Raw genomic sequence first — 72,089 nt, 5'->3', positions numbered from 1 at the left:
TAGTTGAAGGAGGAAAAAATCCCTTTCATATTTACCAACCTATGAAAACTCTTATTGTTATCTAATTTACAATAAGCCCTAAAGATAAGAGTGTTCAGAAGAACTGCTGGAGGAGGAAACTTGACATCCTGGAGTTAGCTTTCTCTATGATTTCAGTTTCATGATTGTAATCAAATACCACATTGTTAATAGTAAACAACAACTTCAAGAACACCACCTTTGCTTAGGGCAGAAGTAATTTGGGCACCAAAAGGATTTGAGAAACTCGATGCCTTCCTCATATGTTTGATTCCTGCGTGTTATGAGGCTTCTCTTTTAAATGTGGTTGCCTGTTAACCCACAGCTAAGGTAGACAGATAAAAAGAAACATCCCAGGAACTGGGACAGATGTGGGAATTGAAGGAAGTCAGCCTGGGTACAAAAAGTTCTTTCAGCTCGTTTTCCAAAACTTGTCCTTTTGTGAGTCTTTAGTATCTTGCTCACTCCTGCATTTCTTACTGCCACAGCCAGAATGGTAGCCTCGAAAACACTGAGTTCTCTATACACTCATGAAATCAAAGGCATTTAAATTGACTGTATCAGCTCAGAAGTGGAAGTCAAGGTCTTATGTTTGGGGATATATTATTTTTATTCTTCTTTTGACAACTCGAGAAAGTCATTTCACTCATATAATCATTCGATTATAATAAAGAAACAAGTGTGGATGTTGAGGTTTTCATAAGGAAATGAACTGGAATTTATTCAGCAGAACTTAGTAGCCAGCTGTGGGGAAGTTGTGCACAGACATGGAAACACTAACTGGCTTGGTTATGTTTATTCACCATGCGTAAAAATGCCAAAAAAAGAAGAGATAAGAGAAGTACACAGAATGAATAGGTGAGGAGCTGGGTTCTCTTTGCTTTTGTAGCAAAGTGAGGTTTACTCACTGAAAGAAGGAGCTTCTGCACAAAACAGTGTTAAAAGCCACTATGGAGTTTTCAGATAGTGTGTGGTTACATTTTATCATGGCTTGTTGACATTTAGGGCTTACTAGCATTAAATGTGTAGTAGGAGTACTGTGATAGGACTAGGCTGCAATAGTCAGTGCTAAAATATATGTATGTATATTAGTAATTAACTTTAAAAGGTTTGTAGTAACATAATATTTAAATATAGTATACTTGACTAAATGAAGCAGATATGTTTGTGTATCTCAAAATCCTTTTTAATTTGATTTTAAACAATGGCATATTAGTTAAAATTTTGCAAGTAACAGGAAGTACATGAGATCACGTCTCGGGAATATATTTTAAAGGAGGCGGGGAGCAAAGCATTTTTCTGACAGCCATTGCAATTTGCATAACATGTAAATTCTGAAGGGTTTTGAACTCATTGCAGACATTTTCTACACTGGAGGATGTATACTTTCTTATGTAAGCTTAGAGATAACTTTGCACTGAAGTAAGAGCTGGAGGAGGTAAGGGGGTGGGATGACAGGGCAGCAGAGAGCCTGAAATGGAACATTATGAATTCTCACAATGGTAGCTCACTAAAAAAAATGCTGCCGAATAAACCTGACCCTGAGTTTTTACTTGAAAGCTTTTTGGAAACAGGATACTGCTCCCATGCTCTTTCAGTCCTTTTGAGACCTGGAATGAGATTCACCTCAGTCAACTTCTGACATTTCATAGAATCAGAGAGTGGCCTGGGTTGGAAAGGATCACAGAGATCATCTAGTTTCAACCCCCCCTGCCACGGATGGGGTCGCCAACCACCAGACCAGACTGCCCAGAGCCACATCCAGCCTGCAATTGCATTGTAGCTCTTTGTATATGACCCCCACGTCCCTTTGTCACTGGAAAGAAGTACACATTTTTAATGTACAAGTCATCTCATTTGTCGTGGACATGTACTGTAGGGTAAGGTGAATAGCATGTATGAAGTGTCCATTTTCTCTTTGCTGAAAAGACTTATAAAGACTATTTCAGATACAGATTGCAAAGTCCATGAGAGGAACTCTGTCTCCAGTGTCAGAAGAAATTTTACTTTTGATTTTTGAAAGACTATGAAAATGTTGCTACAGTTATGTATATTTAGACTCAAAAAATTTAGAAGTGGAACAGTCTGATACACTCTTGGCAGAGAACATGACACTGGAATAATTTACGACAGCAGTGTTTGTCTTCATAGGGCAACTTACATAAAAGTCAACTGTTGAACCATAAAGCAGTCTGTAGAGCAGTCAGAGGCCAGGGATGGATTCATCTGATCAAAGGTGAAAACCTCCTCCACATCCAATAACCTAGAGACAGCTTTCTACTCCCTTTATAGTGAACAGAGAGAAACATGAGCACAGTTAGTCTCATCCTTATGTCAGTGGCAAAAGCCACAAGTATTGCACCTTCCAAATGTCTGCTTTTCTCCGTTATCTTGTAAAGGTGCCAGGGTTGACTATTTAAAGACACTTTAAGAGTTGCATTAGGCAGAAGTAGCACTCTCATCTGCAACAGGGAACTGCTTTTGTGGATGCAGTTGCAAGAGGAGAGTTGAATAAAAAAAGTAACCAGGAGGGTCAATCTGATGCTGAAAGCGGCTGTAAAAAATGCTGATAGGGGAAGAAGATCAGTGGTTTTGTATCGCTGGTTAGGAGTCTAGCAATCCATGGTAGGTTTCTGGCTGTGCAAGTAGAACTCGCTGCATGAGTTAAAATGGGATAGCTATGAATTTTATGTCTTCCAGTTGCTTCCTCTGAGAAACAGTGGTAATGATATCTTCTCGTGCCTCTTTGTCACTCACTATTTGACCTCTGTAAACATAGGAGAATTCTGAAATCTCATAGCTTGACTTCGCAGGTATGGGAAACTTGGGGATATTTGGCTGAGTTAACTTTTGAATGGCAGCCCTTTCTTTCAGCTTTAGTTCTGAATCAAACCAGCATAACTTGTTTGGGAGAAAATCTAAGCAATGAACTTAACAGTGAAACCTTGGGGATAGGAATTTTATTTTGTTTTTCAGTATGAACAATTTATTTAAGAAAGTAAACCGTAGGATCATACAAACATGTTTTACCTTTTCTATTCTCCTTTCTTCTTTTGGATATTTTTGCTGTGCATTCTGGCTCAAATTTGGGGATTGGAGACAAAAGCAACCTTCAGACATCACTGTTGATGTAAGCCTTCCTCTTTGGACTTGCTCAGCACAGCAAACCCATGTAACTCCACCTGTAGCCATCCATCTTCCTGGGAATCATAACACATGTGTATGCTAAGAACATGTAAAGAAGTCTTTTGTTGACTGCTGCTATGAAACGGACCAATAGGAAGAAAGTTTTCAATACCCTGAACTGCTGTTGCAACAACATTGTATGGTTACTGTATAAAGGAAGTTAAATACCTAACATAACTATTTAATGTCTCCCTTTCATGGAGGCAGTGAAAGTCTTTTTGAAGGAAAAATTCCTAGTAAAGTACTTTCCTCACGGGGAGAATAAGTGTTCTAATCAGACAAAAGAGTATTGACAGAATAGTAGGTGCCACAGTCCCATTGTTGGTCTTGGAAGCAAAACTGTAGCAATACTGACATCACAAGTTTGGGTTGGAACCCTGCCTCTGAAGTTCCTTTATTTTCCCCTCTACTTTTTCTAATTTCAGGTTTGTGTACTGCATGCACTTCTGAGTGATTATGCTCCCTACACTATGCTCCTGCAATCTGTCTGCAAAATATATTAAAGGCTGAAACTGCCATGGTGGAAGTTATTAACGACAACAATGAGTGCAAAGCCTTATCTTCTCACTCCAAGCTAAAAATCTCAAAGTGGCTTATATCAAGCTGGTGGCACTACGTTAAAAACAAACAAACAAACAAAAATAACAACAACCTAAGCCTTCCAGATTGAGTCTATAAGAAAACCGCTTGTTTGTAAGCGGTTATTGATCTCACCATTATCGTGATTCTCGATTCATTTCATATTTTGATATTCCTGCATATTTATATTCACTCACTGCACAGGGGCTTGAAAGACTATTTGCTGGTCTGTTACAATGTTTTCTCATAGCAAGAGATGATGCTATGATCCAACTATTAGCTGGAAAGTGCACTAATTGTTTTCTGAGTGGATAGGAGGTCACAGCCAATGGACAATGGAAACACAAGCAAACTACATACAACTGTGCTCTGGAATTAAGCAGAGGGAGGAAAAATAATATTTTAAAATATAGTCCATAAAGATAATTTCAAAGCTTTTTTAAAGGCTTTGCCATGCTCTAAAATGGGAAACTTAAGAATTATTCAGTGTTAAGACCAGAAAGGCCAGCTCACAGTAGCAGAGATTCACTAGTAGTAAATAATAGAAGTACTTTATTTTCAAAGTCACAAGGCAAACTTTGATCATCATACAGGAAGTTCAGCAGACCTGAAAAATCTTGCTATTGACCTCTAAGATAGGATAAAACTGAGAGAGAAGGGGAGCTAATTCACCAACTTTTTAATTACTGCTATGCCAAGACTTTTAGAGAGTTTGAATCCCAAACATGTACTCTAGGAAAGGAAAACATTTCCCTTCACTGTACAGACTTTAGAAGGTGTCTCGCTTTTTTTGCCCTCTCCTACCCCTCCCTCATTTTTTTTTCTCATATGTACATGTAAAAACACAAAGTCATATGTAAGAAGTTCACTTAATTCTTCACTCTCTGCTCACATTTGTTACAGATTTTGTTTGGCTTCCAGTTTGCCAGAAGGGAAAGGAAAAGTGTGCTCCAGCCAGGGAATGCTGCTGTCCACTGAAAAATGTGTTTGGATGGAGGAGCTCTTTTTCATGGCTGGATTGTGGCTTTTGGCAGCCGGGGTGGCAGGAAGCAGTTGCCATAACAACTATACCATTAAAAAAACCCCTTTAAGTAGAGAAACATCTTTGAAATCATGCTATTATTAATGATCCTGGTAGAATCTATCAGTTCCATATTGTGGGTGACAGGATATTGAGTGCGGTCTCCTGAGTGCACACTAACAATATGTTTTAGGGATATATTCAGTCATTGGTTTGTAAGGTACATAGAGGAGAAAAATATGTCAACAGGCAGAGCACTGAACATAATCTGCCTTGCGTGGGATTTCAAGGCTTGGCTAGAATCACAATGTGATGTTAAATAGCATACGGAAATGTATATACATGTGCATATATATGTTCTGAAAAAATGTTAAGGATGGGATTTACAAATTCATTGAAGTGATTTAAAGACGTGACTTACGCTTTAAGTCAAAGCTAAGAAGTCTGCCTTAAGCGTAGACATAATTTAATATTTATTGGGATTCATGTGGCAGGTACTACTTAGATAAAAAGCACAGATTAATACTGAATATTACTGCAGTAGACTCAGGGATTTTCTACAGAGGTGGTTTATACTGGGTCAAACCCAGCAGAAGGTTTTTCATCCGCAACATTACACCACACATTATTGTCACTGGCACATTGCTTTGGCACTTCTTTTTTTCGCTCTTGAAATCAGAAAATATTTAACACTGCTAAAATAACTTCAGTCTGTTGCCATATGAGTACCAACATAGCTTTTGTGGTCCTCTAACTACTTTCCTGCAGTGCTTTGTGATGTATCCCTGATGACCAGGCTATTTATTTGCTCACGGCACTTTTCTGAACTAGTCAGGTGAACTGGAATCATCTCCCTGCATTGGTTCCAGGAAGGATTTATCCCTTCATTCTCACGCATGTTATGGATCAGCACCCACGAGACTGTCCATCAGTGAGCCTTTTCTAGCTGTGGTGGTATTGCAGAGAGGATGAATGCTCCCACATGCCCTTTCTGCTCCAACAGCCTTGTCTTGAGGCATGAAGAGCCTTGGGAGCCTTAGTTAATTAAGTTTCAGTCTAAACCCCTTGCCTGTGAGGTATGTTACCTACAGTACATCCTACTGGTACATGTATCAAAGAAATTTTCTAGCCTGTCTACTAGCTTGCTTTAAAATAAAGTGCTATATTAGCAAGTGCATCAAGAATGAGCAATTCACTCTCAGCCATTTGTGAATTGCAATGCGTATTATGGTTACAATTACTCCAATCCAAGAGTACGAACTTCTTGACAATCTAATTAAAGTAGTTAACCAGGATTTTATTAAAATCTTTAAGGAAATGCTTAAACTTATAAATCCATGATGGCTGTAATCTCCTTTTTCTTTAATAATAATATCAAGAGTCTCACAAATTCTTTGTCTACTATTTCTAACTGAAATCTGTATGTATTCTTATAGAATATAAATTTTTTGTTGCTTACCTTTATCTGGTACGTTTAATCTTGTATGAAATTATTCTACTCTGAACTATTTTCTTACATGTAGGCTCAAGATAGAAGAGATTTTGTTCATAGATACCATTCCTTCTTGGGTCTTTTTTTTTCTTTTATTCTTTTGTAGCTTTGTAGTTGGAAATAAAAAATAACTGTCTCTTTTACATATTCTTACATATTTCTAGAAATCTGGCTAGCTCTGAAGACAAACCAGTTGATGATTTATATAAACATTATGAACGCAGCCAAAGGAAATGGCTCTTGTGGTAGAACATGCAGGCTCTGGAGCCTCAGACCGGAGTCCCTCTGGGAAGGCCTTCTGCAGGGTAAGCTGGGTAGAAACCTTTTGGAGGAAAAGTTGTTCCATAATAACCTCACAGTTTGCCTTGGGTTCTGGCTGTCTCTGCCTTGCCATAAGAAACTATTTTAGAGGAAAATATAGCCAAAAATACATAATGGACTCATCCTAAAGTAATAATTATTTTGATGGATAAAGAAGTAAAACATCCTTTGGTTCTTCCTCCTCTTCTCTAAAGATGAAGTTCTTAATATAATAATTCAGTTCACTGCCTCTTTTTAACCTGATTAAGGGCTAGTGTTTCACTGATGATTTCCTGTGTACATTAGGAGTCCGAGCTTTACACAGAGAAGTCCTGCCATTTCCCTTCTCCCTTTGAAGAGCTTGTATGGCCAAGAGTCTGACTGTGTATTTTGGCATTTGAATGCCAGACTAGTTGGTAATTTCCCCTTAAACCTTTTCATAGCTCAAATTCCTATCAAAAAAGCCTATCTCTTCACAGCCGGTGGTTTACCATACAGAGGCTGTCTCCACTATCGGCATCCTCTCCGTGGCTTGGCTTGCACCCGCAGAGCCTGCCATTTCATATGCTTTTAGCTGGGAGTTCTCTGCAGCATATATTTAAATGAAATATTGCCTGAAAGCCCTCTGGATGGCTGTTAGATCTTTGCATGCCACATAAATATTAGTGTGAAAACATTCCTCCCAGCCCACACAGAATGCATGTAACGCTGTTTTTTCTGGACAAACCATCCATAAGTACAGTGAGGCCTTCAGAAAGGACCACTTTCAGTGGGCAGGGTCCTGTTTTAAATCGACCACTTTAAAGTGCTCAGAAAGTTTCCAGTATAATTTTCGTTACCCTGTAGTTACAGACCACCTTTACTAGGTAGTGCAGCTTGTTTGCCAACACGCTGGGCAGCTGCCATGTCAGCAATTGCCGCAGTGGCCGGTCGCCAGGATTCAACTGTTTCAAGATGTGAGTTACCTGATGCTGCTGGGGACGGTGCTGGGGCAATGTTCACCTCTCAGACGCCTCCTCAGTCTACAAGCAGATGCGGTGCCTTCACTGCTTTGTGACTGCGTGGGGCACATTTCCAGCAGGCCTCTGCTGGATTGCCTGTTGAGGGCAATTTTCACATTCTTTGCACAAACTTTCATGGGTCTAACTCATGTATGCCCTTCAGCAGTCATCTGCGCAGCTAGAGCGAGATTTACATCTGCAAATCTCATCAGGGCATAATGGCCTTCGATTATTAAATAAGCAAAATTATCAGTCATCATGAGAACACATGGCTCCATCAGCAGAGGGCCCAGGCAAAGCACCTGCTGCCAGGGTACTCGCTTCATGCTGTGCTACATTTCTGTGAAAAACGGAAGTTTCAGCCCTGAGTGTTCCATAAGCAAGCATGAGTGCCTGATCTGTTTCAGTCACAACTCTGCAAGTGAGAAGCTCTGGGCAAGCAAGCTTCAAAGGAGCAAGAAACTCAGTACTTCCAGAGCAAGAAGTGTAAAATCCATCTTGACTGTACTTTCAGAAAATAACAAAGTGTGTAAGGGGGAGGGAAAAGGTGGCTAGCAGAGCTGTAGCTATAAAATGTATATTTATGATGCACACCTGCATGAAGCACTTGGCTATGCTGGAAATAGGCATGTCCGTGCACATATGCAAGATCTTGTGAGCTCAGTTTCACCTGCTGGGACATGGGCCCTCTGGCACCCACCTGCTGCATTCAAGGCTTACTTGGATGCGTTGCTGCTAATATGGGTCTGGGTAGCAGAACTTGGGCTGCTATCAAAGGGTATGTTTTCAGTTCTGTAGGTGCAGGTCCTTTAGGTAAAGTCTTATTGGGAAAGAGGAGTAGAAAGGACAAATACAGTAAAGAAACATCAATGAACCAAACCGCAACACTTGGAGTAGTGAGAGATTGCTGCATCAATGGATGCAATGGCCATTTTAATGAACTAATTATTTGGTTGCATTGCTAAAACAGACCTTTATCAAGCAACTGCTTAAGGAAATACATGTGCCTTTTCCTTGAAGTATATATTTTTTTAGAACAATCAAGAAAAAGCAAAGAGATTTCTGCACTGCTCCTGGAAGCATGGGAAATAATCATTTTCCTTGGATTTTATTAAAATATTTTCCCCTATGTTTTCTCTTCAATCCTCTTGTTGAATCAATGTAGAATGCTGAGTGGTGTGAGTACGATTAATGTATTACTTCCAAATTAGCAGAGTGTAGCATAAGAAGAGCAAGGTAACAGTATAAGCAATGTGGAAAAACTCAAACATTGCCTTATTCTTGTTTAATTATTCCATATATTTTGCTGTTTCCATTTTTTTTTTTTTTTTTTAAGGTTCAGTTTGGCTGGAAGTCTAAAATTGGCCACATGGATCCTGTATCCTAACCTAAAAATGAGATTTGGGTCTACAAGTTCAGAGTCTTGGGAATAAAAATCTCCCCCATTGTACATAACTCTGTAAAGTTTCTGAAGAGGTGAAATGTCACATTATGAAGAGATGGAAAATGCATTAAGAGAGAATGAGTTCATCTTCCTGATACAGAACAGTCTCTGCACAGTAATGGAATTATGACAAGCTTGGATGTTTGAGGAAGTCTATGCTGCTGTCTGTGCTGCATTTGATTTGTATAGGAATGGATTTCCATTTTCATTAATGGCTTTCTTTGAGCTACTGCAAACTCTAAAATGAGAAATAAAGCCATAATTTTGGGAAGATCTGCCACTACCACTTGGGGACATTGCAGCTTGCTTTGTAGAAAATAAATACAGAGGAGGAACTGAAGTATTTGTGAGATATGGAGTTCTGCCATAGACAAAAAACGCTTAAAAGTAGAGGACAAAGTCATGGTATAGTTTGTATGACTGCTACCTCTACCTGTCTAAGAGCAGGGGGAGATGAGGAGTGGGTGCATTTTTTGTTTTGCCCCAGGACCCTGGATGAGCTGAAATGCAGTGAAGGAAGAAAACATGTTAATCTGTTATTGCTGAGAAGTGTGTGGAGTAGTTGAATCATTTCCCAAAGCCTTTTAGGCAGGAAAAATGGTAGAACTGCATGATTGTACAGTGTTTTCACTTCACTGATGTTGAACACTGTATTCTTTCTGATGACCAATGAACAGTTTTATAAACATGTAATGTAAATGCATAAATGAGATTTTTTTGAGACATTTTAATATACATGCATAATAGATACAAATATCTAATATTTTGTGCGTGTATATACATATACACATATGTACACATATATACTCTATATCTTGTACCAAGCACTAGCAGGACAGCTGTCTTGTAAGGTGGTTCAAGGATTGCTATGTAGTGTAACAGATTATTAAAAACATATTTGCAAAGGCCTTGGACCTATTTCTACAGGTACTGGCCACTATGCAAAACTTCATTGCCATTGTAAGAACAGCCCAGGAAGAAAAGCGATTCCTAGGCATGAGAAAATTTGTATCTATAAATAAGAATCAACATCACTTAGAATTTGTAAAGCAAAATAAAAAAAATAAAAAGGCAGAGTCCCAAATTCATAAATATATTAACAATCAATAGATCAGATATACACTTGTGATAAGACTTAGTTTTTGAGTTGAATTTGTGTTCTCTTTTGGAGAGAGCACATCATGTTAGGGAACAAGAAAAACTCCAACTTTGTATTATGGAATTAGAAAGGATATGCAAGACATCAGTGTGAAAATTATAGTTCATAATTATCCAGTTCCATTAGAAAGTCATGGTATAATCATAGAATCATTAAGCTTGGAGAAGACCTTCAAGATCATCTAGTCTGTTAACTACTTCATCTTAAGAGCCATAATTCAGTAGTAGTGTGTATGCAATTCTGTGTCACCAGGTATATCCCCTTAGTTATTACCTTAATCTTCCCTTGGATACATGTACTACAATACCATATTTGCACGCATCATACACTTCTGCCATCTGCTCTGGCAGATTTTTACTACTCTTAGATGAGTCTATATTGCTAATTATTAATCTAATTCGGGCTATCTTAATCCACTGTCTAATTCTGCTGAATGAAGTTTTTGGACAGGTCTCCTGGATTTCATGGGGGCTTTGCACAGGCTCAAGAGATCACCAGTGTATGCTACCTCTGTTGGATGGCAGCAAGCTAATTTTTTCTAAGTCTTTGGAAAGGCCTTGAATGCTGTTTTCTGCACTTATCTGATATATTTAATGACTCAAAGGAACACATCCACAGAACTTCACCCCACCATATATTGCACAAAGTGCAATATTTACACATAGAAATAATATTTATGCCTTAATTTAGGGGTCGGATTAGTCTCTTTTAGCTTCTCTTTTTAGTGGGAGACAAAAGGCAAGCAGCAGCCCACAAATATACCATATGAAACAAGTGTTTGGACCTATGATACAGTTTATTACTTCTTTTAACTGAAATCACAGAATCAAATGTTTTAAGATTACAACTGGTAAATTATACATATGTAATAGTTTACAAAACAAAATATTGGCCTTCAATGTGTCATAGTACAGTGTAGACCTTGTACAATTCAGTTCAAATGAATTAATGTTTCGCATAACATTATTTATGGTGTAAACTGGCTGACATAGTAGTGCTCTAAAACTGTTAATTCTCTTTGATTAGACATATAGAAAAACGAAAAAAAAAAGTCTTGTGACACATCTTGGTTTTCATAAGGTTCTGGTATTTCAGTCAAGTTGTCTGTAATGCACGAAGTGACACCAATGGAGTGTACAAAGAGGCACGTGAAATAAATTAAGAAATGAAAGCTGCGCTATCCTGTTCATCTTCCCTAGAACACCTCTCTTGTTTTATCTCATCTGATGTTACACAATGACCTGACAATAGAAGTGAAATTTGATTATTGCTACACAGGGGAACACATTGTCACCAACTTATTTGGAGTATATTATTTTGCAAATCTCATGAGATTTTATCAATGCATATATGCTTGACTGTCAAGGAGTACATTTTATACGATAGAACCATCTGAAAATTTCACAGTTCATACAGTAAATTGTGTAAACCAGTTCCTATATATTAAAAAGAGAAATTATGCTGTTACTTAAAGTGGTTTGAGTTTTAAGCAGCTCCTGCAAAGGCAAGCGATGTAATGAAGTTACTCTGAATTTATGTAGGCATAGCTGAAACCAGTGTAACTATTCTGCCCCATGAATGGGATTAACGCAAACCCAAATACTCATTTGTGTGCATACAAATACGGATACAGTCATACGTACACATGTATACACAAACACACACGCACACAAAAAAAACACATTTCCATGTAGGCACGGTTAAGTTCTACGTGTACATTTATATGTTTCAACAAAGACTATGTAGGATTCCAGTTGATATGCATGGAAATACTTGAAATATCCTAACGGCTACTATGAGACTCTACAGACAAATCTCAGGGCAAACAACACTGAGAGCTTTGGTTTCAATCTGTAACTCTACAGCGTGCACTTGCATTAGCAATGTGTTTGGGGCTTTTCAAATGTTCTATGCCTTATCACTGAATACTGCCACTTGTAATACAATCTTGTAAACCTCAGAGCTGCATCATGTGACGCCAGTTGAGGACCTGAAAATTTGTCTCAGCTTAAATCATTAACAGAATATGCAATAAACCAGAAATATTTGCATTGGCAACGCCATTTCAAACAAAAATGTTGAATTAGCTTTACTATACAAATTAGCATTCCATGTACCCACAGTAAAAAAAGACCACTGAAAATGTTACCAATGATAAGTATGGGTGCAACTCTATAAAAATGAATCAGTTAACTAAAAGGAACACAGGCCTCAAAATCAGTAACTGCGTGGTCCTATTTATTTATTTATTTATTTATTTATTTATTTATTTATTTATTTATTTAATTGCAACCTGAATTGAAGAATCTAATTTTGCTTCATACCATGGGCTCTGTCTTCCTCAGTGAGAAAGAACCGCACAGCTTTCGTGAACACAAAGAGAAACAGTGATATACCTAAACATTCTGCTGAAAATCCACAATTATCAATGTTTCAACTGTATAAGGCTTCTTTAAAGCTCAGCCCAAAGATCATCAAAGTGAGAAGGCTTATTGCTATTTCCAGGTGTTTTGGAGTGGGCTTTAATTGAGGAAGCGTCACCCACCTGCCTTTGTAACTTCATCTGAAGCCTCATGGTTGGCTCTGGGTGTTCCATAGGGCCTGGACAGTAGCAAACATTGGGTACAGAGGATGAGATGGAATGTAACTTGTGTGAATATGGGCACTGATGAGGAAGATATCCTTTTATAGCTTGAAATAAATTTTTTGTCATCTGTTGTGCTACCCTTACAGAGAAGTGGTTAGAAAAACAATTTGTATTGTTAAGTCAATTGATAGTATGGGTTTGTCTATACTACATGGTTGTGTTTTTTTTTTTTTTTTTGTTTTTTGTTTTTTTTTTTTTTTAACCTCACAGCCCAGTACAGTTTCCCTGGAGCTTAGCAGAATTTGGACTAGACAAAAACTAGGAGTAATCAGATACTGTTATTTTCATGGAAATACTGGGAATGCATGCTTGGCTGGCTTTTTATTTGTGTCTCACTGCCTGACATGGTGCAAAGAGCTAGAGTAAAAGGAAGAAAAACATTGCAAAGCCTTACAAATTGTGCTTTTGACATTTTATAGCTATAATAAATAGATATATAAGTATATAAAAGGTGAAAAAATTGAAAAGGTAGCTTTTGTAATGGTTCACTTTTCATAAACCAAATCGTACATCATTTAATCTGTAATTGCAGAGAGGCACACAAAACAATTTCTCTGTAGTGATTTCACTTAAACATAAGAAGCTGCATGAGAGAATACTCACTTGCCACCCTGACAACTCAGAGAAACTTCATTTACATAGAGAGGAATCCCATTTACTGCAAGCCTGAGCTTTCTCCCATTGACGCAAATGGTAAGGCTCTTACCAACCTAAGTGGTAAACTACTAAGGAGCAGAATACCAATTGCACATGCCTATATGAAGTGAGTCTGTTGTTTAGAATGCGGGTGTTTGTTTTTTTGTGTGTCCACAAACTTCTATGTCTGAGATATTTTAGAACTGAAGTGTAATGAGGAGGTTTGAGCATCAGGTGTCATGAACTTCTCTAAGAAAGATGGCAGCAGAAAAGGAATATACATCTATACAGTGTGCACACACGTATACACATATATTCCTGTCCCATGCAGAAAGCTTTCTAAATAAAAACAAACAAAAAATAACCAGTGCCATACATTATGTAAACTCAACACAAATTTGAAGCATAAATTAAGAGAGCAAGAAAGAGAGACAGAGATGATAGCAAACATTTTAAATAAAGAATTTGCACAATTGATATTTTTGTTAAATAAGAATAAATAAATTCATTACATCCATTCACATACTAGTTTTAAAAACAAATAAATTATTTTATTTTTTTTCAGTGCTGAGCTTTTTTTTTTTTTTTTTTTTTTTTTTTTTTTTTTTTTTTTTTTTAATACAATTGTTATTAATCCACAAGATTATTCCCTCTCCCCTTGTGATAAAACTGTTTCCACAGGAGGGCAGATAAACTGAAATTCATGCATACAGTCAAACTGCAAATGAAAGGCTTTTTTCTAAGTACACTGTCTCATTTGAAAAGCAGGTAAAAAGCCACAGATTCAAAAGGGGGTCCAATCTAAGGCACTGGAGATGTGTCCCAAAAAGTCTACAGTGAATTTAACACTGAAGCTTGCTTATTTCTATATTCTGGGCTTCTGAGACAGTGCCTCTATCCATTGCAAGCATTTGATGAATCTTGTTTGGCAAGACTCAGTAGTAATGTAAACAGTGATGTAACAGTATGACCAACGAGGAATTTAGTTAGAAGAACTAGTTGTAATGGCAAATTCACATACCTTGCACCAATTTTTCATTCATCAGTTACATGAAGTAGGTATAAATGAAAAAAGCAAAGCTGGGAATTGCAGTTTGGTAACAAAGATCAGCTAAAAAGTAAATGTTGGGTATAGCAGGCTGCCCTAGTTCACCTTACACTTTTAGGATTGCTTCCTTAGTCTGCTCCTTTCCATTAGGCTGGATGGGGCTCTCAGCAACCTGATCTAGCTGTAGATGTCCCTGCTCATTTCAGGGGAGTTGGACCAGATGACTCTTAAAGGTCCCTTTCAACTCAAACAATTCTGATTCTATGATTTTATATAAAAGCAACTTCTTTTTGCCCATTTCCTTCACTACTACACTGGTGAAAATGGAAAAAATCAGTATAGTGGTTTGCTCTTGCATTTATTTACTTTTTATAAATAGATTCTTTCTATGAAAAATTCTTGATCTAAAGAAGATTTAAAATTTATACCCGTTTATGGTATTACTCTCCTGGAGTCTGAATAACATCCAAAAGCCTTACTCATTTTGTTGAGTACATAATAAATTATTTCTATAATGCAAACACAAATACTTGCACATTCTGTCTCTATTCTGATACAACACAGGAAAAATAAATGCCAATTAATTCAGCAGCTGCAGGCCTGGACAAACATCAAATCTATGCTCCTTATCTTTCCACTTACGATGGTTTCTACTTGTTATGACCTTCCTTAAGAGCCCTAGAACATGTGTTTATACATATATAAATATAAAAATCAGTTTACTTGAAAGGAAAATAAGACACTTCCAACATGATCTTATAAGGTAGAGAAGACATAAGCAATTTCCAGAACTCTGCAAATATTCAGAGCCTTGATTTAAGTTCTTAGGTTGGCATGAGTTGTTGAGTAGCCAAATTTCCTTAAGATCCATGTTTTTCATTTTTATTAGGAGGTCACACATTCTCGAAAGCTGAAGATGACTAATAACATTCCTTTGCAGTTCACTTTTAAAGAGGAGACCCTGTCCCTTTTAGTGTTTACTTAGAATAGAGTACAAAAACAGATATTTCACCAGGTTTCAACTCATTGATGTAGCAACTCTGTGCTGTTTTAAAATCATCACATGCTTTCTAGAATTCAAATAAACATGCCAGAGTTGCAAAAACATGTTTATGTCAGCCTGGAGTGAGACCTGCCCTTCTTGCAACACAAACAAGATTTCTTTTCTGATTTCATGACTGGGATTTTCTGAAGAGCCTGAAGCCTGGGGAAGTATAGTGCTAAGTACCAGTGACTCACAGCTGTGTCTGAAAATCTTCCTGCACTCATACTCTCCTGTGTTGACAAGCTGAGAAATAAAAGATGGATGGAGTTCTACCACCTTGTACCTGTCATTCTAGGGTTTAATTCAAATCCTGTTGATATGAAAGGAAGCAATTCTAACAAGTGTTGGTATGGACTCCCCACATGTTACCTGCATATGGTGAAATGTCCTTCCTCAGTCACTAACTTCCACCGGATAGTAATGGGATTCAGAAGCTGCTCTCAAGGGAAATTATTACTAGCTTCTGCCTGTACTGTGGAAATAGTTTTATTGATGTTGGGCAAGTCCTCCACATCCTGATGTGGTTTGACTTCCTACTGACACCTCTTCCTCCCAAATGTGGTAGATGTACAAAACATGAAAATCAAACAAACAAAAAACCAAACAAAAAGACAAACAGTTACAAACTTTTGCTGGTAAGATGAATACCAGAGTTAGACATGATGGACAAAAAAGTGATAAAATATTAACTGCTTGCTGTGTTTTTTTGACCTTTATAGCCTCTTCAAAAGATGTAGGTACATTACACATTGTTAGATTCAAGGTGGAAGCCATAGAGAAAATAACAGAGAAAGCAGTTGAACATAGCCTCAGAATATCTGAGTTAGAAGACACTTGTTTATCATACCTGCAATTTTTGGTTCTCTAACTAGTTCTACAAAATACAGTATGCCTTTATTTTTTGGAAAGAAGGAGCTAGCAGCTATTGTTCAGCAACAACAGGGATCCCGCGCTGTGACAAAGCTGGAACTAGTGGAGGGTTTACCAAGAAACAGGTACACAGATTCTTTCAGGCAGACAAATATTACTCCTATGTGTGTCTGTCATACTCTTGGTAAGGAGCTGCTGATGGTGCCGGTATATGAGCAATGCACCTGTGGGGATCCTTGGTCTGCACTCTTGCAGAGCTCCTCTGAGAATTTCTTGGTGGAAACACAGAATTTGTCATAGAATTATGATCTGCTATCAGGAAATCCCTAGAACAAACATGCATTTCCCTTTGTCAAAATCAAATTACTTTTTAAAACCAGCAGCAAGCTCTTCATTTTCCAGTAAAACATCTGCAGCCGTTTCTGAAGGCTGGACCAAAGTCCACGAGGGCTGCAGATATACTTTGGTCAATCACTTTGCTTACATAGCTTGTCTTTTGATTTTTTTTAGTAGAACCAAGTGATATAAAGTGACAAACCAAATCAAATGTATTTACAAAATAGCATAAAATAAGCTTCCGTGGTATCATGGGTACATGTGACATTTTCTAAGGACATACTGTATTAGAGGTAGGTGAAAAAGGGGAGATGATTCTGTAACCTTCAAATATCCCAGGATCCTCCATTTGCTAGTTTTTCTTCTTTTTCATTATTTTATTTTATATTTTTGCAGACACAGAGGGCTTATAGCAACTTTAATGCTTTTTTTTCCTTTTTTTTCAAACAGATCAAGATCACCCTACTATTTTTCAAAGCAGTGCACATCTTCATTTGGTCCAAATAGGCAGATTCTGCCCATAATTTGAGACTTTATGTAAATTCACTGAAGCCTTTGCTTCTCTCTGTCTGGGCAGACCTAATACCAGTATGTCAACAATGGCTTCATCAAACCTCTTTTAAAGAAGATCACAACCACAGGTTAACACTTTTTCAACAAGCACTGTTTAAATGCTGACGGTCTCTGAGAGAGAAGACATCCTTTAGCTAGTTTTCCATGCCCGTCTTTGCACTGGACAGTTCTGGTGTGCCATCCCGTGTCACATGTTCGAGAACAAGAAAGCCACGGCCCTGTCACCCACCGGGGTTGTGTGAGCTGTGGAGTTACTTTGCTGCTGCTGCCACTGCCAGTGACAGAGTTAGTCATTTGCCCTTGCTTCTTTGGCACAAAGAAACTGTAACGGACGTCCACTGGTTGAGTTGGGTCAGTTGCAAGTATCTGCACTATAAGAACCTCCTTTGTGGCAGAGTGTCCCATTGCATGCAAGAAATCATCTTTGTGACTCCAGCCACTATAGTTCATGACAGTTCCATTGATATCGATGATTGTTTCTGAAGTGGAGATCATATATTTTCCATTTACAAGGTACTCACCGTTTTTCTTTTTCAGGGCCAGGTAGGCAGTAAACCTGCTCTGGTCTTTAGTCTTGAATTGACGAACTTTGATGTGAGTTGCTCCTTCTGGGATTTTCACAATATCTGTGTAGCCCTTACTACAGAGGGGAAAAAAAGTAGTCAGTAGCTGCTGTGAAATAAAACTCAAGTCTTACTGCAAAGCCTAATGAAGTCACCGGTAAGACACAACTTGCTTCATTTTTGTTCAGGCCCTGAATCCATCTGCCTTGAGGCACATTTGAGATTAATTTAATCAGGTTCCATTATTTGTCTTTTGTAACACTGTGTTCTTGAAGAAATTTCGACTGCACTTAATTCAAATTGCTTAATCTTCAGCTTCAGGAATGATTTCACATGAGTCAGATACAAGAGGAATGAAAAATAACAGATAGTTTATATACTTCAGCAAAGGGTGGGAGATATGAAATACGATGCACATTTTCCGTGCCAAGAAAAGATAATGAGATATGCACTGGTTACAGATGTTTCTTGCTGTCTTTGCCATAATGATTAAGGAAAGCACAAGCAGAGTAACAGCTGGATAGAAGTACCTTGGGAACATTTAAAAATAATCTTGATCACTGAGAAAAAAATTGTTTACTTTAAAATTCATAATTCCAAAGATGAATTGTTCAGTGTCTAATAGAAGGTGCACTCAAACGCTTAATTTGCAGCATAAAGTTCTCTTAGTAGGTACTTATGAAATGCTTTAATGCAAACTTAGGAAGAGATATTTCACTTTTCTATTGAAAGTGACAAGCACTCAAAACCTGCAAGTGTACCAAACCTTTTACTATCTCAAGTGTGTAATTTGTTTTAACCATAGCGATACACAGTGAAGAAGGCTGAACGCTATACATAGCTATAGGTTACAAACTGGATTTTGGAAACATTTATTTTCATTTCTAAACCTGTGACAAAACCATTCTGCAAGTACCTTGTATCTTAAGTGCCTAGTGCTGAAACGGATAGGGGAAAGGAAACGAGAAAATAGACATACAATGCAGGACAGCGACAGTCTCCTGGAATTGTTTAAAAAATGGACTACCACTTTCACAAATTTTGATTGCCCAATTAGGGACTGCAAAGACTAAAGGTGAAATGCTTGTTCTATTCCCATGCTGTTTCAAGCAGTTACGGGACATCTACTAAAACTCCTTTAATTTATCACCTCTCTAAACCTGAAGGGATATTGTGCAAATAACAAGCTGGATGTCTCTGCTCCACAGCACTGCAGAAATACTTTTACTTAAAAGTTGCCAAAATAGCTCTGTTAAAACACGTTATTAAGGTTACAAAATCATCTGTTTAAAAAAAAAAAAAAAAAAAGAAATGCTAGAGAATGCAATATTCTCAGCAACATTCCATGGGCAAAAAGAAGCATGTGCAGCCTTAGTTCCCTTATTTCCCAACTTCTGACTAATTAACTTTATGGCCCTTTAAAAAAGTCCTTAGGAAAGAGTTTTTCAGGAGATTGTTTTTTTGATCATTTTAAGAGAAAAAAGACAATTAAGATTTTACTATTTTAATGTAGGGTTTCTTTTTAAAATCTCGCATGAAGGAATTATATCAAACAATTTCCCCATAAAAAAATAAATGAAAATCAAAATCAAGTTAAAACACACGTTACTTAGAGCTTGATTATTACTAAGTGAGACAACTCTTTGAATGCAGCAAAGTCAAATTAGTATTTTACTCTCCAACTGGTCTCATTTCAGTTAAAGCCGTGATTTGAGGAGTAAGATGGTACCTTCATAGGAATAATTACAGTGGAATCCCACTGTTCCCAATTTTATCTACATTACAAATCTGGCCTCGCTAAAATTCATGAGGTCTCTCTCGCATTTTTGCTGGAAACAAGACTGAAAAATAAGGGTTACTACTGAAGCACATGAAGTGTATGTCACACAGTCTTCTTTGTTGAGGCATTTCAGAATTTTCATTCAATATTTCATGTTCAATATTCATTCAATATTTACAAATTAGAAAAAATTTGGTTTATGTAAGTACCAAATTGGATAGAAAGTCATTCTTTTTGGATGAGGTATTTTGGCCGTCCTTAGGTGAGTAATCATTGGTTTACCAGGAAGAAGATGCTATGGTTATTTTTATAACAAACTCACTTTTGAGGAAATTTTTGACTACTGTTAATCAGTGTGTCAAAATGTATATAAATGAAAGGTCCTTTCAGGAGTCAAATTTCAAATTCTAATGGTGTTTCATGTATATGCAAGAATTTGTAAGACATAAATTCTATGTACATTTTAAAAGATGTTGTGTGCTGTGTATAAATATTCAACTGAAAGTTCCTAAGAATAGGTCACTACAGCAGTCCAGTGAGACCTTGCAATCTATATAAACAGTGGTTAAAAAATCCTAATTCTTACATAAACCTTAAGGGAAACAAGAATACAGACAGAGGCAGACTTACTTGACATTAGTAATCTTGGTACAAAGCTTGCTTCTGCTTTGTAGAGTCAGGAAAAACCATGGGGAAGTTGCTTTTGTTTTACTTATATTAAGTTGTATCATACTTAAAAGCTGAACTCTGACAGAAAAATGGCTTATGGATGACTGCTATAAATATTTTAACTTAAAAAAAAAATATTTGTCCACCTGGAGATCAATATTATCCCAGTGTACAGTAAGGGATATAGAAAATGTCACATATAAGCCTGTGTGTACATCTGACATCTTGCCTAGTCACCTAAGCTCCTTGTATACTCAGCAGTGTGAAAAGACATTTTAGGGTATAATCACTTTCAGCTACTGAGGATTACTTTTACAGCTGTGCTCTAATGCTGCCTGCTTCTCTTCACCAACTATGCAAGGAATCTATGTTACTAAATGATGATATCTACTAGATGATATTAAACACACTCCCAGTGTGCCTTGCCAACATAGCATCACCTGGGAAACCTTGAGTTTTGGATATATCTAGATATACCTCTGACACCAATAGCTTTCCGATTAATCACTGTCTTCCCTTCTCTCTATCCTCTAAAAACCATATGCCATCTGGCATAGCAAGACTGGCAAACAGCAGACTGTGTGCTTTACTCTAGGCAGACTTCCTATGACTGGTTGCTCACCTGTATCACTAGTACTTTATGTCAGAAATGAACTGGGTGCAGTGTTTTGTCAGGCGATTATTTGCCAGTTTCAGGATATTGTTAAGAGGCCAGCTGTAAATATCTGAACAGTGCAATAAAGCACTGGCAATGTACACTTTTTGCTTAATCTTCATATGAAAGTAAATTGCATTTAGAGAAGGGAAGAATGAGGCACACAAGTAGAGCTACTATTCGCACAATAAGATACATTTACTAATACTCAAGATTAATACCTCTTTTTGGTGAAGGTTCCCATGACTTTTGTGCAGCTTGAATTGTCTCCTCCACATACCCCGCATTTATCATACTGGAGCTTTGAACCAATGATGCCATCACAACCAGTTCGGATGCATTTTCCCCGGACACAGACTGAATTACTGTACGGCCGACATTCAGTACCATCAGTTACCTAGGTAATCAAATGCCTGTTAGTTAAAATTACCACTGGAAAAAAAAAAAAAAAAGTGCTTCTGTGTATCTGACTGGCAAAAAACCTTATTTTTGTCACCACAGAACAGATTTACTACCCTGACAACCCAGACTGAGTTTCTCTAACGTTCTCAGTGCCACAACAGATGAAATTTAGCAAAGGTCTGAAAGCAGTGTGAAGCAAAGCAATAAAATGACCCAGACTTTAATGACCAAGTCATATCTTCCTAATAATAAGAATACTTGTTGATTACCCTTCACTTGAGAATTTCAGTTCACTTCAGTAATGCGTATGTACCAGTTAAGAGGCAGAAAACTGCAAGCGTAGGCATGGGAGATATTTCAGTTCAAATTGTATCTGATATGACAAACTGACCACAAGTCACATCTATACTAATTGGCAAATTAGTTTTTAGTAACTGGTTTTGTATCAGTTACTCCAGACATTTTTAACATCATTCAGGACAAAATTTATACTTCAGCTGTGGTACTCTCTCTCATCCAGAAGACCCCAGACTCACAAATGAGTCCTTTAGCCATGACTGAAAAGAAACTACTGCAGAGTGTCCTCGCAGGCCTGTATTTTTATGGACTCATAATCTGAGGTGTGGAAAAACTTGTCTAATTTTAGAGGTCACTTCTGGTCCTAATTTATAATCTCTGGATGTCGCCATTACGTTTAATCACACAGCTAAATTTTTAAATCATATGATTAATGCATTCTTCCTTGGTGTAGGGAACTGTTTTTTAAGATAGAGGACACTTAACTGGAACATGAAATTATGATTGGAGATATCATTACCTTTTGGGAAAATACCACATAATAGCCCGTTCCTTTGGCTCGGCAGGTGAGCTTGCAAACATCTCCAGGAAGCACTCCAGCATACTTGGGGACCCATTCCACAAAAGTTTTGACACCCTTTGCATCAGACTGATAACCATTCCTTGCTTCACACTGCTCTTGTCGAAAAGATTTAGCTGTAGAATGATTCACATTATTAGTGACTATTTCAGACTATGCTGCACATATTATTATGCACCCCTATTATTCCAATTTCTTTTTAACATAACTTTTTAAGTTATGATACTTCACCTCTTTACTTAGAATAGGCCTTCAAATCCTTCAATTTTTTAGAGCTTGGAAACCTTCCCATGACACAGTAAGCTATGAAGGACTGAAGTTAGCATTATGATTCATCTTCTAGGACTGAAATTGCTTTACATTTGATTCCTTTTATTTATGAGGTCAGAGTGGGGATAAGGGAAGAATTGTCATATTTTATTAGTGATGAAATCTTCCTTGGTAAGCGCACTTTAGAGAAACTACAACAGATCTTGGATGTTTCCTTTCGCAGTAGATGTTCAACATTTACTATCTAAGGACACAGAGGCTGGAGCAGCTAACATACCATTTGCTGGGCAAGGTGTGACATTACACGATCGATAGATGGCCCTCTTGCCAGTGCAGTACCGGCCGTTGTTTCTAGGAGCTGGGTTATTGCAGTGACGATAAGCAAACTGAACGCCTCCACCACACGTACGGGAGCACTGTCCCCAGGGTCCCCACGACCCCCAGTTACCATGGCTTGATGCCTGAAACATATGAAAAGTGGGAAGTAAGGACATCAACATCCAAGTGTGAATAGGTGCTAAATCTCAAAGACACTGTTAATGTTTTCCCCCAAATGAAGGTGTTCCCTTGCTCATTTTGTCAGGGATAAAATGGTGTTAGGAGCCTTCTTTCTACCATTGAAATTAGTTTATTTTATCTGCAGAATTATGGCATCTGATTTGGCACTGATTTGCCACCAACAGGCTCCATAAACCATCTCCAGAAGATTATAAGGCTATCTGTGAATAATAAACACAATTATTATTCTAAGTAGGTATTGCTCTGTATTATGAGATCTAGCTTATGTAAGCAAGCATTCTTAGCGATATTTGAATGCTGACTTCTAAAGGATGAGATAAAATGATCCCTTACATTGATGAGTTTTGTTTCCAATTATCTACTTCATACATATACTACAAATATGACAAAATATTCCTAGTTTCACCATACACTCAAATTACATGAACAGTATTCGAAATCTAAAATTAGGCAATTGCTTCTTCTTTTCACTTTGTGAATAAATCAGACTGTATTTCAGAGTGTTTTAAAGGCAGGAAATGAACACATAAATCAAAAATTTGGGCAGTGAAAGTGAAGAAGCACTGAACCAGCAGCTTAACGTTTCAAGAATACTGGCAAGAGAATGAGCATTCAGATATATATTACAATTCTGCCAGTTTGACTCTATAGCATATTCCAACAATTAACTGATACTGCAAAAAGAAATATGCCAGTCTATAAAGAAGAGTGTTACAAAGGCTGCTGCTTGATTTGAATGACTCTTGTATTTTGTAAATATCTTCACAAAGCTCTACAGTTCTGTATCTCTCCTGTAGGTATAACAGAAGGAGCAGTGCTATTGTATTCCCAGTTAATTTCAAAGTATCTGAACTGCACAGCGGACAATTATAACCCTGTGGACTCCCATGAGCCTCTTCAGGGGTATTAAACCAACAGACGGAACTCCTTCACTATAGGTACAAACTTGGCTGCTCTGGAAATTATATCCTGGATGAACTCCATCAATTTTTCTCTTCACTAGAGTTAGCTCTCTGGAGACTTTTAGATGAGGGTTGTAAACTAAGTTTTCATATCTAATTTGCCTCAGAGTCCATTGCCAAGAAATCAGGAAGCTGTGAATCATTCCTTGCCAGTCTGTCCATGCATCCTGAGACCTGCGTTATTGAATGGGTGTCTTCTAGTTAGAAGTGATGCTCCCAGTTTTCCAGGACTGTAGGCTTCCAAACTTCAAGAAGAAAACATGCTTCCTGAAATTCAGTAGCATTTTTCCTGTATCCTTCACCAGCAACACTCCAATTACATGCTAAAAAATACGGCAGCTTTCAATCTGACTTTCATAATAAAGTGCCTTTCACTCCTACTTTGAGCATTACGTCTTCTAAGGTACCCTAGAGTCACAGCTGGTAACTTACCGAGTAGTATTTCTTCTTGGTTTTGTCAACACATTTTCCCTGGAGACAGATCCTCCCTTTTCCACATGGTGTTCCTTCCACAGCTGGCAGCTTCTTAGTCAGACACACCATTTGACCTTGACGAACAACTGCACACCACAAGCGAGAGCACACATCCATCCCAGGACACACTGTATATTCAGGTCCAAATGCTAATTTGCACTGACGAATGGCATCATAGGTTTGTCCTGGAAGCTCCTCGGGGCCCAGGATCTGCTTTCTTGGTTGGTCCAGCAAACAGTTACCTAAAAGAATAATCCAAGCTATTATTACTTACTATCTACTTTTTCTGCAGCGTTGTATCTGTCATTCAAATTAGGGAGACCGATAACAACAGCAGACCTCATTTGAAGGACATTGATGTCATTGGAAATGCTCTCTGAGGTGTCATTAGGCTTTGTATGAGCTTATTGTACTGCAACTGTGGTCTCTCCCTGCAGCATACCAGGTGTCAAGCTATTTCCAATTCAAGAAAATAAGTGTAAATAAGTTTTATTCAGGTCCCTTTGGTCTTCCATTCTGTTTTCCTTTATTTGGCTTCCACTCCATCAATTTGTGTTTTACAAAATGATCAAGAAGAGTCCTGGTAGAGCAAGCAAAGCGCTCATTTGAATTTTGAGCCAGAACATCACACATGGTAATGCTACTAAAGCAAAGTCTGAAATTCAAATTACAAAATGCAGACCATGAAGCACTTAAAAACAAATAAATAAATAAATGCATCCCCCTACAAAACCACACACAAACAGAAGCAAACAGATCAAAGGAAAAATATAAAAAGAATATCAAATCTAATGTTGGCGGTAAATCTAGACTGGGCTTCCCTTGTAAAGAATGATACTTGGCTGCTTCTAGAATTAGTTTGTAGAGGGCTATACATTTTACACAAAAATGCACAAGAAAACCACCCCAGAAAGACAAGAAAAAAAAAAAGCAGAATAAATATAAATTACAGAATTGAATATGTATGCTGATATATATTGCAGAAGTTAGAATTTGTCTGGCGCACTCTAAAAATGAGAATTCCCACTTTGCTTCTAGAGGATCTACTAACAGATTTTGTTTACTATTGAAAAATTTGGTTGTTGACATACAGAACTATTTATTGAGCGTAAGCTATTTTACACCCCATGAAAGGGGTATGTGGTCTTGGCAAACTGCACTTATTCTTGGCCAAAATAACTTACCACAATTTACATACTTTGCAACCTATACCGGAATTCTTCAGATGGATCATGGGCAAAAAAATGGTCTTTAAGAATTCCACTGTTTAAACTAAATGAATTAAAATCACACCAAATACCCCATGAGTCTCTAGCTTGTGTTTTCCCTCTAGAATTGCAATTTTTCCTTTTTTACTCTTAAGACTAAGACCAACTCTTCAAATCAACCAAAATTTCATTCTGCATCATCACTTACTACCAAAAAACTATAACGCTGTTAAACTTGTTCTATTTGTCCTATGCTTACCATGATTTACCTTAGCCTTATTTTTGATCTGGATTATGCTGACATTTTTAATAAAGACAAGGTGTGCAAATGCTAATTGATGATCTGGGTACCATGAAATAGAAAATTAATGGTATCCTAGCATTCAAATCCTTTTATAGTGTAAAATATTCAAGACATGGTGAAGAGTGAGGAAGCACAGATGTGTTTTTTCTTTTCTGAAGTTTCTGAAAACTAAACCACTGGCAGTAGTTGCTGTCAAAAATATATTATGTAAAAGCAAAGGACAGCAATTCACTACATTACAGCATATAGAACACATATGTACTACTATTCCCACTTTTTGTCCCGAGTACCAAAAAACATCTAGGTGCCCTGGCCTAATGCAACATTCTTGACTGATGACAAAGTTAATCAAGCCATTTCGTTCTCATTCTCTCTCCTCAGTGTTATATATGTGCAATACAGCCTTGGAAGGCAGAATAAAATCTGTGCAGGAAGCAGATAACCAGGATATAAATTAATTAAAACAGAAATAGTCCTTTTTTTCAGGTTACAAAGAACACCAAATAGTCAGACTAAACACAATAAACTGTAGGCAATCATACCACAGCCTAGTGGTTGGCATGACAATAAAGGCAATTAGTATCTTACAAAGGGTTGGCTAAAAGCAGATGATAATAAATGTCACTGTCTTCTGGACACTAATTGAGTATTTTCTTCCTAAATGTGAAAATGCTGTCTGGGGTCATCTTATAAGTGTAAAATAAATGGCGATATGATGACAGTGATGATTACAATTCTCAGAGTGGGCCTCTGGAGACTGGGAATCAGCACCTTGATTATTCCCAGACCTCCTGGTTGACCTTGGATGAGGCATTTCTATTGAAATTTATTTAGCTGACCATAAGTAGATGTAATGCTGGTGTCCACAATTGAGTCAGCAGTCAGATGTTTCACTGCTTAGTACAAACACATGAGCTTGTGGTGTAATTCAATACCACTAATACAACTGATGGCATCAATCAAATCACTGATACCATTAACCAGATCCCTCCATGCTGTGGTGGGAATTAAGCACCCACGTTAAGCACAGTTACCTACATAGTAAAATACATAGTTATCTACATAGCGCACTTTTTATGTGATGAGTCCACATCCCAACATCACTTTCCAAATGTATTAAATAGGAACCTCAGCACCTAACAAAAGGCAGCTACAAAATTAAAGTTAAGGTTATGGAGCCTTTTAAGGCCATGTTGGATTAGACACGGAGCAACTTCCAGTGGGTAGCAACCCTGCCTGCAATAGGGGAGTTAGAAATAGATGACCTTTAAGGTGTCTTCCAATCTAAGCCATTCTGTGACCCTGTGATTCTTGCCATGGAAGCACTACAGGTGAATATCTGTATCTATAGGGGAAACATAAAGGTTTGAAAAAATACTGTTCTATTACAGAATAGTGCTCACAGATCCAGGTTTCTGGATATTCACATTTCATTATGCTTAGCCATAAGGAGCAGCATATGAAGTACCTCATTTATCTGCTTCGTCACACCAATACTGCCATGCCTGGTTTGTCACAAAGCACAGTTCATAAGCTCATGCCCATTCACACCAAATGCAAACTGCTTATGTTTTGTATGAAAGACAGAGCTTCCTGTGACTACACAAAATCCAGTCAAAACACCTTAAAAGAAAGCCTGGTATAAGAAGGTCTGTATACTCTTATTCTTTTGTTGTATCTGCTATTTTGTGCCTTCTTTGCCTACATTATGTCTGTGGCACCGCTCAGAATTACACCTGAATGGTTAAACTTATTTTTCTCTGCTAGCAACACTTGAAAGATAGAGGACTTTCCTCTTTCAATGGGAAGATGGCAGGAAAGCATCTTCTCAAAATGAAAAAGAGAGGGAAAGTAGTGTAACTACATGGCAATACATCATCCACGGCTAAGGAGAAAAAAAAAAAAAACCAACTCAAAAAGCAGACACATGCTCATTCTGAAAGAAACATGGAAATATGGCACATTTGCACTGTCTTATTATCAGTCCAAAGCAGCCTGAAAAGTGTCGTCATGCTCTACCAGGGTTCTCTGGGCTTGGGTACGCTCGGTGTACATTACAAATGGGAATTACAGCTATGGATTTGTTCCCTGGCTAGAAAATAAAACCAGAAGGAGTTCCATGCCTAAAATAAAACACGTACTCTCAGCAGGATAATTTGAACAAACTGCCGTTTAAATCATTGGCCTTAGTCCTTATTTCATAGACAGTGTTTGTGTTCTGTCAGGACAAATCTTTTACTTAAAATTAACATCTAAAAATTGATAAACTTCAACAGAAAAGGATCACTAATTTAGACAAGGTCTATGAGGAGCTGATCTATCAAGAAAACACATTTCCTAAACACTATGCTTTTGAAAGCATACCAATAACATCACTACTAAAACTAATATGCAGACAAGACCAGAGGCTCACATTTTTCATGAATTATTTCATCCCATTAGTAAGTCTTTGGGACTACATGCCTGTGTGGTAACTACTCATGAGTATCAGAAATGGCAATATATCCTAACCCATTTGTTAGTAAGCGGATAGATTCTAAGCACCTCTTGTGCAGGAAAGAATACATGACTTTGTGAAAAGTATCAGAAATGGAGAACTGCTAAAGTTGTACAGGAAGTCAACACAGGCTGAACAAGGAGACCACAATGCAGCTCTGAAGAATTTGAAACTCCTACCCTCTTCTACTGAAAAAAATGACAGAATGACATTCTTACACTTGTAGGATAGATTGTACTCTCTACGGGGTCAGTGAATACATACTGTGAAACTCCCAGGTGAGACAAAAGGGAGTGAATGCAACTAAACTCAAAAAGGAAAGGTCTCTTCACATGTAGAAACTCACTTGGTAGTATTAAGTCAATGCCAGAGCATTATGGTCATTAAAATAGGACAGTATAGCTGAATGAATCTAATAAAATTGAGACAAAAAAAATGAAGTCATTCTCCACATAGGAAAAAACAGGAGAAAATATTTCAGAGAGCACTGAAATTAGCCAACAAAATACTTAAAAGCAAAAAACTTTACATTCAGCAGACATGTCATACTTTTTATCCATACGTATTTCAGTTACTATAACAACTTGATCCATTCACTCAATTATGTCATTTTTATCTCAGCATTTTGGAATTTGAATGGCTTAAGAACTGCAGTTGCTTTGGAAGCACAACGAAAACTTTAAAATTCATTTAAGAGTTCAGACTATACTTTATATTACTACTTGTTGGAAAAAATGAAGGTTTTGTACTTATTCTCCAAAGGTCAAATGATATATTTAATAAATATTAGTTATATGACTTGGAGGATAAGCTCCTGGAGCAAAAGCAGTTTTTTGTTATAGACAGCACAGAGGGGTCATAATACTTGTTTACAGCCCCTCTTCACAAACAAAATGAATATAATCGCTTTATAAACATAATAAATGCTCTTAATGGTAAGAGCACGTACACTCTGCTCATATCTGCAGCGTAATGCTAAGTAGACCATATTAACCATTCTAATTTCTGTGAGGAAAAGAAATTTCCTTTTGTCCTCTTTTGAAAGTATTCTCATTTGGGAAGACAAGACTAATTTTGTACTTTAAAAAAACTGAAACTCTCTGTGTCTCAAACCAAGTTATTACCAACATGCACTCCATCAACTCTTTATTTTCTTTTGCATTTGAACCACACAATATGGGCACGAGACTCTGCCCGACTTTTAGATCTCTGCCTTGTTCTGCAAGCACTTTCAAGATAGTCTCAAGACAAGCAAGGAATGAAAAAGCTTATATAAAATATTTAAAAAACATATCACAGAAAAAAATGACACGTAATCAATGCAAGATGTGATAATACATACCATGACCATCATCAAAAAATTCTGTTATAGTTGCTGATGTGCATTTGGACCAAGGCTTCGAAGCATCAATGCTAGTCAGGATGGAGGACATGAGGCGTTTATCTTCCATGGAGCCAAAGTTCTCCTCACAAAATTTGGAGTCGTCATGGGAAAGCCCAAGCAAGTGCCCTATTGAAACCAAATGAATACATTAAATGAAACCATGATTCATAATAGAGTTTAAGAGCTGGAACCCACAATCAAAGTAAAATGAAATGCATTATTTGTCCTCAAATTTCCAATAGCAGCACAAAGCGTGCCACTTGAAATGTGGTATCTATGCTTGAGGATTAAAGAGTTTACATCACTGCATACAGCAAGGATGTAGTGCCATCAGCTGATTTGTCATCAAACTGAGCTGATTCTGAGCTGATTTATACTTGATGGAGACTACAGTAAGCTGTACTTATTCATATGTCCTTATTACAGTTCTCAACGTTTTCCAAACAATCTGCAGTAATAAAAACTAATACCTCACAAAGACATTCTGCCATTGTTTAGAAAGGCTTCACAGTATCTTTCTAAGTGAACACAAAAGTTCTGTTGCACTCCTTGTTGAAGTGCAAGTACCCTCTACAGCACATTAATCAATATGAATAATGTTTTCCAGTAGTCTGTCCAATGTACAATGTATTATTTTGTGGGATTTTTTTGTTAGGGTTGTTCAGTTCTTTATTTTTAAATGTATGTGGCATTGGGTATTTATACTACAGAACACAAAACAATGTGAACACAAAGCAGGACACAATGTAACTCACAAAAATCCTGGATACTCAGGGGAGCCCATTCCACTGCTAGATTAGGCCTTATATAACAGAAATCTTCACTTCAATTCAGTGATTCCTACTTTCTCTAGCCTCTGGGCAGGCAACATATTGGTTTCTCTGTAAACATCAGGTTTAACGTTAATTTCCACATGTGCATTGGTTTATCTCACAACCAATTTACTGTCCAAGAGGTATAAGAATGAATGGGTACCAAAGCTGCAGGGAGCTCAAGCCTGAACTTAGTTTTCACAGTCTTCAATCTCACCCTTGAGGTGGTTAGTAAGATATCCAGAGTTATGCCACAAGTGCTTTTAATAAGGGCAAAAACCACCCATTGCAGTCACTGCAGAGAAATAAATCTGATGCACTCAGATAGCCGGTGTGGCTGGAGAGACACATCTTGTTATTCTGCAATGACTAAAAGTCTTGTACATACACTAGGTTTTATGTTTTGGTTAGTTGAAAGGTGACAAAAGAAGGAATACTGATGGCAGAATAGCATATTCTGATATCCATAGTAACAGCCATGACAACAGTATAAACAGTAACAATACCTACAATACAGGCTGGAAAAAAAAGCAGAAAATCAGTATAAATGTATGTGTCGTATATAAAATTTATGATATGCTGTTTTCATCTGCTTTGGAATAGAGGCCAAGAGGAAGAAAATGAAGGCAGCACTCACTGTCCAGCTGTATCTGAGATTCTGAAAGTAGCTATCTGACTAGAAGTATGCAATAAGTCTGGAGAAGACAAGAAATAAGGGTTTCTTGCAGTCCAGCTCCCAATGATGCTGAGTTCCTGATCTAAGGATGGAACTCCGAGATGTGAAAAGAGAACCTTGATCTGTCATCTCATTTATACCAATGATGACTAAGAGCAGCCAGTCCTACTGCTCTGAATGTAATGCCTCCTATTTACTTCCATGGAAACATCAACAGATACAAAGAGCACATGAACACTATTTGATAGAGCAAATGCTCAGCTACAAAACACTATTTATCAACACAATAATCACCATTAGCTATGCATTTTGTCAGAGATAAACAAGAGCTTGTGTATCATGCTTGCAAAATTCCGCACTAATGGAGGTGACCCACTATGTTAACACTGTTCTGATAGCATCTTTGGGAGGATAATGATGCCCACACAGTCCATCTTTCATCAGCGCAAACAAATGGAAGTCAGAAGGCACCACAACTGGATTATTCTGTGGGTGTATTAAGACGGCACAGCCGAGATCAGCAAAGTACTCCGAGGTTTACAAACTGGTTTGGGGCCTGGAGTTACCACGTTGCACAAGAAAGGTTGTCTTCTTCTCTGACCTTACTCTTGTAATTTCAGCTTTCAGCTGAATGACATGATGCAGTGATCAAAGTTGACCGTTTGTCTGATTACCAGGAAATCCAGAAGGACGACTCTATTTCCTATATCAAAAGACAGTGCACATCACTTTGCCCACCGAGAGCTACATCTTGAGCTTTGTCTCTGATGAGGAATTCACATGTTGTCACTCCATGGACTGCCATTTTGACTTTGGCTCATAGTGGTGACACCTCATCTTGTCACAAGTAATGATGGGATCCAGGAAACTGTCACCTTTAGCCCTGTATTGATGCAATAGGTCCTGGCAAATTTGCACACAGTGGTCTTTCTGCTCCTATGTGAGCATCCGTGGGACTTGGTGCAAACTTAGCAATATTCCAACATTGCCACCATCTTTTCTGACAAACTGAAGCTCATACTCCGCTCCATACACATTTCTGTGGTTGTAATCCACTAATTCCCGTGGATAAGCTCATCAAGATGCTCTTCATTCTGTGGTGGGACAACTATGCATAGCTGTGTGGAACATGGCTTGTCTTTCATACCACTACTGCCACTGTTGAAATGCCCCACATACTGCCTCCCTGTACTCACATCCACTCTTACGTCTCAATAAATGTTCAGAAACTGCTGAGTAATGCAATTTTTTTCCACATGGAGGAATTCAATTCCATGTCTTTGTTTCATACGCACTTCCACGTCAGGTACCATTCTGTCAGACTGCCCCTCTGCCGTCATGTGTCACATGGCAGCAAAATGTAATGGAATATTGGTGAGAAAGTTCAGTCTCTACTGCCATACTACCAACATCTACCTCTGACACTGTGGGCCAACATAATAAAATATGTGGCACTAGTTTTGGAGCAGCCTTTTCCTTGTTGATATTTGCTATTGCTGTGCTGCACTGTTACACTTAAAAACACATTCCTGCAAGAACATAACAATTCAATATTATTTATACAGAAGGCAAGTTTAATTGCTGATGTATTTTATGTGCACAATTTGAGCTTATTTTTTTCTTGTAGGTAAAAACACTTTCCTGTGGTGATACACTATGAGCCAGATAATGCTGCTTTTATTCTGCACTGACATGCAGTAAATACATGCCAAGCTTCAATCTGACATAGTGTTATACGAATACATGCTCTGAAGAGATGGCATCTTTTTTTTTAAGCCAAATGCTGATGCAGAGCAAAATAATTATTATTTCAGACACATGTGTTTCTCAGACAGAGTAACCAAAATAAACAGTGCATCACTTCTAACTGATCGAACAAATTATCTGAAAGTGTCCCAAGCTAAACTTTTAATGAATGTTCAGCTACTGTGTCAGTGAGGACTACTACCTTTGACTTTGCCAAAATCTAAATACAACGATGGTGAGAGTTTTCAGGGAATATGAAGATGATATTGATTTTGGCTGCCTTTATACATAATGTTATCATTATGTTTGCATTCACTGTTTGCAATGCAGTGAATGGCACCAGGTCATACTTCATATCTGAGAAGCACAGCCAATGTGTTAATGAACCTCAACACATGCCTACTAGTAAAATAACTAGAACTTCTCTGATGACATTTAATAATTATTTGTAGCAAATTTTCTGCTAACTTAAGCAAACATTTTCTGGAGAGGGCTTTAGACATATCCACTAACATTTGCTGAGGTACCCTTGTATATACGGTATGGCTCTGCACTTAAATCAGGTCTGCAAATGCACTACTTTGCTGAGTTGTTCTGGAGTTTCTTGTGAATTACTTCCAAGTCCACTTGAATATGCACATACTTCCAATCAATTAAACAGAAGTACTTGCATAAAATTAGTCCAGCAAGCATGAAAACACCATGCTGATTAGACTTGTCCCACTACAGCAACCTTCTCTGAGACAATTCTTATGCTTAAAGGTTGCAAGAAGAATTTTTTGCATTTATTGTCCCAAGAGACCTCTTGCAGGGTTGTAACACTGCAAGAAATTACTTAACTGCAGAATGTATGTGAAACAAAGAAACAAGGCCCTGTTAATGAAAAAGAAGTTTCATTTTAAGCCACTGGAATGGGTACTGAACAACTGTGCGTGAATAACAAAAACTAGAAGACTGTTCTAAAAGGCAGAATCATAGAATTATATAGGTTGGAAAAGACCTTTAAGATCATCCAGTCCAGCCATCAACCCATCACGACCATGCTCACTAAACTAGGTATGGCATGGAGTCTGCGTTTGGTGTAGGATATGAGTCGTATCTGGGAATGAATCAGCAGTTTGAGAGCTCATTCTTCAGAGTGCTCAACATTTTGTAGCACCACTGTCATGGTTTTACCGTTGACAACCACCCAAAGCTCCCCAAAACTCAATGATACAAAGGATTTAGTCTTATAGGGTGGAACTCAAATTTCTTAACACCCTGTGGTATCACTCTGCAATGGTCCTCCTATTGAAAGTACTTCACTCATTACGTGAATCTTTCTTCTGCATAATCATTCCACATCCCACATGAACATATATTCAATGACATAATAATAGGCACTGTCAATAAGGATGCTCAGCTTCGTCATCTATGAGACTCTCTGCTACTTAAAACATTCACTTAACCCATTTTTTTGCGGTGTAGCATCTTCCTTGCAACAATATCAGTCCCAGCCTCAGAGAGAACTCTTTGTCTTTTCTAAACGTGCTTTTCAGCTCCTGCCTTAGCCCCTGCAATGAGATATGTAAGTACACACAGCTTCAACTGTCTACTGTCAAAGTAATGTGGTCACAGTACATTAAACTACAGAAATTCTACAGCTGCCAATGTGAATGCCCCTGGAGCAGGCCAGGGATTTTACTGTGCTTTAGTTGATGCCTAGCTTCCATGTCTAAATAAGATACAGTCGCTGTCCTTCTCTTTTCTCTCCTACCCACCACCCTTCCTCATGTCCTATGAATTGAGCACAAGGCAGGAATCAGCACAGCTGGAGGTGAAGCATTGTGTATCTATCTGCTAATGAGCAGCCTGCTGAGGCTGAGGGAAGTCCCTTACATTCCAAAAAACCCTGAGCTGCAGCACCCCTGAGATGTACTTTCTGTGCAGAATTTCACTCCTGCACTGCATACTGAAATTGTTCTTCCTTTCTCTTTTCCTCCCTCACACGGACAGAAGAATACCCTTCACAAACAAGGAAGCTTGCAGCCAAATTTCAAGCCCATCACTTTGAGCAGAGAAGCTCCAAGTTTCTGCATAAAACATTTGCAAATTAATCTCCCCCTCAGAAATGGCTGGACAATCTCTGTAGTTCAGAATAAACAAATAAAATGAAACACTTCTCAGGCTTCTCTATTCAACACAGAACATTTCAACCCAAATACTTTGTCAAAAATACAAGAAACTGAAACAGGGTCATCTTCTGGAAAGTGTCCAGCTACTGGCTTCACCTTTAATTAGAGTGCACTGTAACTTTTATCTTCATGGTGATAAATGGGGTGAACTGAGGACATACCTCATTAACAGTTGCCTACTTTGGGTTATTAAACTGGGCCTTTGTTCTACAGTATGATGAGAATTAATCACTTACCTGGCATACTTATGCTTTTTGAGAGGTTCCCTAAGTCTTTATGAGTCTCTTGTTGCTTTAAAAATTTTTGAAAATATCTTTTTTAACATCATAAGAAAAGAGGTAGTGAATAGCTTCCCAAATATAGAACTCTGACAGTATTTGAGCTCTTAAATAAGCCACCAGTTATATTAATGAAAGTAATAACTGTTCAAGGCACTAAATGTATGAATTCTATTATCTGTACACACTGATTTGCTTGTTAACTTTGTATGTCTGTTGAATGCAACTTTCGAATAATTTTGTAGAACTAAAATTCCAAATTCTTATCATGACCTAAATCCTTCTCTATCCAAACTTCTGGTTTTAAAACATTACTGTCAGACTTAGATTAAGATATATAACAAGCTTCTGATGACTCTTAAAAATGTTTTGGTTTTTCATTAGAAATAATAAAAATTTAAAATACCACAACAATCTGTAATCTCTAAGGTATGCTCCTTTTAGCACAGAGGTGGGAGAAACAAAGTGTTTCTACACCTGTGCCTTTCATCCTTTTGCATCCAAGAGCAAGACAACAAGCATTTCCCTTTCTATTTGAAAAGTCCCCTCCCTACCCACACGCATGAACATGCTGGTATTATGAAGTATTGCCCAGGACATTAGCATGGTTATTGGTAGGGTACTTCCTGTTATAAGAACCAAAGTGAGAAGGTTATGGGTGATCCTTCAAGTGATCCTACATGTAAGCAAAATTCCAGCGAAAGCTTTGGGCAAAGGCTAAGAGACATAAGGAACACAAACCTTAAAATGAAAGCTTTTAAGAAGGATGCCAAATTTAATATCTCACAATTCTGTACTACTATGAACTTCATACCAGGTTACGGATAAAAAGGAAGAAAGAGGGCTCCTGGCAGCTGTGTAAAATGATGACTGATTGAGAATGGGCTAGTAGATCATCTGATGTTTTCTACTTAATGAAGCATCTTACTGGTGTTGACAGTTCCCACTGAGTGAAAATGACATAATATAAATTTACCAGCAGGATGGTGTTTAGTTAAGTTATCCTGTAGGAATGCACAAAATGGTAAAAGGAACAGATGGAGAGGAGGCAGGGGTTTACCCTCATGCAAGTGAAGAAGAGCTAGCCTTGTAAATAGTTTCCTTCTCATACAGCAAAAAGACCAACCAGCTAAAAGGACTGTCAGTCTTTCTTAACAGCCTTCCTTCTCCTTTTGATGTGAAAACAGGTATGGCTGCATCAGTAAACTATTAAAACAGTATGAAAGCAACTTGAAGGCTCTGAACCCCGATATATTCTGGAGAGCGGTCTTCACGGGAATCTTGGTGCAGCGCACTCTGTTTAGATGCTCAAGTAAGAAATAAAGAGAGTCAGCTGCAGTCATAAATCCCCAGACTCTGGTTCACCTTCACTTTCTGCATTCCTGACAGTGGACCTCGCACTGCACAAGGTCCCACTACTAACTACTGAAGGCCAGTACCTACTGCAGACCAGTGGCAAATAATAACTCCAATGGGATTAGAAAGAATTTCTGCACCTTGTAGGAACAGGGTATGTATTACTGATATAAAGTGGGAATACTCCAAAGTATTTCTAACAAGTCAACTAAAACTTCTATCCTCACTAAGTATCAGAATACAAAACACTCTGCAGGTACATTAGAAGCACATCAGAGCTATGTTGGATGTGTTTTAAGGTACATTACACCACAGCTATTTTCTTCCCAGGAGTACTGGGAAGCAAAACAACAATATGAGTATTTCTGAATTTTCTTAAAACGTGTTGTGAGACTGTCTGTAAAGGTTCTCTGAGCCAATAGTGTGCAGAAGTCATATAGCCTCATTTTCCATTGATGTCTCAAGTATAGGAATAAAAAAAGCAAAAAAGAGCATTAATGTACAGCAAGTAAAGCTCAGCTTTTGCAACATTATAAATCATGGTGGTTAACTCTTCTGGAAAAAAAATACCCTTGTTTATGAACATACAGAGATCTCTAGTACTTGAACTCAAGAGCATATCAAAGTACAGCTCTTGCACCACAGAACACATGCAAAGTGACACAATATGCTAAAAAATCCTACAGTCATTGTAATTTCTTTTCTTAGAAAAGTTCTGTGCCAGTTAAGCATTTATTTTTCAGTGAGGTCAAGCCTTTCACCTAGTTTTCAGTGAAGATGACTGAGGTACAAAAGAAAGTCAAGTGATTTACCCAAGGTTACCCAGTGAGTCAGAGCAACTCCTGGAATCAGGATTCAGGAACCTCCTGGCCCAACATTCTTCGGTTTAAATTACCAGGCCATGAATTCTGCACAATTCTCTTGCTCTCTCCTTTTCTAACAACAGATTGTCATTTCTTTGTGCATACACTTTTTTTCCAACTTGTGCAAGTACTTGGCTTGTAATTAAGAACCACATACTGATATAAGTCATAGATGGAAATCCTTCTGAGTAATGAGAATTTTGTGCAACAAATGATGAACCTAAGCAATAATGATTAATGAAATTGTTTTTTTTTTTTACAAAACAGCAGCGTTTTGAATTACACAGGCTTACAAAAAACAAGCACAGAATGTAAAACTGGCTCTTCCCCTTTCTTCATACTTGAACTTTTCTTCCAATGTTCTTTTCCTTGACTGCTATCCATTATTTATGAAAGAAAAAAAAATCACTTTCTCCTTTAAGTCTACAGCACAAAAGCAGTTTTTAGTATTTCTGGCTTAAAGGAATTCCTCAGGCTGAAAGAAACAATAGTCTGAAGTGCAGTTCCTCTTCAGGAGCATACGTAAAAAAAGCCACAATCAGACATTCATACACCAGTCGTGCAGACTTTACACAAAACAAACGTCTACTGAAATGGCTTGTTATTACAGACTTCTGTGGGAGATCACAGATACATAAGCCCAGTCAGACAATTTGCTGACAAAATCTGTCCAGGCAAAGCAGATTAGGCAATTAGAAACTACTGTGTCCACATCAACTCAAATGATCATTAAAAGATGTCGTCTGGTATGTCCGTTCCACATCTGCTGTTTTGTGCGCCATGTACAAGAGAAGTGAAAATTCTAATGAAGAAGTGGGATATGGTGATTCCAATTTCATGCTTGTCCAGCTCAGGACAACTCACAAGGAGTATAATTTGCTGTAGCTCATAGTAAATGAATGAACTCCAGGAGAGTAGACAGTGTAAGATTGAATACATTACATTGCCTGCTGTCTGTTTCTGGTGTAATTCTGCTTGAAGTATTGTCTGCACAAAAACTACATGATCATATCAGCAGTGTTTATCTGCCAAGGACAAAAGCAATCCCCACTTTAATCTGCAATATGGAAGAGTGGGGGGCTCAGGCACTGCACACAGCCAAAGTGAACTTTTATTGATAACAAGTGTTCTGAAACATTAGGCAAAACCCAGCTTCGTTCTCAATTCCCTCATGGATGCAGAGATCATAATACATCCATCATTATACCTACTTCTCTTCATGTTATGATGTTTTATGATCCACAGCAACTTTTCAAAACATAGCATTGTTTAATTCAATTCTTCATGAGGTCACACATGTACAAAGATCAACGCAACTCCTGCTGCTGTGGTTGCTTCCTGAAGTCCCTGATAGAGAATTCTGTTCTCATCCCCCTCTCTTCTCTTTCAGGACCGCTTCACATTTGCTAAGAAGGCAAAGATCCCTAATCTAGTCAGATTCAGAAGTACAGGGTAGATAAAGAAAAGCTCAAGCATATTTAGGAAACGATTCACATAACCTTTCCCTTTTCTGCGTCTCCATTTTTCCACACAAAAGCCATTACAAAATGGTTCAGCCTCACTAAAAAACGTTAGTTTTAAGCACAATGTGTGCTGCAGGTGCAAAAATTATATATTGCATATAATGCTATAAGCTAGTCACACTGTTGTTAGGTAAGCCAAGTGTTTTTTAGTCAAAATTTTAAGCAGTAAACTTTTGTACAGCTGATGTTTGCGTTTTGAAACATCATGTAAAGCTTCTGCCCTACTCCTCAGATTGTTCATCTTTTCTCTTAACTAAAGGGAAGGGCTTAAATCAACTTCATAAGGGCTTAATACAAGTGCTCTTGCTAGCAGATGTTTAAATAAAAACTTGAAAAAGGTTCAAAGAGAAGGAATCAAATAATATTCCTGATGTATGTCATCAGAGCAGATTTGGATGACTGTAACTCCCCTTTTTTTTTTTTTGTTTTAAGAATGCAACTCTGCCTAATTATGATTACCTGGATACTTGCCCAAAACTTTGTCTGTCATGAAAGAAGCATAATACGAAAGTCAAATATCATTCACCATTTTTTCATGTTCCTATGATATGCTATGCCCTTGGCAATCTATCCCCCTTGAAATGAAAGTCTACAAAAGATTTGTATTTGACAAATCTGAAGCTTGCTATTATCTGCTTTATCTTGACAGCCTCGAAATCAAAGGGCTACATATTCAGCAATGGCAAAGAAAAGATGACTGTGTATTTAATTACTTTGAGAGTATACAAAATGAACACATGGTAAAACATGGAATTAGAGGGTTTTCTTTTTTGGCTTTCCTACATACATCAAAGGCAGAACTACTACTTAAATATCATACACCTGCTCTTGGTTTCAGTTTCTCCTGGAGATGGGTCAGAGTCATGAAGCTCTTCATAAGGGTCACACAGGATAGGTATGTTAGGCATGGCTCTCCTTCTACAAAGGCGTACAACTCTGATGCAAGCTAAGGTTCTGAAAAAATACTTTGAACCCATACAGAATTCAGTCCAATTGTATTTTAATGTATTTCAGTGAACTGCTTTAATAAGGACTCCAGGAGCGATATCTCACTTTTGAAATAGTCTCTTTGCATAAAATAATGCTCTTCAGGAAAACACTGCACTTTGTTGACAGCATTCATGTTATTTTCATTCTCTAGTGATGGTAGATGCCACAGGATGATGGCAAGCTTAAAAAGATTTTCCTTTAAACATATTATTCTCCAGTTTTAGTTTCTGTACTGTTCCTTGATTTTAGGTGCTCAGCTGTGTAATACAGATGGAGAAGTAGTTGGAATAACATCACACAGCCCTAAGAAATGAGGCTGAGAAGAGAGCTTGAAAAGTCATCTTGTCCATCCCTCTGCCATAAGATAGGATCAGCATCCCAAAAGCCACGGCTGTTTGGCCAGCTGACTCCTGAGAGCCTCCAGTGATGGAAACTTCACAGCCTCCCCAGGCAATTCATTCCTTTGCTGAACTGTCTTTATGGTTAAATGACTTTGGCTAATGCTTAAAGGAAAGCTCCCTTGCTGCAGTGCAAAGGCTATTACCCCTTGTGTTGTCCCAGGTAGACATGGAGAATGATTTATTATGTACATTTTCACAACAATTATTGAATATATTTGAAGACTGCTTTTATGACTCCCCTTCAGTCTTTCTGGCTCTAAAGTCACATGCAAAAGATAAAGAAAATTAATGACCAGAGGTTTAATTAGTTCCATGTAGCAATTTTAAGCTATAATCTAAAAATAAAATACTTGGAAAGAACATCAGTAAACCATATTACTCAGGAGGATACAAGGAGTAATAGCATGCCAGCATGATTACACAACAGAGAAATAGGAACTTTGCAAAAAGGTCAAATGAACATTACCACTGAGCAAAAAGGCAGAGCTTTCTCTATATCTGCTCTTAAAAAATCCTCAAGATTGATGGAAAGAATAAAGATACATATAATTTAAGTTGTTAAACTCATTTAATTTTCACTGAGCTGAATTGGAGCCTTGCCTGCTTACAGACTGCAGGAAGGATGCTTTTGTATTTAAGGACTAGACTGAAACTCAAGAGGCAAGTTTAATCCTTGTCTTTCCGTAAGACTTCCTTTTGATTCTGGGAAAGTCACCAAATCTCTGTATTGCCTACTGATAAAATGATCAGTAGCTCCACTTCTTTTCTCTTGAACACTTCTTTCCTTTCACAAATGATAAACCTTTGAGGCTGGTAGTTTGTTTGCACTGAAACCTGCAGGACTCCAGTATGGGAGGGAATGAAGACCTTTTGAAGGGTACTGCATGACAAAATACAAAACTGGGCTACTGAAAAAACACTGTAACATACTGCATATATGGGATCATTAAACATGATAATGTTTAATTCATGATTTAATGATTAAAATCATTAAACATGTTTAATGTTAATAGATAGTGTTTAATGATAAACATGATGAGATATTAAACATGACTTGAAATTGATTGACTGTGTCTTTCAATCATGTTATATCAGACATCTTCAGGCTTAGAATTTAGCATTGTAAAAGCAACAAAATCTCTACCCAAACAGAATACAGTATTAGAGTGAGAAATAAATCTAGTCACTTTTGGTTCCTGATAGTTATTTTAATAAGGGAATAGAATAGAATCGTAGAATGGTTTGGATTGGAAGGGACCTTTAACATCACCTAGCTCCAACCCCATTGCTAAAGGCAGGGACATCTCCCATAAGACCAGGAGTAGCAATATACCAGCCCTGAGCTATGAAAACTGTTAAGTAAATGTTGAGATTACGGGCAATTGTGGATTATTTAACACTTTTCTCCAGATGTCACTGTGATGCAGGGAAATCCATGAAATAACAAAGCATCATTTTATTACAGTCGATAGGCTGATGATAAGAAATTATTGGAGGATATCTGTATGCTTTGCCTAAACTAGTTCTGATACATATGCAGTGCTATGGGGTCATACCCTCAAGCAGTTGCCTAAAGTCACAAAAGACATCTCTGTGCCACAGCATGGAGCTGAACTCATGATGTAAGGCAACAGTACAGAAGACTACTTTTTGGCAGCAAAGCTACTACTGTCTAAATTGACAATAACATATCCCCTATGAAAAAAATAACTGTATTTGGATTTACCATTGGTGGTTGAATGCCTTGATAGGATATGACTTAAAAATTACATTTGTACTGATAACATTATCTTTCTTTATTCTGAGGCTGTACTACCACTTTCAAAGCTAAAAGATATCCTTACCAGTAGTTTTTTGCTGTACTGTTGCACTTGACACCAGACAAATGGTTCCCAATTTTACTACACAAAACTAAGACAAGATTCCGGTTCTGACCCATTGCTCTTCATATACAAGTCTCCACAGCTTGTCATCCAACTAGCATGTTATAAATTTGGCTGTATCTATTTCTTTCTCTGCTTTTGTTTACATTTCTTTAGAGATCTTGCCTGTTGTTGCTGCTCCTTCATATTCTCCCCCTCAAAAACTACTGGTCAAAATCCATCCACTTTATTTAAAAGGAATAAAATAAACGTCTAATACATGATGTGGTAGAAACCAATTGAAGCAGCAGCCTCTGTTCTGCAGTTTTTTGGCTTCCTGTGAATGTATCCACTCTGAACCCTTGGGTTGTGCATCGTCCTGCTTGGCTGAGCTGCAGCACTATTTACTTTGGTTACCTTCCAGAGAAAGAACATGATCCTCAAAAAAGCTCTTGGAACACTGAGAGAGGAAACGGGAGCATTCAGATCACCTTGAAGTCAAAGTAGGGACACAGTCTTTCTTCAGATCAAGTCCATACTTATGATGCTGCATCTACTACAGATGCACACATTAGGTAGAGTTATTTATATTCTGCAGACAGTAACTACCGTATGCCTAATGACTCACCTCATTCTCCCTATTGACAGAAAGGAGCAGCTCAGGCTTTGAGCTGTAAGAATCCTTTCTATCTTTTAGGGCATCTCCTAACCTGCAAAATGAACTTCTTGAATAACTAAGTCGCCGTAAAATTAAAACTACATCCTGCCCACAGGACAGGGGGAACTTTAAGATTCCTGGATTGAGGCAAGAAATTTGGTCTCCAAATAAAATAAAGCAAAGTTTTCCCTAAAGTGCTTAACTAAAGGGTATCCATGCCACACTTTTATTTTTCATCCTTTTTTGACCTTTAATTTAACCTAAGTACGCACTCAATTTTAGCTGTGTTTTCTTCTCAACATCTCCCGCTTTAGGCCACACACACAAAATGTGTGATTTGACACCCTTCCCTTCTTAAAATCTTATGGTAAGAAGGAAAAAAGGGATGTTATTTGAAATAACCTCAAACTAGAGTTATTTGGTCCATTAGGGTACTTATTTAACCAACTGTTTCAAACCATGCTTTTTTACATTGAAAATTATAGCTTTTATGGATTCCTGTAAACTTCTAGGTATGAAAATGGCTGTTTTTCAAAAAAGTGCTTCTAGATCACTAAAAATAATTCACTTGTGTTTACATTTCCTTTGAATTCCTTGAGTGGAATTCAAGGTAACAATATGTACTCCTCACCTCTGTCGTAACTGATCTATGTTCTTTCATTTTTAACATACTTCACATGTATCTATTGTTGATAGAATGGCAGTCAAAACACTTTGCCCATTGCCTAGCACAACAGGTATATACCAACACTGGCATCCCAAGGAGGTCCTTCACTCAGATTCCAACCTCACCAATGCCCAGAAACCCTCAACAGTAGATATCACTTTGGGATGTCAGATGATAGAAAAGTACCTCCAGGAAACTGGCCTTTGAGTGGTGGATTAACTTTGCCAGTCTTTTTGTCCCATTTGTGATGGGTTATTGGCTTTATAGAATCCAGGTATGATACTACTGCACACATCTGTTTTTAAGCTGTATTTGAGATGCTGCTGTATGTTTCTAGTAATTTCAGATTGCTTCTTCTCTTATTAACAAACCACCTTGTTTATTAAAATAAAATTTCTGGTTTGGGGACTCATTCTATCATAATGTCTTATGCTTTCATTCAACACATGAACTCCATCCATCCACGCCTGATCTCGTTTCTTTGTGGCACTGTAAAAGCTGCAGGCTTAGGCTCACTAATGGTTGAATGATCTGGATGTTAACATGCCAGCTGATTTTTCATACTTGGTGACCTCCGGTTGCTGAGCCAGGTATATATCAGGCACAGAACTCTTAGGCTCTACCTGCTAGTTACTTGAAAATTGAACTACTGCAATGATACTCCCAAAGCAAACTTTACTTTGGTTTGGCAAAAAGTACAAGGCAATTCAGAAATTGGCTCCCTCTGAAAGTTCTCCTTTCCTTGTTATTTCCTTCCAAGAATGTTCAAAAAAAGAGAAAAAAAAAGAATGTTGTCCCCTTTTAAATTGCTGTTCACTCACCAAAGCGAATAGCCTTCATACTGAATGTATTTCTAGTGAACACAGGTCATGAAGTATTAGAAAGTTAAAAATAGCCAAGATGGCAGCAGTCTCCCTCAAGGAATACAGCATACCAGATGTAACATCCCAGAATACAAACTTTCTTCTGTCACAAATTCTATCTTAGATCTTTCTCAAGTGTGTGAGTAACACTCGTAAGTGAAACTGCTGTCTACTAAAGCGGAGACTGAAACCAAGTCAAGCAGTTTTTTTGAACAAATTATCAACACTTACATACTATTTCACTTATCTTGGGATTCACATTGGTACTACATTTTACCATAAAAGTAGCATTTCAATACTCCTAGAAAAAGATTTTGATCTTTTCCATAAAAACCTTCTCTGTAGGCAATACACTGTTCCATGTAAAGTTTCATAACAATAATGCAAGTAGATCAAAAAGGTTAGTTATTTTCCATCGTGTATACACTAAATGTGTGCAAAATGTAATAGATAAACCAACCACCTTCTCAGGAGGGACACGTATTGACGTTTTTGGACAGTAGCAGCAGCCTTTGAATTTTCACTTTGACTGCTGCTTAAAAACTGTCAGAAAGGAAACACCTACTGTGCGCCTTCACTTGCCTTCTGATCCCTTATTAGTTAACCCTGAAGTGCATATGTATACAGCCTTAATCCCCAAGTGAGTATCTGGACCAAGGGAAATCTGGAATTAATTGCGAAGTATTTTGGTTACTAATGCAGCTGTTACAAGTGTTTGATTTGGCAAGCGAACAGAAAAGGCACTGCATACCAATTTCGTGAGCCACTGTAAAAGCTGCATGGAGGCCGTCATCTTCAATCACTGCACAGCTGCGCTCAGGAGAGCATATGGTCCCAACGTCTGCCATTCCCAGAGTATCACATGAATGATGCCCACATAAATCCTGTCCAGGAAGGAAAAAAAAAATCATTAAAATAAATTTTTACACCCATAAGTAACAACAGGCTAAAGCCACCAGTCCTTTGCAAACAGCAGAACCTGGATAAAAACAGTCATATGAGCTTACATCTAAAGATCTCAATGCAGTTTGAAAGCATGATTATCCAATCTCTGCTAAAGTCACTGGGAGAATTTTCACTGAATTTAATTAATCTACAGCTAACTATTGTTATTTAAATTTGTATTTCTGCAATGCATGCAGACACTTAAAGTTGCACTGAACTAGTACACAAAACACATGCCATAGAAACATTTCTGAAGAAATAAAATATATCCAAATATATTTATTTACTAAAGGTGAAAACAAACGCACAGATAAAGCACCACATTCCTAATCATTTCTTGAATTACAGATTGCCTCTCTATTCAAAAGGCAAATCTACTTGTACCTAAATAAATGAGATTGTTATATATTAAACCTCATGTCACACCCGCCCAGTAGTACAATGATTAATAATGTGTATTACCCAATATACCAAGTATTTTAGCAATTCTCAGAGGTTGCTTAAGGAGTCAAGGACAGAACAGAGTGCAAAATCCTCTTGATTCCTAGTTCAAATAGTGCAACAACTAGGTCACATGCTACCACTAGGCTTTTTTTTTTTTTTATTTCAGGATGCTACTACTACCACCACCACTACTACTACTAAAAAATGAAGCTTTGGTCAGACATATGGTTTTTTCAGTTGAGAAGGAAAAGTTGAGATCATGCCATTTGGAACACTCTTAAGATTATTAATTGTGGTTGAGTGAAAACATCATTTTCAAGGCAGTATTATCAATTGCTACTATCAAAATGATCAGAGTTCTATTTTTTTTCCTTCATTTTTAAGAATCTCTCCTTCCCTCTAGATCTCCTTTATAAATGACTTAAATGTTTCATAATTAATCCATTCTGTAGTGCTTATGATCTAGAGTCTATTCAGAAAGAAGATGCAATACTTAAATTCCTATTACTTTTCTTGTGTTCATTTCTATTTATCCTTTTATGCACCACTTCTGAGTATGGCCCTTTCAATCTAACAGTACATTTTACACAGGGTAGTTTAAAGTGGTTTACCTACAGCAGCATAGATCAGGTAACAAAACTCAGAAAATGCTTGGCTTTGTACCAGTATAAATACCTTTTAGTAGGGATATAATTGATCTACATAAATGACTGTAAGTTGTATAGGAAGTTATACTAGATCCATTTTAACTGGATCCACATAAGCAGTTGAACTGAAATTCTCACACAAATACAAAAAAGCACATAAATGAGACAGAAAGTTGCTTAGTAAAGAAGGTCTGAACTACCTTCATGTTGATAGTACCAAGAATGGTATAAAATACACTAATTGAGACCTCGTCTGTACACACAGATTCTGTGCCATTTGGTCCTCTCTTATGCCTGTGGCGTTTTTATCACTTAGATGCTTACATAAGTATTCCTCCCAGTATGATACAATTATATCAGCATCCATATGCCTCATGCATAAACTGCATGATTTCTTTTCATTTGCATACAAGAAGAAGCTAAGTCAGTGATGTGGCCATGGAGCTGTAACAGCAAACACAATCAGATCTCAAAATGATTATTCAGATTTGACAACACAAGTGTAATTAAAATAACACAGTCTTTCCAAACAGGCAGACTCATAAGCCTCCTTAGAGCTACTTCTGATGGGAACTCTGGATTTTGAAAAATTATAACCAGGATGTTAACGATAAGCATCCATTCCAACTTTTGGCTGGTTAGTAATACCATCCTAAAAATTTCCTAAGCTATGCATTATGCCACCTTCATTAAACATCAGAAAATAGCTATGCACATACACAGGCACGAAAGGAAATAGCAATGTTTGGTTACCTTTCATATGTTATGTGTTACTGACATTACACCACATTACACGCCCCAGTTTTCCTGTGAATTCCAGTCACTTCATCAGGTTGTTGTTCCTCCATTACCATAATTTCCCAGAGTATGACATATATCCAAACATCTCAACATCTTACTAGTAGCCTTCAAGCTTATTTGCATAACAGCTGTCTAGACATAACAAAGCAGGCTTTATGCTTTCCTTAGGAATAACTGAGCTTCAGGCCAGACAAAGTTCTTGATTGACTTTATTACTTAATGGTCACCCCTAGAATATCCTGCTTACTAGCTAGCTCTGTCAACACCCCACAGGCAGTTGGTAAACACTTGCCCCCAGATAGAGGTAAGGTGGTAGTGTGGGACCAGAGATCCCCATAAGATAAAAGAGAGGAAAGCAAATGCACTGTGGACAGAAAGCAGTGGATTGATACAGCACAACTGCATTTCCAGCAGCTGGCTAAGTCACCACATCTGGAGGGCCTCCCCAGCAGACTGAGAAAGATGACATGGGGAGTCCTGCTGCCAGCTACTGAATTTCAGCTGGGCAGTAGTGGAGCAGGGCTGTAAATGGTCTTGAGACAGGAAATATTTTCTGGTATTAGCTTATTTGTGTGAAGTTGTTATTCATAGAGTCACAAAGGGATATTAACAGTCATTGGAAGGATGTCCACAGATTGCCCATCTGCTACTAGAGCAGTGCGTGCACTGACCAAGCTCTGAACAGAGAACATGCACAGAGCCTTCTGGTAGTGCTCAGTCCTCAGTGACTGCATGAGGATGACTTTTTTAAGCTAGTTTGTCCATAACCAGGCAGATTACTCAGGACGTGGCTCCATTATGCTCCATTATCCAACTCTTTCTTAATTTCTCTTGCCCACGTATGATTTACAATATTTCTACTCACAGCATCCCATGTTATATATTACAGACACAACTGAAGTGGCATCTCTGAGATAAATATTCTGAAAATTTTGCTATTGGATGTTTTCCTTCTTAACTCATCACTTCCTAGTTAATGGTCTTTCCCCACAGCACAACTTTCAGTGATGTGACAAAGATCACACCTGTTAACACTTTCAATCTTTTACATCTGTATGGCAATTTTTCCTTCGACTTACAGTTTCTATAGCTATACTGGTCATACTGGATGATTTGTTAACAGCATTGATATCTACACTTTTAGTTTTCCCAAGCAGTTTTGAAAGACAGTCACAGACTTCCAAAGTAAAATTTCTGGGAGTACATTAAAAGTTCTTATTTCCTTAGAATGTAGTATTTTCTTTAAGAAAAAAAAAAAAAAAAGGCCTTGATGTAATGATGCAATTTAAAAAAAATCTGCTTGGATTCCCCTCAATTTTTCAAACTCCTGAAGTCTCATGATACTTAAGATCAATTTCTAACAACTATTTTGCTGTGGTGTGTAGCTTTCATTTTAAAAGTCAGTCTCTTTTTCAGATCTGTATACTCGTTTAATTGCCTCCAAGCAGAAGAAACTTCTAAGAATATGTGTTTCTTGATATTTCTGAAGAAAGAATGCAGCATCTGGCCTTTCATCTAGATTACAGAAGTTTCAAAATGGAAGAAGGAATAGAAAATGCGTTTGCTACATAGGAGACAATAGATGTTAAGCCTTAAGCTTTGGCAAAGAAACAACAGGAAAAATGAGCTGTACATCATAAGACCAGTAGTTAATTAGAGAGCTTATTAAAGGCCAAGTTTTCCTGGCATTCATAAGTATTTCAAGAGCAGCTGGCTGTTGGCCAGATATACATAGCATTGTAGTGAATGAAGATAACTCTAGTGGCCTCCTGCTTGAAGTAGTTAATTTATTTTACCTGAAAATCTTTGATTTGTGTGGTAAGGTTAAAAATGAGAATAAACTGTTAAGTGAAACCTGATAGCAGACCAGAGACTATGGACTGGATCCAAAACAGTATTTAAGAACCAGTGTGGACTGTTTGGTGGAATGTAAATGGAGAAGAACAAAACCCACCCCTGTCCCTGGGTCTTTGCGTTATCTATCCTGCACAGGGCTTGTAGTTTGTGACTTTACGGACCCCAAAGTAAAACAGTTTTACAGCCCTGAGCAGCTTAGCATTTAGCTTACACTGAAGTACAGACATTTAGTGTTTCTCAATCTTTGTCCCTGTGGGAACTCAAGTCTACACATATTCTCAGATCAGACCTAAGAGATACCAACAGGACTGGACTTGGTTGCACATCACCATGTTTTAAAATCACAGCTAACAGCTTTTACATCACTATGTTTGTTTGCTTGCTTTTCTGGTGTCATTACAATGGTCCAGCAAAGCCTTTGCCCAAAAGTTTCAACTTCAAATTCCTTTGAAGGATGAGGATACTTCGAAGTGCATTTTTTAGGAAAGTGCCCTAAGCACCAGACTATAGCCTACAAGGAAGGCATGCACATGGCTGTGTGTGCAGGAAGCTGGGGCTCCTCCCTTTGCAGCCCATGTGCCAAAGGTTTCCATAGCCCAGACTGCAGTTAGTGCTTACAGCACCTGGTGAAGGGACTTCATTTTTGGTTGCTGTTCTCAGTCTGCTTCTGTTATTTTACATTTAACAGCCTTTCAGTAAATTACGTAAAACACTCTTCTGTATGTTTTGGGAGCACAGGCTTTCTTGCTCTAAGCAGCGCACTCCGGTCAGCAGCTTCAGGTCATGATTTCTCTCCTTCTCACCACATGTATCTTGAATTACTTGCTAAATAGTGACATAGCTTTGGTCAGAGAGGTGGAAAGTTTCCTTAACACCTGGAACAGCTTACAATCTAATGGTTAAGGACCTCTCCTGGGAGGTGGGTGATGTAGGCCTAAAAACCCTCAAGCAGAGGAAGGAATTAAACACAGCTTTCCAACTTCCTGCACAAGCGTTCTCACTGCAAGTCTGTAAAAGGAAGGTGGGGTTGCAACTTACTCAGGACTCACAAATCCATCCTTCTGCACTCAACCCTGGAAAGTAGATGGAAGTTTATTAACGTCACAGCAACACAGAACAGAACACTTGGAGACAAACACTAATAAAAAGGAGATAGAAAGACTAAAGCTCATAGAAACAGAAAGGATTACCAGTATCACCCAAGGAGTGTGTGATGTCCAGAAGGCAAAAGGAGTACAAGATTGGAATTGATGCACCTCAAAATGTGTACTGGAAACAAGGGCTAATGGGTAATAATAAGGGAATGGTCTATTTTACCCTTCAGCTGATACTAGGACAATTAGAAAGAGAGACTGTACGTTCCAAAAATGGTGCAACAGTGCTCTGGAGAAAGCCTGCTGTGAAAAGTCCTGCTCCTTTTTAGCAGTTTTTTAACTGCTAAGTCTTGCTGGTGTGGATGTCCAGGTAAGGGCATCGGGACAAGGCCTAGCCATCACTGTGAAGGAAAGCACTCCAGCTAGACCCACTGACATACTGCTTCACCCTCCCCAACACATTTTGAGGGGAAAAACAAAGTCTGGTTAACTTTTGAGAGAAAAAGGAGTGATGACACCTGCCTCTTTTACCAAAAAAAAGTAGTTCTACCTAAAAACGGAGGTCACCTTCCTTTCAGGTTACTATGTTAAAGTCAGAAATAAGCCAGGAGTATTTGAATCTCAAACACAGTAAATTGTCTTTCTGAATTCTACATATGGAGATTTGATGTTTTGGTGATGTTGGGACCTCCTCACAGGAGTGGTTACTTAGACATGCTCTTACTCTTCCCTTGTATGACACAAGGACCCTAAGCATCTGTCATCCCAGGACACTCTGCAGTGAAGCATTAGTAACAGAGTCTAAATTGGACTTATTCTTTGTGATCTCAATAGACAAAGTAACAAAACTTCTTTTACTCCTAAAATATACAAAGAAAATGCAGTGGCATTATGTAAAACACAGATTATTAAAAAGCAACAACAACAACAAAATGCATACAAGTCTTTTGGATTCTGCACGGGGAAGGGAAGGCAAACAAAATTTCAGTTGTGAAAAACACCAGTTGTGACTGGTGAGCAGGGAAAGATGTTTGATTTAACTTGCCTATTCCATAAATCTTTTGCATGGAAACTCCACACAGTCTCTGTAGATTAGCATGAATCATTAGAATGAATCCTCCCCCTCAAATAATGCACCACTTTATTTTCCCCTGAGACATCAACTAAATGTATTAGATTTGCAAAAAAAAAAATGGCTAAAACCCTACAGAACTGGAAGACATGTCACATCATAACTTCTTCAAAGTAATAGTAATAAACGTTAATGAAATATATTTTATTGACAATTGTTATGCTGACCTCCTTTACAGATTAAGAATTGTGAGGAGATGATTATATATATATATATATATACATATAGGGAGAGAGAGAGAGAGAGAGACAGAGAGAGAGAGAAGTAGAGCCAAAGAAAGTAGTTGCTCCACTCAATGAAATAACCATCTATTGAGTTGAGGTAATCCAAAACTCACTGTTACATTTCAACAGCACTGTCAGATTGACAGTTAAACTAAATCATACACATAAGATCCATGTAATTACTGTGTGGAAAAAGGCAGGACGGTGGCCTTTGGCTCCAGTGTGAACTTCTTTTTAGAGTCAGGTTTGCTGATTGTGGATGTGGATGTGGATATTGTGGATGATGCCTTATGAAAGTGTTTGTTCTTGGTGCCTACATCTACTTGAGAAATATCTTTTTATTTTATTTTTAATTTTCACGTGATTCAGAGTAGGAGGAAAGGGAAAGGAAGAGAACTGGATTTTGTCCAAATGCACTCAATAGTTCACTTGAAATTTAACTGAGGGTCACTAATGAAACAGACTGGATGAATTCTCAAGGATAATTACAGAGCAGGCAAGATCTCAGAGAAGAACAGTCTGAGTTCAAGCACAGTTTGCAAGACACAACAAATATGTTTTTGTGCTGTGACAAATAATCTGGCACATATTTGTTGCACTGATAAAAACCTGAAGACTGAAGATAACCTGCTTCCAGCTTCAGAGAACTGTTAATGAGAACATTTGAAGCAGATGAAATTGCTGTTGACTTCACAGACTTGGGAAACAAAGTGAGCTAATATCTGAGGGTACAGGGCTTACAAGCTCTTCTTCCTTCCCACCACACAGCTGCACCTGTACCACAAAGCAGAGTGGGGTCTCACCTGGCCACCAGATGATCGAGTCCTAGCATCTCCACACTGTGGAAGATGCTCTGAAGATGCATGTGACCTAAGGATTTACAGCTGCTGTCAGGGACTCAACCGCAAAGCGGGATCCATGTATTCTCTTGGCTGTCAAGGCCAAACCGCTTTAACAAGAACTTTCATGGTATTTATTGTGGTTTAACCCAGCAGGTGGCTCAGCACCACAAAGTTGTTCGTTTACTCCCTGCTTTCTCAATGGGTAAAGGAAGACAGTCAGAAAAGAAAAGTGGAATTTACGAGTTGAGATAAAACTACTTAATAAGATAGAAAAAAGGAAAATAATAATGACTCCACATATATATAGGAATGTATATAACAAGCGATGCACAAACAACCACTCAGCACCCCCTGATCGATGCCCAGCTAGCTTCTGGAGCTGCAAAAGAAACATCAGCTCCCATTCCCTTCAAAACTCTTTTGGCATGATGTCATAAAGGTATGGAATATTCCTTTGGCCAGTTGAAGTCAGTTATCCTAATTCTGTTCCCTCCCAGCTCCTTGGGCCCTTTACTGAGAATGGCCTTGGTTCTGTACAACACTGCTTAACAGCAACTATAAACATCAGTGTGTTATCAACATTGTTTTTCTACTAGAAGCAAAACATTGCATCATACCAGACACTCTGAAGAAAGCTATTCCATCCCAGCTGAAACTAAGATACCTTTCTATTACATCTTGGTACCGATAAGTCAGACCCCTCATACTTGATACTTTGGGGAATTCAAAATAGTTGTTATGGAACCCAATGAGTTTCTGCAATATTTAGTGACAGATAATTTCTGCGTTCACTGATGTTTATAGGTGTAACAGTAACCAGACCTGTTATAGTAGCTTTTCTGGTAGTTACATCTGGGATTCACTGCAGCTAAGGGATAGAGTTACGCTGCCCTTGCCCCCGTTGATAGCAATACAGAGCATCAAGACATTATCTGTATCACCCCAAATGGAACTCAGGTATATATTTATTTACTATTTATTTTGCTCTGCAGCACGATTGCTTTGAAATACTTGCCAAGTTAGATACATGTTATGACTAAAGGTAAATTGACGTTTTAACCCAGAATTAGTAAACCTTCTTCAAAAAATCTTCTTGCATGGGAAATATTTCCAGCATGAATTATGATTATAGTAATTTAGACCTCTCATACCAATTTTACAATACGAGAAAGCTGCCAGCGTTCTTAGTCTATCAGTGGTTGTTAATTTATCTTGAAACAAGTAATGACAATAGAAGAGGAGAAAGCAGTGGTGCTGAACTGTGAGCAAGCATCTTTTCATGTCAAAACAAGATCCGAGTCAATGTCACTCCAGAATAAAGACAATTATTACTTCAGAGCCTTGTATGGCAGTAGGCATGTGCAACTGAGACTAGGTCCATGTCAACAGTTACATACAGCTGAGGACATGTGTTTAGCTGACAAACGATGTGCAAATATTATTCTGTTGATGCAGAGACACAAAGTTTGAGGTGGCCTCAGTTAGTAAACAAAGACGGAAAATGTACCTCACACATTCACTCCATGCCTCAAAAACAAGCGATTTAGCGGAAGACATCTGGATGTTCAAAAATTAGCATGACGGTATTCAGAGCCCATCAAAACAGGCAGCCATGGTGCGGCGTCTCGTAGCTAAGCAACGCACTTCATACATTCAAAACATAGTTGTAAAAGTGGGATCCTCCTGCCAACTGCTGCCACTCTCATTGAAAAGCTAAACTGGAAAAAATCTTGCTCGAGCTCAAAGTGGGACTGTTTTCTGCAGGAAACATCTCCGCTCCTTTTTCATTCTTTAACCCTTTTTTGTGTTTACATTCCAAGATGAGCAAATAGATTCATGTTGACATTCTGACTGTAAGCATATAAAAATCGTGTGGATTCCCTGCAAAGAACATCATAAACACATGTAGCAAGAAACTACGATCCTGTCCTTTCTGAGCCAAATACTGACGTGCAATGCCAAACAATGCGCCTGCACACGCAACCATTCATCAGAACAGATTATGTTATCCGGAATTGCTCTGCTGCATGCGCTACATGTAAACCAGGAAAAACCACTGAGGCATGTGCCTTTCTTTTCCAGAGTACCTACATCCCTAAGTAACAACGCAAACAATATCTGCATCTTAAGAGTGGAGGGAGACCAGGGGAACGGTGACACTTAGTGGATGTACTGCATGCATCTGAAAGCAGTAACCCTGCCCATAGAAGATGTGTTACTCAGGAGTAATTCAAAGTGGGTTACTGATTAGCACTCTTGTTCTGGCATGAGGGCCATGCAAAAATCCATGCATAAGCATCTGTAAAGCAAGTGCATTTTAAAGACACATCCTACCTTAATCCAAAGAAGTTAAATCATTAAGCTAGGACTCACAGCCTGCCACCGTAGGAGTTTCTGAACCACAATAAATCCCAAGGAAATAAATGGGAATTCTGGCAGAGACACACACCCTCTAGTGAAAGAGTGATGGATTTTGGCCCAAGCTTAACCAATAAGCCATTGGAAGGGATGTTTATAGCAAAAAGCAAGAACACTATGACCCACCCTAGGTAGCCTGCTTTCTTTCAGATTGTAATGATAAAAAAATGAAAGCTTGCAAATTGGAATGATGGGTTTTAAACTGCTAAAAAAAGGCTCCAGTTGCACAAGGGACGCCTGACCGACACAGAACTTAATGTTTCAACTATTTACAGCTATAAAAGCAAGCCAGGCACTTTTTTTCCCCCTTCTGGAGCAACTCCTTCCACAAACCATCCAAAGCATCCTTTTTGGCAGGCTTTGGTGATGTAGAAAAGCAGGAGTACTCGAACCAACGGAAAGTCATGCCGTTATTTTTTTCATACTTGAGGAAGAAAAAAAATTAAAAAAAGAAAACACCAAACCCAGACCGCTGAGGGCAGAGTCTTACAGAAGAACTTCATTGCATAAACTCTACCACATGTCTACTACAGCAATGTCCCGTAACGACCTCTGGCGATGCAATTAATTAGTGAGTGGGCAGGGAGCGAGGCGCAGCTCCGTGTGGCTCAGGCTGGTGGGTTCTGACCCATGGCTGGTTGGGACACTCATGTCTCACTGCAGGGCAGGATTCTGCATCCCCTCACCAGCAGCCCAGCTCACTCCACTTCTGCAGCTCTGTTTGCCTGTGGTTTCCATTTGCGCCCTACCCTCGAACCACAGAGCAGCAGCCAGCTTCCAGAGCAGCAGAGCTGGCCTGTTGTGCTGGAAATAGCCCGTCAACCCCCTCAGTGAGGAAGTCTCATGTGCTTTTACGCTGCCCTGTATGGGCTTGCTAGCAGCTAAGCAGGTTCACCGGGGGACTAATATAGGCTGGGGAACAGTCAGCTTGCAGAACAGATCTCTCCCTGAGAGGGGCTGTGTGTGACGAGCTCAATGAGAGAGGACACAGTGTCATCTACCAAGGGGAACAAGGAAGATAGCTTCAGATCTGGCAAACCACTGCCTCTCTGATCTGGCAGCAGTCCCAGTGCCATGCTGAAATGGATGGCCTCACAGGGAAGAGGAGACACACCAACACATACACGACATGTTGGCTTTCCAGCTCCACTTCCACCCCAGCAGCTGTTCATCTGGGTGCTAGTCCATGGGCCACAGCACTACCCAACCACAGGGACAAGGATGCGGGCAGGCAGCAGCCACCAGGCCAAGCGCGTGCTGGACAGCGGCCGCATTGCTACCGCCCCATGAAGTGCCGTGCCCGGGATGCCGGGCCCTGGTTGATGCTTACCTCGCGGGTGAAGAGGATGGCGGCGTCGTAGTGCTCGTCGTGATCGTCGTCGAGGCGGTTGTGCTGGTGCTGCCACTTGCAGAAGTTCTTGAGGGTGGTGGCGGCGTTGCGGTTGACCTCCAGCCCCTTCTCCTTCTCGCCTAGAACCACCACCTTCACAACGGCCAGCCGCACGTGGTTCTCCAGGCTGGCGTGCGCGTAGAGCCGCGAGGCGATGGAGGCCAAGGTGAGCAGGTAGTGCTGCAGCCCCTTTCCGTACTTGCGCGCCATGGACGCATCGGCCACCAGCAGCAGCTCCACCTGCCGGGCCCGCGACACCGAGCGACGCCGCCGCCGCCTCCGCCGCCCGCTCTCAGGCGCCGCCGCCGTGCCGGCCGGACCGCGGGTCTCGCAGCTGGGGCGGGCTGGCAGCGTCTCGAAGCTGAAGCGCTCCCTGCGGAAGAAGTGCGGGGCGCGGGCTGGGCCTTCGCCGTAGATCCGCTGGCCGCCCTCCTCTTCCTCGTCTTCCTCCTCCCCGCCGCGCCGTGCCGGCTTCACGGTGTAGCGGGCGCGCCCGACGGCGAAGAAGCCGTCGAGGCCGCCGCAGAGGTTGAAGACGGCCAAGGAGCGCGGGCTGCCGTCCACCGTGCCGCGGTAGTAGCAGCGCGACGGCCCGCCGTTCCGCGGCGCCCCCGGCGCCTCGTCGCGCTCCAGGTCGAGGAGGAAGCGGCGGCCGCCGGCGTAGAGCACGAAGCCCGCCCTGCCGCCCCCCGCGTAGGTCGGGTCGAGGCGCCGAACGACGCCGCTGGCCCCGCGGGGCGGCCCCGGGGGAGGGCCGGGCCGGGGCGGCGGCGGCGTTGGGGCGGCCCCGAGGGGCGGCGGCGGTGCTCCGGCGGCGGCAGGTGGCGGCGGATGGGCCGGGGCGAGGGGCAGGAGGGCGGCCAGCAGCAGGGAGAGCGGCGCGGGGAGCATGTCCCCGGCAGCAGGGATAAGCGGCGGTGATGGTCACGGAGGACGGGGAGCGAGGGGAAGGAGCCGGGCGGCGGAGTGCAGAGGGGAAGGAGAGAGGGGAGAAGGAGGGGGGGGGGGGGGGAAAACGAAGGAGAAGAAAGTTCTGCCTCCTGAGCGCGAGTCAAGTGTGAGCGGGAGAGGGAAGGATGTCAACAAAAGCCGCTCGCGTGTGAACTTTGTGTTTCTCTGCAGGGAAGAGTCAGGAGCACATGGAAGGAGAGAGAGAGAGGCGAAAATCGCAAATCCCCGCTGCTGGGGAGGCGGAGGGGGGAGAGAGGGGAAGGAGGAGAGAGGCTCGGAGCCGGCGTGCAGAGAAGTTTGAGCGCTTCCCGCTCCTCTTGCACTTCTCTGCTGGAGTCAGCGGCTCATCCCCATCAGCGGCAGCAGCGGGACGAGGGCAGCTCTGCTGCGGCTCCGCGCTCCCCGGCTCCGGCGGCTCCTTCCTTCCTCTGCCCCCTTCGGTTTGGAAGAAGGAGGAGAAGGGGAGAGGAGAAATTCAGGCACCAAACACCGCTTCGATCGTCTCCGGTGTGATGATGGTTAAAAAGAGAAAGAGAAAAAAAAAAAAAGCAAAAAAAAAAAAAAAAAAAAAAGCCAAAGAAGCGGAAAACGTCCTGGATTTTGGTGCGAGCCCCCTCTTCCCCTTCTCCTTTCTGTTGTTGTTGTTGTTATCCCCAGTCTGCCGATGTGAACAAGAGGAGAAGGGAGAGAAATGTGAAGATGAGAGGAGGTGGAACAATGAATTTATAGCGGAATGCCATCCTGCAATGGCAATTTCAACAATTCGTCACTGCAGGCTGCCTCTTAAAGGGAGAGCTTCAAAACCACCACTCCCACACTTCCTTCTCATTTAATCAGACAGAGAAACTTGAGGGGCGGGAGGAGGAGAAAGGAGAGAGAGGGAGCGAGGGAGAGGGAGGCAGGAGGGAGGAAGCCGGGGAGGGGAGAGACCGGCAGAAAATATTTGTGTCTGAAAAACGCCGCGTTTCCTTTGGATCACTTAAAGCCGCAGAGCCGCACGGTGTGCGATACTTCACGAGCGATCACCTCGCGTTCTGCCAAGTTCCCCCTCCGCTACAGCCCGAGCTGGGAGCTGCGGGGCTCGGAAAAGAGGGAGCGTCCGGCAGCGCTCCGGGAGAGTTCTGGCCCCTCGCTGCCCCTTGCTGCCCGCAGGCTCTGCCCCCGCCCAGGGGTAGCGGCGGCGGCACCGGGCTTCCTCCCTTTGTCCCCGCGGTCCGCAGCTCCCAGCCTGTCATTAAGGGTCGGCAAGCTGTCATCTCGCTGCGGCGGGCTGCCATTAGCCCGAGCGCCCGAGGAGGAGGAGAAGGGAGGGCGGGGAAGAGTTAACGCTCTCTGTGACCTTACGAGCGACTTCAGATGCTAGGCTCACCACCCGCTGACCGACACGCGCACCCACACGCTCGGTCCCCTCTCCTTCCTTCCCCATCCCCACACCCGACGGGGACACCGCAAAGGGCAGATGTCCGGGTGCACTTTGTCATCGGCTCTTTCCACGCTGACACTGCCCGCAGGCAGAGGGGACAGCACAGAAATCCCCGCTGTTTTCTCTTCCTTGTGCCTTTGAGTCCCGCGGAGACGAGTGCCCGGAGCAGGTGCTCTCTGGCTGCGGTACGCACGGAGGGATGCGGCTTCCCCGCTTCCTCCCAGCCGCTATTAGCACCGCAGCCCTCCGCGGCACGCACCGAGCGATGCGCACATCGGCACCGCGCAGAGTGGGACAGCGGTGCTGAGCTGCGCAAAGAGCAGTTCAGAGGGAGAGCGTTGGAGGCTGCTGTCAGAGTCCTAACGCGCTTCTGTAAAGAACGGGTTAACTCACACCACGAGCGCTTCGCAAATTAATATTCCCGGGTAAATTACGCATTAACATATGCCCGATCTGTAATTAGATCGCCCTGAGGTTATGCTTATGAAATATTTAACGTACCGAAGGTTTGCAGGTGTTCTTTATTCTTTTTTTTTTTTTTTTTTTTTTTTCCTTTTCCCCTTTTTTTTCTTCCGGAAACAAGGAGACATGCAAACAAAAGTTCATTGCTCAGATTCCCCTTGCTTGTTTTTCTGCACTTCAGCAGTTTGCCGTCACCAAAAATTCTTCACCGGAGTTGGCCAATTCCAAAATTCAGTCCTATATCTGGGAGGTCACTTGACGTTTTTTGGGCATCAATCCAGAACTCTTCAACATTTTTTCAAATTTAAATATTTTCTCGGTTATTTTAAAGTAGCTATGAAGTTAAAACAGTTGATTTTCTTTTTTTTAAAAGGGGGAGAGAGAAGTGTAAGGCATGTTTTGATGAAAAGAAGAACCTGTAATTCATCTCTTGCTCTTTCTTGGATGGCTTTTACTTTTCCTTTGAGCCTCATGGATATCTCTTCAGCAACAACAATATTTTTATTGACTTCAATGAGACCTGATCAAGCCCTGGATTCACATATATGTGTGCATCCAAACTCCCAAATGCCTTTGGGAGTTGTGCTAAGGATGAGATCTAGGATAAGGAATGTAGTTTGGATAGCAACATCAGAAACTCTCATTAAAAAAGCGTTAGTTTGTCCATGAATAGGCATATAGCACACAAGAGGCTGGTGTAATGTTCTCCTCTGCTACAGTGTAATTCCAAATGTCCAGCTAGATAGCCTAGGAAAAAGAGAATGCTTAGAATGGTCAGTGGTAATTGAGTGGTGCACCTCAGTGCTTGCCTGTTGTCTTGTCCTGGATTTCCCAAATGAGACAAAAAAGCTGGCTAAACGTCTGCAATGCTGCTTTTCACTAGGCAAGGATGTAGGCTTTCCAAGAAGATGCAAATTAACCTGTTCAGATTACCCTGTGGATTTTGAAGTCTTTCCTGTACAGATTTCAAAACTGTAGTAACTCATTAGTGCAAGAGTGGAAAGTTAGGTCAATCATGCCTCGTCTAACAAGAGGAAATCTCTTCTAGCTCGAGAATCTTGAAGGATAAATCACTTAAACAAGTTGTCTTCTTTTTCCTCCCAAGTTTGCCCTTTTAGACCCTTTTTACAGTTACAGCATTCCCTTTAAACAAGAAAGCCTGTTAGCATGTCCCGAGTTGTGGATGGCACTAAATCCTTGTCAAACAGTTCCGACCTAGAAATCAGAAATCTGACCTTTCCCAACTGAGAGATAGAGAGCCACAAATCCTCAATTATCTTTAAGACACAACACGAGTTTTGTGCACTTTGGACCAAATTCAATCCTGATGTAAAAAGATGCAGTCCCCTTGAGTCTCCGGAGCTGCAAGCTGCTTACATTAAGGCTGTACTTCAGCCCTTGGTTTTGTCCATGAGTCTTAACTCTTAATTAAGCTTAATTCTTACTCCTGGAGAATTAATTTCTCTTCAGGATTTGTTGTTTGAGTGTTAGGAATGCCTGATGTTTCTATCTAATTGCACAGTGAGATGAATTGCTATGGGACATACTCATTTTTTTTCTATCAAATTGTAGGAAGATTGAATCAAACCCAAGAAATCCACCAAGTATGTTCTAAATTAGCATAAAGAACACAGCCAAAGGGTGGCAACTGGACACAGATTTTGGGAAATTCCTGTCCTTGAATCTACCTGTTGCAACATGCTTCCTAACATGGGGCAGCTTGGTGTCTCCTGAGAATAGAGAGTCTTTGTTTTATGGGACATTTTCAGTCCCATTCAGCAGGATCAAACTCACTTGCAAGAGAAAGCTGTTCAAATCTTTATCTCCCACAAATCCATCAGTGATATTTCACCACCTTTCAAATCTACCACATTTTCTTGGTCTTGTCAGGATTTTTAGCAATCCAGACATTATTATTATTTTGTTCAAGTCTATTAGTTTTAGAGATTTCCTATAGTTATGCATTGAAAACACTGAATACACTTATTTCTCAACTGCTCATTATTAAATTAAATACTCATTATAAATCATTTTGCAAACAATGTTTTCAAATGAATATTTTTGGTTAGTTTTCTGGAAAAGTCTAGATATGCCGGTGTTTGAACTAAGCTGTACAGCCTTTCACTCCCACTCTAGAAAAACAGCATAGTCAACACTGTTCCTTACTTTGGACTGTGTGTATTTCTGTGGCTTAAATGCTCTTGGAAACCTATTTAGGATGGAGACCTCCTGGTATTTGTTTTGACTGAGTCTATCTCTTGCTTTTTGACACTGATGTACGTTTGTGGTTGATAAGTGAGCCAACATCACCATTACTGGTGTATCCTTCCCGCCAGCCTTACCAAACGAGTCGGGAACTGAGTGGTTCTGCACACTGAGCTGACTTCATCTTTCTCATACTGGATGTGACAATGGCAAAGGCAGTAGCAAAAAGCTTAACTGCACATTCTCTCATTATCAGGGCCATCAATTCCTCTAAAGAGATTATCTTTTCTAGGGAGCTCAGTTCCAAATTTTTGTAGACCTTAAATTATTTAAGCATCAAATAATGCATACCTCAGAAAAACCCAAACAATTAAAAAGTATTTTCATAATGAAAATGCATAGTGATAACAGACTGGGAGGAGTGCAGCTGCTTTCTGAGAGCAACCCTACGGAGAAGGACTTGGGGCTTCTAGTGAATGAAAAGTTTGACACAAGCCAGCAGTGTGCCCTTGCAGCCTGGAAGGCCAACTGCATCCTGAGCTGCATCACAAGATCAGTGGCCAGTAGAGCAAGGGAGGAAATTGTTCACCCTCTGCTCTACTCTTGTGAGACTCCACCTGGACTACTGCATTTAGCTCTGGGGCCCCCAGCACAGGAAAGATGTGGAGCTGTTGGAATGGATCCAGAGGAGGGCATGAAGATGATTGGAGGGCTGGAGCACCTCTGCTGTGAAGAAAGGCTGAGGGAGCTGGGCTTGTTTAGCCTGGAAAAGAGAAGGCTCTGCGGAGACATCATTGTGGCCTTCCGGTACTTGAGGGGATCTTACAAGCAGCGGAGGGACTAACTTTATGCATGGATAGATAGTGATAGCACAATGGGGAATGGCTTTAAACTAAAATAAGAGAAATTTAGGTTAGGTATTAGGGGGAAACTCTTTCCTCAGAGGGCAGTGAGGCACTGGCACAGCTGCCCAGAGAAGCTGTGGTGCCCCATCCCTGGAGCCTCTCAAGGCCAGGTTGGATGGGGCCCTGGGCAGCCTGAGCTGGTGGTGGGCAGCCCTGCCCAGGACAGGGGTTGAGGTGGGTGGGCTTTGAGCTCCCTTTCAGCCTAAGCCATTCTGTGATTCTATAGTTCTACGACTCTATGAAAAGACACAGACTGGTGTTCTCATGTGTGTGAGCTCCTGAGTGGCATTATCCAGATCATACCTTCATGTCCCTGACAAGCTATACTGCTTATGACCATAACCATGGTTGCTTTAACTGTTCAGTTTTACAGTAAAAAAATGTCTTCAATTACAATAAAATAATTAACTTAAAGTAGCTGTATTTAGCAATAAATGTCTTTTTTTTTTTCTTTTTTTTTTTTCTTTTTTCTTTTTCTTCTTTAGTGTGAAACTGTGTAGCTTTAAGGTAAAATGTTTTACTTGCTTCTTTATGGTCAATGACATCTTCAACTACAGCCATGTGGGAGTGAAGGAGACGCCTTTGGCTTGGGGTTTATGTTTTTATAAGTGGCATGTGTAAGTAATGTATCAAGTACATAACAGTTCCAGTCGGCTAAAAACTTTTCATTTGACATCAGCTTCATTCTTCTGTAAAGACTAAGGAGGCAGCCATAAGGGTTGTTAAAACTGGGTTGGGCATACTTTAAATAGTGGCATTGTTTCAGTGTAACAACACAAGAATATTTGAATTCATGGGTACAGTATCGACACAAAAAAGGGAACTGTCTGGGGCCTCTGGCTGGAAATCAAATTGTTAGGTTATCCATTTATGAGGGAGGAAAAGAAGGAGCTAGTGAGATTTCTGTAAGATTAACTATGTATAAAAATGTGTTACATAACAGAAGTGAATCTCTTGCCTTCACAGCAGGATCCAGAGGAGGAGCATGTTTGCTGATCAAAAGGAGCTGTGACAAAGTCCAGTCAGGAGGAAAAGAAGACACAAATGACAAATTATATTTCCTAGGTGGTATGGGGTCCCTCACCTTCCTAGAACTGATGCAGTGAGTGAACTCACATAAACCATAACATAAATGAATGATTGTGACCATTGAACCTACCATGAATGTTGCTTAAAAACACATGTTGGGTGGAGGTAGCATTCTGCAGAAAGTATCAGATGTTAGTATAGTATCAGACTATTCTTTTTTTTTTTTTTCCTTCTTTTCCTGAACAGCAGCAAAATAATCAGAAGAATGGTAAGATGTTAAACTTTCCTTATAAAAAAGTGACACTTGCTATAAAAAAACCCACGAGAGTGCAAGATACGCACATGATGTATTCTACAGCTGTTTCTTCAGAAGACTAGAAGGCCTGAAAAAGTCTGGAGTCTAGTTCATATGAAGAGCAGCAGACATTTAATTAATGTCAGACCTAGAATTTTACAGCCAATATGTGGTCTCTGAACATCTCTGCTCTAGTTAACAGAACATCTGTAGTAGAAAAACAGAACTTAAATAAATCTGAGTATACTCATACTACTCTAAACCTTACCCCCTTTCTATCATTATTCCTTTAAATATTTTTCCACAGATTTATATGTTCAGCTTCTCCTCCCCTCTCTGCTTTAATGAGCTGTGTCTAAACAAAACTCAATTCAGTATCAATTTAGCAGGCCAACAACCATCCCCTCCCCTCTACCCAAATCTTGTTCATTCTTTTTTTGTGCGTAGGCTGCGTATGTACTCCTGCATGTGTCCTGAAATAGCTGGGTCTGTAATACTGAGGCAATTATAATAAAATAAATGTCTGAAATCTGAAATAAGGTGTTTTTTTTTTTTTTTTTTTTTTTTTTTTAAATATATATTTTAAATATATATATAAATTAATCAAGTTCTCAGTTAATGCAGATTGGGATAGTTCCATGTGGGCAAACTGTTAGAGGCAGCCTTATGAATTCACACACCTATAAATGATATTCCAGTACTGTAGGTGGAATATCTTTTTCCATGTCATCTGAGGCATAAACCAGAAAATGTACTTACCTAGACTTCAAAGTTAAAACTGAAAGGGAGATTAAAGAGAAATTTAAAACAAACATTCAATTGCCAGATCTCACCTGGCATTAATACACACACGGCACCACTTAAGATATCAAGTTTTGGTTGCCGTGTGCACAGATTTTTCCATCTAAATCCTGGTTGCCCTGAACACGGGGAAAGAGAATTTTAGCAGGTTTTCTGAAGCAGGAATTGTTGGGAGCACTGTCAGGTGGCACCTCCTGTTACTTGTCCTCATTCAAAATACAACATCTGCCACAATAGGAAAGGTTGGAGAGCCTGCTTCTTCTCCCACAGACATGTTTTTTAACAGCAACCCACATGTAAGAGCATTTTGTGAGCTTTGTTTTGCCCTTTGTCTGAGAAGGCACAAGAAGGTGCGTGTGGTGCATCTGCGGTAGGGCCATGAATGTGCTTTAGAGTTACTCTCCCACTCATTTTCGCTCACTGTGCTCCGATGTTTACTAAGTAGAGAACACAAATGGGATTTCTCTGGGATAAAACTAAACCAGATGGTATGCTTTGCTGGGTGTGCAAGGTGCAGGACTATGCTAGATCCAGCCTAGAGTCCACCTATCCTCCTGCTCTGCGCTGCTCCTCCTCCAACTGCACTCCTTGTAAAAGCAAATAGTCACACTGCTACTGTTGAGGAACACCAGAAGGATGCAAACAAGCTGCAAGTCAGCCAAATGCTACACAATATCCCTTCTCTGATCAAATATTTTAGACACTTCTGCAGGCTTGGATGCTTTACAAAAAAAAATTATAAGGGAACACATTTGTAAGAGAGGGAGGTAGCTTTTTGAATATACTTTACAGTCTTTAATGGTGAAAAGCGTACATTTTAATGATTTGCACATATCCTGTAACTCACATACTTCCGCCAAAAGGGCCAGGAGGTCCACGTAACATTTAAATGCTTTGTTCGGTTTATTCTGGGGGCTTAGATGGCTCTCAAGAGGTGCATAAGCCTTATACTGGCCTTGGGTGTAAGGGCACAATTCACCCTGAAAGAAGAGACCTAACATAAGTCTCATCACAGCTGCAATATTCATTTCTGGAATGCACCCAGCAGGTCTTATCCAAGCCACTACAGACAGGCAGTTTGAGTTTTTCCAGTTCCTAATGATTACACAGTATCCTGGAGTCAGTTGGACAATTTCCACCGAGAGTGAAACTCTTTGTATTTAATATCCCCCTAAAATAAAAGCGGTATAAGAGAAGGGCCTCAATCTTTTCTTCTTTTATTGCTTGTGTTGAAAAGGGTTAGCCCACAGGGGTTGGAGCACTGGGCAAAACTACAAAATATGCAGTACATCCTGTCACACCAAAGTGGGCAGATCCCCTCCAGTAGCAACTGGATTGATACAATGGAAGACTTTGTCTAGCTTTCCTGCCCATACAGTACTATAGCGTGCATGGTATTTCATTATGGTTTCCATTTCAGGAAGTGAAATGGTGGAAATCCCTAAGTATCATGACTCCATTTTCACCATTGCTCCAGGGGGATCGGGGGTGGGGTGTAAAAGAAGTGGGCAAATCTCACTGGAGCTGTTATACACGATACTGTAATGTACAGCAGGAAATTATTTCCCACTCTGCTGGACACCCAGAATACCAGCAAATGTGAGTCTTGACAACCTTCAGTTGCTATGCAGCAAAGAAATTTTCAGATAAGTAAAAAAAATGGTGTGCCCAGAAGATATCTCATAAGGCAAAGCAAAGAACCTTAATCTTAATTTGGACTGAGCAGCAGGTCCCATCAAAATCCATGTATCATGAACTCTGGCAATAGAAAAATCAGAGCAGCTCTGCTAGACAACAACCATACCTTCACTATGTATTATTCTACAAAATGTCATTCCTACCTCAACTGACCCAGAATAGATTTACAAAGCAGTGTGCAAAAGACATGCACCCATGGAGGCAGCTTACCTTTAAACACAATACAAAAACCAGGATGTTAGAGTAAGGATGACCCAAATATCTGCTCTACTATTTAATCTGAGTTACAGGAAGCTTCAAGACTGTTTCCCAAATTACCAACCCTTTCTCAGAACCCTTCTGTAACTCTGCTCCCCTGTCTGTTATTTTCAGATTTTTTTTCTCTCAAGAGAACATTTTGAAACGTGCATGTCATGGTCCAGATCATAACCACACCAGGCAGCCTCCTTTCCTCCTTGACATTTGCTAGGTTTTATATTCTCCAATATGTACTGAAAAATGTGTATAATCAAAGCCCTTGCCAATGAACAGCATGACTTTCTATGGTTCATAAAACTCACCCATCCCCTGTGTAGGAAAACCATTCTCTTACAGATCAGGAGCTCGCTACTTCAAAACACAGAAACCATATGGTGACGTGTTTTAAAACATAACTAAACAAAGTAAGTAACAAAACAAACCTTCTTCTCCCATCCTTTACCCTTCCCAACAAAACCCCACCTTTTTCATCCAGGAGAACTTGCCAGTGCAGTCACCATACATTTTAGTTGCTGTTGCACAAAGAAGGCTGACTGTAAGCACCATGTTTGTCTTTCGCATCTGTACATTATCTTGTCATCGGCTTTGCCACCTTCTAATGTGGTCAGTCTGCTATGTTCCAGGCAGTGAGAGGGCAGATGGACATTAAAGAATGCTTTGTGCATGTACATCTTTCCCTGCTGTGGCTGGAAAGGTCTTAAAACTGAGAGTCTAGGTGTATATGCAGGAGTGTGCAGACAGAGTTTGGAATCGGTGTATGTTTGGGCTTGAGAGTGGCCACATACACCCAGAATAGTCAACTTGATCTACTGTGTAATGATGCCAATGGACTTCTCTGCTTTTGTCCCTAGCTGGAACAGATTTTTTCTAAGAAGGTTTCTAACCATGATCTTAATATTTCTAGGGAAAAGATGACAGCCTTTAGTAATAAGGTTAATAAGTAACCTTAACTGTTTAAAAGTCACAGCTTTTAGTCTGAATTCATTTAGCTGCTGTGCCCAGTCATTACACTTTGTTAATCTTTTGCCTGTTAGTCTGAAGAATCAGCTACCTTTTCTCCTACAGATAACAGACACATGACTAACCTTTTTTGGGGAGGAGGCTAAAAGGCAATAAAAACCTTGCGCCTACATAAACATTGGCTTTGATTTTTCAAGGCTGTAGTCATTCTCAAGGTCCTCCTCTTAGCCTCCTTCATTTCACCAAAATCCTCTCTAAGCTAGGGCTATTGTATTCGGGTATGGCAATGTGTTTCACACCAGTGTGAATACTCAAACGACTTAGCTTGGTGCAATTCTGTTAGGCAGAGCATCACACTGGGAACTCACATTGGCTCTTAACTGCCTCAGCCTCTTCCTCTCTTAAGAGCTTCTTCAGAATCTCTGCTTCTCTGGAGAGCACGTTCCTGTTCTAAGGTCAGGGCTCACCTTCTTTGTGTCCAGATGCATTGCTCTGTTCAGTACTCATTCTTCAGGATCCTAAATTCACGTCAGTTACTAGTCCTTTTTAAAGCTTATACTGCCTCCTGGACTTATTTTATGACTCAATGTCTATTTCTAGGTCACTGATGATAAATATACTAAATTTCATTGTGCCAAGAACAATTGTCTTTGGTATGCAGCAGCAAAGACTTGCTTGATAATGAACTCTTCTTTACAATCACATGTTGAGGTCTATCAGTTTTCAACAGTCAACATTTGTTGCATATTTTCTATGCGTAGGCATATCCACATGAACCACAGTGAGTAACAACACTGTTATAAGGCTGATTAATAGGTTTCTGTCTTACAGTGACTTTCTTCTTCTATTTGTCTGCTGGAGCATTAGTGATTCAGGCCCATGGCTGCTGTTTTGAATATTGCTGCTGGGGTCCCACTGAGCAAAGTCAAGCTTCCTGAGTAGCACTGACGGAGACGTGACCTCATCCCATCTCTGTTTTGTCTGCTCATACTTACATGCTTCTACTGATAGGGTTCAAACAGAGCCTCTCTCCTTCCCATACCTCTCAGAGACACCAGAATAACCCATCCTTTCCTTTCTGCATCTTCTGAATAGCTCTTCATAATTTTTCATTGCAGGTTTTTCTTCTCTTAGAAGGTCTGTCTACACTGTTGTGTAATCTTCAATTCATCACTCCACTCATCTACTGAACTTAGACTAATTTCTAATGAAGAGCAGTATAGCCTTCTCACTTCCTGCTACATTTCAAGAATTAAGGGGAAAACATTTGGTGGTAGAAGGAAAATTTCCTTATTCTCAATAAAAGGCCTTAATACACATCATTGTCAATACTGCATTCTCCATTCCTGCTTTCCCTCAGATAGTCAAGGCTGTTTCTAAATCCATATTTTCAGACCTGTATGTTCATTAACATCAATACAGAGGAGTTCACATTATAACTGGCCAGGGAATTACGATGCAGCAGAGCCTTGTTCCCAGTTTGTATATGAGGAAACTAATGGCTGCATAAAAATGAGAGGCAGTGACATATCATACTGTCTGTTCTCTGTTGTATAGGCCCTTGTAGACCTCTGTCCCTTCTCATTTGGCTAAACCTGCTTTAACAAGCACCCAGAACAACTCAGCTCAGTTGCTCTTGCTGTTCTGTCCCTGTAAACCCGAAGTGACTCCTTCACATATTTCTCCTGAAGCAGTGACATGCATGTGGCAGAGGCAAAATTCCAAAACAAAGTAAGTAGGCACTGCTAGGCCATGAAAGCCACATGAGGTTGGAGCTCTGATGGCTTTCATTATGTTGTGGTGTGAGCACTCTCTATTCACATGGCCCGATGAATTTCAGTAAGCTCAGCCATTATTTTGTGTTTCAGACTATCTGCAGACTTGAAGGCAGAGTGTGTACATGTTTATGCATCTGTACGTGATGCACATCATTTTATTCTTCAGTGTTAAAAATGCAAATATCTCTCATTTTCCAACCTCTGTAGTTACACTTCACTGGGATAGCAGGGAAACACTAGAAGAGTTATTGGTCAATAGCTCTTATAGTAAAAGTTAGTAATGTTTCCCAGTAGTAAATGTTGTGGGAAAGACATGAATTCCTTTTAAGCTCTGAATCAGATTTATTTTTTTCCCTCCAATCCTTTCCTCAGATCTGGGGAATTCCAAAAAGAAGGGTTTTCAGACTAAAACCAAAGCTATCTATGTTGTAAATGGAACTGTCAAACTTCTGCTTTTACAATGTGTGATTCAGAGAACTCAGCCACCCACATGCTAGCTGTAACCACAAGAGGCAACACTTCAGAGCATCCTATCTGAGAATCCATCTACACGGACATTTCAGACAGACCCGAGGCTCCTTTTCTTCTGCTTTAAGCTTCTTGGACACAATCCAGGTCTAATTTAGGAGTTCTGCAGACATGTTAGCTCAGTTTTGTGCTTGAGTTAATATCAAAGCTCATGCAGTTGTCTGGGTTGAGAAGATGCCTTGTAGGGAAACCTCAGTCCTCAGGTAATACAGAGGCATGTTGTTTCCATGAATATCAGAGGATTTTTACCTCAGAAGAAAAGCATGCAAGGGAGTATGTGTTTCTCTACTTTCTGCTATGCATGTAGAATAGCCTTTCCTCTTGCCCAAGTTTTTTTTCTAGAGAACTGATGCATATTCCACACTCAGCTTCAGAGTGGCTCCTTGCACCCTGCAGACTCCCTTGGGAAGCTCAAGCAGCTCCCTAACCACTCCCAGTCCCAGCCCATCTTTCTTTTCCTTTGTACCCAGTCACATCTGGACAAAATCCAGTCCTCCACTGAAGCTTGTACAACTCCTTTCCTAATAATGCACACTTTACTGATAAGAAAAGTAAGTCTTGCATCAGAAGAGAAAACAACAACAACCCCAGAAAATACCAGAAAATACCCCCCCGTCCCTCCCCACCTGAAGTCACATCTCATACCCAGAAGCAGCGTCAAATACTCTTGGCTCTCAGTCTCTGCAGACAAGAAGTTTGCACCTGAATTGCAAGTGAAATATTTTCAGGAAAAAGACATCAGCTCCAAAATATGGTAACAAATCCTTTGTTTAGTTTTGCTGAATCCCATGGTCTTACGTTTTCATCCCTCAATCCTCCTCACCAGAGTAACAAATATCCAGTAATTTGAACACTTGTATGCTCTTCACTAACTCCCAACAATGGTAACTTGTTCCATATTCTCAGTACCATTTGCATTAAACAGTTCTGCCACGCTCCCTCCTTAGTTCCAGTACAGAGAAACAGATGGGTAAACAAAGTAAAGAATAGCCATGTCTCACTGCACTTGGTTGACTTTTTCTTTTTTTTTTTTTTGCTGCTGTTTGTCTTTTTTTTTTTTTTTTTTTTTTTAATCTATCCAAACTTTGGGACTAATTAGGTCATTTTAAAATAAGGGAAATTCCTGTAAACCTTTTTTACTTCTTCAAACAAAACAAAACATGGAAGCCTTCTGGATTACAGCATGTAAACTGATGGGAAGATAAGATAGCCTTTGTTTTGTTTGAGGCTTAGAAAGATACCCCAAGTAAAGTTCCTTGTTGTTGGCAGTCTACTTACCTTACCAAGATGGAATTTGAAGCTATCATTATGCTTTTTTTTTTGCTTTTTTTTTCAACACACTTTTGCAGGAGCAGGAGGAAAGTGCTAGTGGGAAGTCATTCTGCATGAAGTTTACTGAACAACTATGAAAATAATTTTTGCTTAAATAACTGCAAAGAATAATTCCCCTGATTTTTATTTATTTATTTATTCATTTTCTGACAAGTTAGACCTATGGATATCTACATCTGTTACATTATGTTGATACAGCCTATATCTTTGGAAAAACTCGCCCCAGAACAAAAACAAAAGTAATGAATCCTCTGTTCTGTAAAAAAGGTGAACTCCAAAAGAATGCTAGGTAGCATTTTAATCAGAGGCTGAGACAGCTGGTATTTTCCTGACTCAGGTGACTGCTTAATGATTATTAGCAGTATCTAGTGGCTGTGAATGTTCAACCTGTATTTGCCTTCCCTTATTTTTTGCTTCTGAGTGCCTCTACTGAAGATAGGAGAGAAACAGCTCAAAAGCCTGGGAGACCTCTGTGACCTTTCAAGTGCATTTGATACGCTGCCCTTTCCATCTCTCCGCCTCTATCCAGAATCGTTAAAATGCCACTAACAGGTGCTGCCTCCAGGTTCCCAATTGCCTCTGTCACAGATACATAGTGTTCTCTGCTTGCGCAGCACCAGTAATGTGGCCTCCTGTTGCCCTGGCCAGAAGGCTTCGCTGCTTCTTTTCATCTCCTTTGAATGCCCATGAGGCTGTTTGCCTTCAGCCATGTACTGCAGGAAGGGGCGGATGGCTGCTGCCAGCTTGAATCCTCTCTTTACCAAGGGACTGGGGAGGGAGCAGGAGCAAGACAGTGCAGGAGTCAAGTCATTGCGGATGGACAGCAATAGAACAAGGAGCAGTGGCAGAAAGTAGAACACAGGAAGTTCTATACAAACCCAA

General features: G+C 39.7%; 1 protein-coding gene across 1 annotated transcript; it reads right to left on the bottom strand.

The window, feature by feature from the left end:
• Positions 1–17,424: 17,424 nt before the first annotated feature.
• ADAMTS5 (ADAM metallopeptidase with thrombospondin type 1 motif 5) lies at positions 17,425–57,473 on the bottom strand (the record flags this gene model as incomplete). The annotated part of the gene is made up of 8 exons (XM_079544225.1): positions 17,425–17,995; positions 21,244–21,419; positions 22,242–22,417; positions 22,849–23,032; positions 24,485–24,768; positions 29,878–30,045; positions 45,540–45,672; positions 56,523–57,473. The coding sequence occupies 8 exons, from the start codon at positions 57,471–57,473 to the stop codon at positions 17,425–17,427; spliced, it is 2,643 nt and encodes an 880-aa protein (XP_079400351.1).
• Between the last annotated feature and the right edge of the window lie 14,616 nt (positions 57,474–72,089).

This window comes from Tetrao urogallus, assembly GCF_951394365.1.
Source record: "Tetrao urogallus genome assembly, chromosome: 1".
Classification (NCBI taxonomy): domain Eukaryota; kingdom Metazoa; phylum Chordata; class Aves; order Galliformes; family Phasianidae; genus Tetrao; species Tetrao urogallus.
This window is presented reverse-complemented; position numbering and strand designations above follow the sequence as displayed.